We start from the raw sequence: 64,793 nt of genomic DNA on the forward strand, positions 1-64,793 counted from the left end.
GAACTGTTAAATTAGATAATTGCATGCATAGAGTTAAGTATAGCTACTATGAGATTATTGCTCTAGAATTATGCTCTTTGTTTTTTTCCTGGAAGGTAAGTCCTTTGCATCTACTGTTTTGTTTTTTATTTTAATTTAGTTTTTAATTGTATTAATCTGTATGTTAAGCATTTAAAATTATCTATAGACTTCCAAGTCACATGTTCCCATATGCTAATCAAAATAAAAATTATAGGGTATGCTATATCTATGGAAAACAGATTTATAAATGTCCTCATATTTTAAGTAAAACAATGTAAAGTGAAAGAAAGCACAAAGTAGAAAGCAATATAAAATAAAAGAAAACAAAGTAGAAACTAAAGCACTTTCTACAGGTTCTGGAGACTTTAATAAAAGGAACTTTTGAAGCCCAGGCAACTCAGTTGTGTCTTCATTTCTGAGACCTTAAATTCTATAGAATTCAAATCTGACACAATTCATTCACGTCAGGTTTGTTATCGACACCACCTTGTACCCCGGGATCGTCTGTCCAGTGAAGGGGCTTCCTTCATTAGTCACCAAGCACCCAGCAGGCCAAATCCAAATCTGTGCAGGAAAAGTAATTAGATATTTTAAGCAGTGATAAGAACATCACAAATAATCAATTTCTGTGGCATTACCAGCTACCTAGTCAAGGAAAAGTCTATAAATGCAAGAATTTATTACAGAATATCAGCCAGCCTATCAGGCATTGATTCTCCCGTGTGCACAGATTGCTGGGTTTAAAGGGAGATCCGTAAAGATGCTCACCTCTAATTTCCCCCCTCAAATAAAAAGAAGGCAAGGTGCCCATAAAGCCCTCAGTATAAGTAAATGAGTGTCTTTATGGTTGTAAAGATGTATTGTGAGACTTTTCACAAAAATAGGAAAGCAGCAAACTGCTCAGAGGTAATTAGATACAAACTGATGCCTGCCACTTCATAAAGGGGGCGAGCTCATTACAAGCACAATGCGCTGTGCTTAGAAACATATTTACTGTGTTTATTTCAAAGATGTTTATTTCACCTGAAAGAAAAGAATCACAAAGGCATTTCCGTGTAATCAAAACAAAGATCATCTCTTACCGACCATATTTATTTCAATTTCTAAAGTTCACGGCAGAGCAGACAGTATCTTAATCCCCTTTAACCTCTGGGCTCTTCGCGTGTTTAAAACTAACATCGCTTAAGAATAAAACACATATCCACCTGGGGATTCTCCCCTCTCCCTCCCCCCCCACCCCCCGGCCTCCCCCTCCCCCCACTGGAGACGGAATGAAATACAACAATTTGACACAATACTTTAACCACAGTTTCTCTGAGAAAGGAATTCAACACTTACATATTCCTTAAAAGATAAAACATGCAGTTAATCCTCAAAACGGAAATGAACCACAAAGATCCAAAAGAACTTCCCCAGAGCCATTTTGTACATGCTGCCTTCATAATGAAACATGGAATATTCATTACGGCAATTAAAATAACACCAATCAGAACCAAAATGTAAGTTGTGACTTAAAGTAGAAAATGGAGCTGGATTAATAATATTCCTATTATTCAGGTTGACTTTGAGTTATTAAGATGGAGAATAAGGCAAGAAACGTCCATCCCATGCCCCACGTTAATTTTCTTTTAATTCTACCTGGAACGTGACTTCTGTGACATACAGAAGATACCTGAAATTAAAGTTTAAGTAGAAAAAGAAGGAAATTAAAAGAGTGAGGGGTAATTGTAAGTTTATAAGAAGTCGGTGGTGATGTCCTTCTGTTTTGGGGGGGCATGGCTTATGGAGGGCAGAACCAGGCGGGAGGTGGGTGGTGTGGTCACTATTCTGTGCAAGGAGGGAGAGGCATGAGGACCGAGGTAGGCCCTCGGCAGAGAATCTGTCCCTGGTGGTCCCTGGAACACTGACCACCTGGTGTGTGGAGTTCTTTGAACAGCTGGGAGGAGAATTCCACAGCAAAGCGCCACGGAACCTGTTTCTGACCTTTCGTGGCCTTTCCTGTGATACAGCCTCCAAAGTATCAGGTGTCTGAATTCGAATCCGCTGCCTGGAGAGGGCAAATCAAGGAACACGTATTTACTCTAAAAGTAGAGCTTTCAAAAAATGTAGTTTGGATATATGCTAAGGTATGGCCTCACACTAGAACCTTCTCTTTGCTGCAAAGATTTGTCAAATGGAATTGGAAGCATACACATCAACACACACACGATTTCCAGAGCAGGTTAATTTCAGCGTGTCCTTCTGTCTTTTGGAGGAAATGCCAGCAATGTTGAAACGAGATGCTGACCAAAAGTTGTGAGCGCATTACTACTCCAGGCTTCTTCCCACGGATGATTTAAATTTAGAACCCACTGAATTAATATTTTATTTTGAGGCATGGGAAAAAGAAACTGCGTGTCTCATCAGTAGTTGGGATGCGATTGGATAATATCTCTCAAGTTTATCAATCACTGAATGAAAGGATGGATATAATTGCTCCAAGCTGAAATTCTTAAAGATATAAGTCGACAGACATATTTTTATAACAAAGAGCTACAACAAAGCTTTGGCGGAGTTTACGGCAATGTCAACCTATGCCACAAAGACCCTTTTCAAGACACCGTGAGCCTTGTTAAAATATCAAGCAACATTTTTGCATGTGATTCTTTGGTTTTCTTCAATATTTATATTCTCAAAATGTGAAAAATTGTAGAAGCCACTTTGACAGTATCATTGAGCAGTGAGAAAAATGGTTTTCTGTAAAGCACCAGCTCCACCCAAACCTGCTTTAGGTCGAAACTGGAGACTTGGCAATAAATTGGAATTCAAAGAACCAGGCCACACTGCTGAAGGGACAGGCTTTACTGGGAAGGGCGCAGTCCCCACCTGGGATACCCAGTGCACGGCGAACACATCCAATGGAGACGCAGACAGGACCGCTGACATTAGACTCCAGGTCTGTCACCGAAAGCCACGTAAGTGGTAGGTACTGTAATGACACACACATGCTTTCTGCCCCTCTCGCCGCACGTTCTCACAGTGAAAATGGCACACGTATAATATGACAACCTTGAGAGAGCACAAACCGCAGGGAAATGTTACCTTCTGTGCTGCAGAGGATTTCATGAGTTTTTACCAGCTGCCTGAATCTGTCCAGACATGTTCCAGTGCTCATCCCGTTAAGACTGGCAATTAAACAGAGTGTTATAGCTCCAAGACCCCAAATTTGATTCCTTCCTCTACTCCTCTCTGCAGAACCCAATTTGATTTTTTTCCCCCACTAAAAAAACGCATCCCCACGTACCGCTGACACGCGTGTGTGTCTGACGCACCTAAACAAAAGTGAGAATTTGGTAATAAGAAAATATGGATTCCCTGCCACGAAAGAAAATGCATTTTGCACAAGTACAAATTCTCCCTGGTTATCTTGAAACAACCGTGTGTTTAAAAACATACCTATTTCGATATCGTCTTTGAACTCTGTCTCATCTTGTCTGCCATTTATATTGGCACAAAAGTTCCCAGTGGGTTTACCACTGAACGCGCAGAGAAATGGGACGTGAGCTTTCAAAGACTCAAAGGGGTAGTAATCTGGAAAGAGGATAAATACAAATAAGTAAATATGAAAGTCTTGCAAGTCTGTGACATGCTACAAAGAGGAAATAAAAGAATCGTCTGCGAACTGTTACCAAAATCTGAAAAGAACCTTCAAAAGGAGCGCACTGTGTGTTTATCCAAGACAACTCTGTGTTTACTGAAATGAAAAATGCATTTCGTCAAGGGACTGCTAGGATGTACAGATCGTCAGGGGAGCTGAAAATAGAGCAAGAATGACCAAAGTTAAGAGACCTAATGACTCGTGACATCTTCCCTTAAAAATAAAACCCCCAAATGGGAAAGGGCTAATAAATTTTAAGATCACTCGCTGATTGGCAACTCAGATTTTGCTTTATTAGTGCGGACAAGTAAATTTTATGTGATAGTTTGTTGTATTTAAAGACAGTGTAAAACTCTCATTGCAAACAGTTGTTTACAGTGCGTTTTTCAGCGCCGAGCTGTTTTAAAGCTCAATTGTGCATTTTGCAGATAAAGTGGGAAAACTAACTGAAGGCTGTATTGTAAGCAGTGGTTGCCGTGGAAACCCTAGTTTCAAGAGCTGGTTCTCCATTACCACTTAATTTAGGCTTCCTAATTGCATTCCACTAAATCGGTAGCGACAATATCTGCAGAGCAAAACTGCATGCCCAGTCTAGCGCAAACCTCTTTGAAACAGGCTTTTTGAAAGCCAGGAGCTATAAAAACTCAGCATGACGTGGAGCATATGAGAAACCTGTAGTTCAAATGTACTACTGCCTGCTTTCTCATCCTTGGTAACTTCAGTGCGTTCCACACCAATCTATTAGTTCAGTCTACCTTAAAGATCATAAAGCTCTGCCATGTGGAAACTCATCTGTCCAGCAACACATTGGTGCAAAATAGATTTAATTGTACTCCCAACCCGGTATCATGTCCATCTTATTTTACTACACACCAGCAGGTAGCCATGCACACAGTCCCACTTTCCTTGAACTGCCCTTGCTCCACAATACGAGCAGAACAATACTTTCTCAGCTTAAATTATTTGCCACTGTTGGTCTGAGCGGCGAGCTAGACCGCCCATATGTGACTTGAAGAGAGGCTTGTCAGAACCACTAGACATAAAAGCATTCCAATTATCGACCACACTGCTTTAATAGAGGACGCAACTAATATGATAGTGTAAGTGACAGTGCCAGTAAGGAGCTCTCCGTCACTGTCAGATTAACACTTGAGTTAAACTCTTGTAAATCAGTCACATTATGCTGCTGGTGGAGGAATAAACACAGCCCTATTATGCTTAGGATTCCGGAGGGCTCTCTCGGCAAAAAGGAGCGGCACTGGATGCTCTATTAATCTGAATTTTGTCATGTTTATTATTTCGCAATTACTAATGTGGGTAACGTTGGAAAGATTTAAGTTGCCTGTGCTTGCAATCGGAAACGGAAGCACATGCGTTTGGTGGCAAAGGAGAGAGGGCCAGCCTGGCTCCCCGGCCGGGCGCGGGGGAGTGCGGTGGGCACTCTGGGCAGCGTCCAGCGGGAGAGGAAGCCAGCTCACCCCTGATTGACAAAGGGGTCCCACAATTCACGTTTTCTCTTTTAACAACAAACGCTTTCAAGCAAAATGCCTTGCTGTTTTGGAGTACATGACTTCATGCCAATCCGCGACGAGACTCATCATTTCCTTGCTCAGGTCCTGAGGATTTGGCATCTAGAGTAGAGGCGGAGAGACTCTTTTGCTCCGGAGAGACAAGTAAACAACTGCAGCGTTTTATCCTCTCCCTGGCGTCGGTGCGCGTTGCTAAAGCAGCCCAGAGGCTGCTGCCAAGCACTCCACTATTGTCTTCCACCTCCCAAGGTTTTGAATGCCCTTGCTCTCCCAACTGTGGGTCTTCTGCAGGAATGAATGAGGCATTTTCCAGGACAAGACTTTATGAATGAGACAGACTGTGTATTACAAGGCGAGAGGCTCCGTGAATTTCCTAGATTAAGAAAGCAAATGTTAAGGGAGCCCTGCGTTGCATCTCTGTGCAAAGTAGTATCGCGGAGGGGAAAGAAGGGAAAGAACATCGCCCGCAAGGCTTGGCCAGAGAGTCTCTCTGCTGAATCACGATATAAAGAGGCCAGGCGTGTAAGGGCCCTGACCCGGATAGATCCTGATCGAGGAACGGGGGCTGTTCCAAGGTGGGGGGGTGGGGGGAGGAGGGGGGGCTCTCGCTGGGGGACAATTTCAGCCCGCGGAAGATCAGGCCAATGCTGCAGGTATGCTGAGCTGCTGCGCACTGGGACCGCACGTTTCCCTTCCGTGAAATATGCTGCCTTAGGGTTCTGTGACCGAGAACGGGTTATTTTGGAGACCGGGTTCCAGTTCTGGGCTAGTTATCCTCGTTCCCGACGACCTAATCAGAGTAGATTTCCAAATTCCCCCAGAGCTTTCTCAAGAAGGCCCAGATATCTACTTGGAGTTGCGAAGGCACTTCTAACATTGATGATGTGCCTGGATGCAAGCGTCTGGGTATCTGGCCACCTGCCTTCGCTTCTTCCTTACCGTGAACAGAGAAGGGTAAACAAGCACGTTTTGTGTAATCACCTTGATGTTGCCATCCTTCGGTTAAACAAAGAAAACCCACTGCCCTCCGCGCCCCCACCCCCTTGCTCCTGTCACCGTGTTCTGGCCTGAGGGGCACTCAGAGGAGCCAGCAGGCACCCGGATCGAGGAAAACTGGAGGCAACTTTGTTCAAGCATCAGGTTCCTGTTAATTTCCTCTCGTGCTGCCCTTATGGAAACGTCTCTGATTTTATCTGTGTTCTCCCACTTTGCCCCTACTTATCTCTGATCCACCTCACAAAACTAATAAAATAAAAGACTAATGTTTCCTTCTCATCCTCAACAATTAACGCCAACTCTGAAACTTCTTTGATCTCCTCTCCATTATCCTAAAACTAAACCCCAAATCTTTTGGCTTAAAATTAAGCCTTGTTTCAGTCCGAAGCCCAGGTCTACCCCATGGAAAGAAAATTGCAGCAGCCACAGAAAATGATTACAGCTGACTTACAAATCACAGAGAGTTGCATAAATAGTTATGAGGGAAAATTGCAGGATAATGCTGCTGATAGAATCAATAGCATCCTTGATAGTAATATACCCAGGGGTTCTATATATTATCTATCCACCGAAATGTCAATATAATAAAACCTACAGAAGAATTTATATCAAGATCCGTTCTGTGTTAATTCCCAAGTGAATAATAAATCAAATTGGATATCTCAAAGATCTTCTCTAATCGACTTGTTTAAGAAACTGGTTGAACTGGCCATCATGCTATTCCAACTAATGGATGTTAGTTTATGCAGCATTTTAACAGATTGCCCATGACAGTAAAGAACAAAATGAATCTTTTATATTCCATAAGTAATTAGGGCCCATGTAATTATATTTACCAGGAAATGTTGTATATTTGTATTATTTCTCTTTGAAGCCCAGTGCTTAGCAAGGGATCCAGAAAATAAGGGGGTCCCTACAAAATGCATTTTGAGTAAGTAAGCAGATAGACATCGATCGGGCTTTCTTCATCTTTAGCTATCACTGCTCATTTTCCCTTTTCTTGCCATCTAACGTGATTTAAATTAATCACCGTGAATTCTCAAATGTTAGATAGAAACCTATGGACATTTTAGTAAAAAAATTAAATACACATTTCAAATGGAAGGCTTTCGTGATCCTAGAGTGACCATAAAGGACACCTCTATGGGTCTTATTGTCACATCAGGTATTTTTGAAAGTGGCAAGAAGGCTCCCAGCTCACTAGGGGATTGCCGATTAAGTCTTATTCACACAAACAGAGCTTTCATATATATATCTTTTAAATTTTCTTAATGTTTATTTGTTTTTGAGAGAGAAGGAGAGACAGAGCGTGAGCAGGGGAGGGACAGAGAGAGAGGGAGACACAGAATCCGAAGCAGGCTCCAGGCTCTGAGCTGTCAGCCCAGAGCCCCGACGTGGAGCTCGAACTCAGGAACCGTGAGATAGTGACCTGAGCCTAAGTCGGATGCTCAGCCGACTGAGCCACCCAGGTGCCCCCATATATATATCTTTTTACAAAAGGATTTTGGAGTTTCACATTATGGTCCTATACTGAATCAATATTCAGTGTAATAAAATTCCACAAAAATAATCTTTTTTCTTCTTCCTTCCTCCCTCCCTCCCTGCCTTCCTTCCTTTCTTTCTCCTTTCTCCTTCCTTCCTTCCTTCCTTCCTTCCTTCCTTCCACAAATCTTTGTGCTATGTTTGTTTAGAAGATATTTGTTCTGATTCAAATGATAAAGCAGTTATTTCCTGTGTTTTAGGCACTAAACAATGCTATCCAAAGTGGTCACCAGGTACCTATCTGCTCATGGCCTAGTGCTGGCGACTGAATCCAGTGAAGCAGCCAGAGTTTTATCTGGTGGATGTTAGGATCTTTGATAATCTGCCATTGTCCTTACACAAAGCCTAAATTATCAGTTCTATTGGAAACAAAAAGAAAACAAGAAATCTTGTTTCAGTGAGTTTGATTTAATATTTTAATTCTTAGGTGAAAAAAAATAGAATCTGGGAAGGCTTGGCTCTATTGTTCCCAGGATTCTGGGCAAATAAAATATAGAGCCTTTTGTACAAAAATTAAGAACTGTAAAACGGCAGCAACAGAGTGTTGAACCAAGCACGGCCCCTTCTAAGCCCTGCGTCCTGTCTGAATGTGCATGGTTGTTGCCTGAGGTTGGGCCCCAGTGGAATTCAAGTCCCGCTCCCCCTTCACTTTCTGTGTGCCCTTGACCAAGTTAACCTCATTGAGCTCAGGATTTCTGGTCTTTCCAGTGCGGTCTTTAAACACGCTTTCCCTCACACTTGCTGTGAGCCTACCATGGGAAAGTACGTTGCAAATTTTAAAGCATGACATAAAACTGTGTCTTGTAATTATGTTACTATGCTTGAATTGTGGGCTTGCAATCCGGGCTGGGAATGGACAACATTATGATGTAACCAAATGCTATCTTCATACTTCCTTCTCTGCCTTACGGTGAAATGACTTGCTAAGCCACATTGGACTTTGGATCCCACGACTACACCATCTGGTTTCCCTATGAAACAAAACCCAACAGCCACCTTCTGCCCACTGTCTCAGGTCCCCACTCTTACTAGTCATTGGGGCCTGAGAGTAAGTTAGTTACCAAGAACTTGTCATCCTGTGTTGGTTATCCTGGGCATAACATAATGAAGTCCCTGGGAACCATTTTTCTGAGGCCTCATGGCATAAACGTCGCACACTCCAGCTGAGTCCTCATTAAATCGGAAGAGCATGGTTCTTCCCTCGGATACAGGCAGGGAAATGCCCCCGTGAGAGGAATGTAGTATTTCCCTTGTTGGAAACCACAGCCACCGCTCCCATGTGAGATGGGTAGCAGTAGGTGGGAACCAGGCCACCTTGTCAAGTCCCCAGCCTGCTTCTGAAGGTCTCTGAAGAAGCCCCATGACCAGAGGGCTCCCTGAGGATAGAAGTTTCCACTGCACCTAAGGCAAAGGGACGAGGCCTGGCCCTCGTTTGGCCGTACACTTCGGGCTGGATTGGCTTATGAAGTAGAGACACAGGAGGCCCGGGGCTGAATCCCTTATCAATTGAATAGCTTAAGTGAGTCTAAGTAGCAGCTTCTCTGCCTTCTCCACAGAATCTTGCTGGCGTGCAGGCTTGTCCTGACAAGGCCCCTTACCATAGGACATCCTCAAAACGTCAGAGGTCATCTCAGAAACCAATGGGGGCAGAACCTACCATACACACATTCAAAAGAAAACACCGGCCAACGTATGCGATAAACAGAAAATGCCATTGACAATAAGGAGCTTCGGAAATTTGAGACGAATAATCTGGTGGCAAAATGGGCAAAAGATAGAAGCAGGCAGTTGACAGAAAAAAGGAAATTAGTATAATTTGCAGGTAAGACGGTGAGCAAATGGACCCTATCATATATTGCTGGTGAAGAAATAAAATTCCCCTCATCTAGAGAGAGGAATTAGGCCACATTTAGAAAAATTACACATGATTTACCCTTTGGTCCAGACATCTCACTTCTAGGAAGCTATCCCATAGATGCACGCCAAAAATACAGTAAGGAGTATGCATAAAATTGTTCATTGCAGTAGTATTAGTCTTAGCAAAAGATTGCAAACAACCCAGGTGTCTCCATTAATCTGGGACTGTGGGACTAAACAACAAAGCATCCAGTTTACAAAGAAACCCTGTATGGTTCAAAAAATAGGAATGAGAAAGATCTCCATACATGGAGAGAAAGCAGCAAAATACAGAACACAAACCACTTGCATAAAAGAAGCAATAGAAATATATTTACCAATTTGCTAATGTTTATTTTCAAAAAGAGACTAGAGAGATACACCAAAAATAAATACAAATCGTTACCTGAAGGAGACAAGAGGGAAAGGAGATTTCTCTGAATCATGTCAACATTTTGCAAATTGAAAAAAATACACAATTTAAATTTCCAGACCCACTGAAATGAATGAACCCACTCTGTCGCAGTTTGGTGACATTATCACACAGCGAAAAGAATTATTTCAAGTAAGTTTAGAAGACATCATTTAGCCTGTGCATCCGTGGTGGAATATTTTAGAGGGTCAATAGAGCTGCAAAACAATGTTCACCTCCATTCAGTCATTTCACTGTTAGTAGTAATATTGGTAATATTACTTTGTGCTTATTTTACATATTTTGTATGATAACTAATTTGGAGCCAGTATTTTCAGAGTAAGAGAAAAGACATACGAGTGTAAAATCAAAGGAGATAAGCCAAACACTTGTAATGTGAACTGAATATTTCAGTATTTACTCAACCAAGAAAAAATCACGGAGCAGGGGGGGTGGAGAGCCAAAATTGATGGTGTTTAAAGGGTACAGACTTGCAAGGGGTAGAAAATAAGCTAGAGTGATCTAATGCACAGTGGAATGAATTTGAGCATCAAAAAATGATAGCTAATTAATTAAAGTACATGAAATATGAAAAATGCGAACTCTCAGTGATCCCAACAGCAAGTGGCTAAAAACAAAACAAAACAATGCACACGTACATACAAAACAAAACAGAACAGTTCGTTAGTGGCCGTTCTAGGTAACTGAGATATCAAGTCCTTTGACAGCGGGCAACTAAAGAAAAAGAATCAAACATTTATCCTATTTTTTGTGTACAAATGCAGCAGCCCTAGTTGATGAAAGAAAAGTCTCTACACCAAATGTGGAGAGTTCAACTCAATTAGAATGTCGGCTTTTTACGGCATGTAATGTATGATCTCACGCAAACACAGGTCATCAATGAAGGAAACCATTAGATGAAAGTGTGATGGGAACTTCATGGTGGAAAGATCAGGCTGTCACCACGTGATCCATCAAGCCATAATTGTGATTGATTGTGCTTCCAAAGATGGCCCCAATGACATCTCCTATCCCCTTTCCTAGGGTGAGCTGTGTCCGCCCCAGCAAGAGCTGGAGTCTCTTCCCGATCATTTTGATCTAGGCTAGTCTTATGGCTTGTTCTGACCAATGGAATGAGTTGGAAGTCATGCTATGTGTCTTCCAAGGCTGGGTCTTCGGAGACCTTCAACTTCTGGCTTTATCACGTGGAACACACTCTCTTCAAAGCCAGTCGTCTCATAAGACAACCCGGAGACCATTGTACCATAAGGAAGCTGAAGCTAGCCACGTGAAAGGAGAGGCTGCATGGATGATCAGGAAAAAGTGCCCAAACCATTACATGTGGAATTGTGAGCAAATAAAATGGTTATTGTCTGAAGCCATTAAGTTTGGGGGTAGTTTGTTATGTAGTTCCAACAATATAATTAGAAAGTCACTGTTTTGTGACCTATAATGAAGTATCCAATTCAGGCACAGACTGTCAGTGAGGAAATCAATGAATGACTTTGGTAGACATTTTTTACATTGGAAAGAGCAGGATGTCACCATCCGAACATCACCAAGGATGGGAGAGCTGGACAGTAGGTACCTCTGAATGTGATGCAAGAGGGAGTACACAGAAAACTCAGAGTTGACCCTGAATCTAATGGATTCTTTTGAGTGAACTACAATTTATAGGAAATACAGATAGAGCTATAAGAAAAAATGAACAGGTGGATCCAGGGAGAGAGATATGTATAAGACAACAGACCTGGCTGATCTTCAAAGAGTCAGTAATGTAAACAAATAAACAAACAAACAAGACAAGGGGCAACTCTAAAAAAGACTTAAGAGACTATCAGCCAAGGAACATAGGAGTCTTGTTGGGATCCTGATTCATGCAGGCCAAGTGGCAGGACACAAGCTGAGATACTCCGTGAAATCTGAATATGGAATTGGTGCTACGTGGCACCAATAAATTATTTTTAATTTTTTACGTGTGATAATGACATGGTCGTTATGCGAGAAAATGTCTGTTTTCCTTCCCTTTCCCTTTTCCCTCCCTTCCTCCCTCCATTCCTTCCTTCTCTCTTTTGTTAAAGAGATATGTGCTGGGGCCCCTGGGTGGCTCAGTCAGGTAAGCATCTGACTCTTGATTTCGGTTCCGGTCATGATCCCAGGGTCATGGGATTGAGCCCCGTGTAGGGCTTCCTACTGAGTGTGGAGCCTGCTTAAGATTCTCTCTTTCCCTCTCCCTCTGCTCCTTCCCCACACTCTCTTTCTCTCTCTTTCTCAAATTAAAAGAGAGAGAGAGAGAGAGAGAGAGAGAGAGAGAGAGAAATAAAGAGAGGTATGCTAACTACATAGAGGTGAAATGACATGAAGGTTAAAATTTATTTTAAAATTCTTTACCAGGTAAAGAAGGAAGCAAGCAAGGAAGGAAGAAAGAAGAAAAGGGAAGAAATGATGGCAAGTCTTGATAATTGTTGAGTTCGGTGAGGAGATTCAGAAACCCACTATATCAAAAGTCCTTCTACTCTTGTTTATGTGTGAAATTTTTCGTAATTAGATTTACATAATGAAAGTTTACCAAATGTGAAAATCGATGTACCTTTTATATTCTGGCTTAACTTGTATCAGTATTTCCTTGAATCTAGGGCTTTATTGCTCCAAAGAAAAATTTATTTTTATCTACTCTTTATGATCAAGGTAAAATTAGTATACAACATTACACCCGTTTCAGGTGTACAACATAATAATTCCGTCTTTGTATACACTACAAAGTGGTAAGTCTGGTTACCAACCATCATCATACACCCCTGTATTCATTTCGCCCACCCCCCAACCTTCTTATTCTCTGATAGCCAACGATCATGCTCTGTACCCATGTATTTTGTTTTGTTCGTTCATTTGTTTTGGGTTCTTGGATTCCACGTACAAGGGAAATCACTTATCTGTCTGACTTCCTTCACTTAGCATAATATCTTCTAGATTCATCCATTTGTTGTAAATGGTAAGATTTCCTTCTTTTTATGGCGGAGCAGTATTTCTCATACACACACCACATCTTTATCCGTTCCTCTACCGATGGAGACTTGCATTTAAGCCCATCAGAGGCAGGTAGCTCCTAGTTTCGGGCTGATTGGAAGTCAGACCCTCTGACAGCAGCTTTTAAAGTATGCAAACATATACAGTCCTGGGAGACCATAACTGTAATCCTGGCTGGCTTCCAGAGCAGGCTATTTGGAGGTGTCTCTTGGTGACAGTTGCAAAAAATTGGGGCTCCAGATGGGAGCTTGGAGCCTTCTTTCTGGGAAATACCAGTGAGCTGTAGCGAGGCCAAGGGAAAGTGCCAGGATGATGTCCCCTGGTCTAGAGTCCCCGAGAACTCCTATACAACCTCTAGATGTGTGGTAAGCCTGAAGCTGCCTCTCAGGACAAGTGAATAGGCCTTTTTCCCAGGAAGACAGGGGGTATGTATCAGTCAGCTGTCTGTGCCATGCCTTGGCGTGTGGGAGCCTTTCAAGAACTATGCCTCCAGTTGTTTCAGTCGCATAGGGCCCAGATACCCAGTGCCCCGAGGCCACCAGAGCGAGACACTCAAGGAGTATCCCCTGTGTGGATTGTGCATTTCTGCTGTGTTGCGAGGGCTGTGGGGGAGCCTGGGGTCGGGGCGAACCTGGCAGGCACTCTAAGATTAACTAATTAATCTTCTTCACATATGATCTAGATCTGATGAGTTGGCTTGCAGACCCTTTAAGCGTGGACTTCCCATTCCCTACAACCCATGCTTCTCTTAGACGTAAGCCCTGTTGATTTTCAAAGCCAGGTATTTTTTGCGGCTCATCTCTCTGGTGTAGGTCCCAAGGGTTAGGATGCCTGATATGGGGGATGGACCCCTTGCTCCTCAGGAGATGCTCCGTATTTGCAAGGTCGCTCCTGAGTGTGGGTCTCTGCCCCAGAGGTGGGGTTTTTGGTGAGATCAACCCTCTACCTCTCCTACCCATCTGATGCGGTCCTTTTATCCTTGTGGAGGAGCTGTTCAGCTAGTTGTCAGGTCTTTTCCAGAGGGAATTGATCCATACGTAGCCATAGATGTTGTGTGTCCATGGGAAGAGGTGACTTCAGGATTTTCCTACACTGCCATCTCGAACCCAACCCTTGTAGAATCCTGACGTTAAATGACCAGTGAAATAACCCAATGTTTCTCCTCAAATATTTGAGCGAAACTGACATTCCAGAAACACCTGCCACCTCTTACGCTCAGGTAAGAAGCCAAGGCTGCTTATATCTTTGTTCCTTAACACATATTCTCCTATTACTTGGTTCTTGCTCATTCTTATTTTACTGGTATATGTTATCTATGTAATTATTTAGTAAGTTGTAAGTTCTTCTTGGACATTGATAGGGTAGGGAGAAAGACATGTAATGTAAACATGAGTGTTTGACAGTCTGACTCTGCTTGCTTTTGATAACTGGTTCAAAGTACAGTGTGATACCTGATGTGGGCACTGGCGCCCCTCTTCTTGGGTTCAAATCCTGGCTCCCCAAGGGCCAGTCATGTGACCCTTGGCATGACTTCCTTCTCTGTGTCTGTCCTCTTTTGTAAAATAAAGAGAAAACTATCAGATCCTATTTGTAGACCCAGGTTCATAGCAGCATTATTCGCCATAGCTAAAAGGTAGAAGCAACCCGAATGCTCACCAATAGATGAATGGATAAAATATGGTACACACACTTAATGGACTATTATTCGGCCTTTGCAAGGAATAAAATTCCAACACATCTTACAACTTAGATGAGCCTTGAAGAGATTATGCTCAGGGAAATAAGCCAGTCACACAAACATACAAATCCTGAATGACCTCACCTACATGAGCTACCTAGAAGAGTCAAACTCATAAAGATGGAAAGATGGAAACCCCCAGGTTTGATTGGAGGAGAGGGGGATCAGGAGTTAGTGCTTAAAAGAAAGAGTTTCAGTTTGGGAAGATGAACAAGTTCTGGAGATGGACAGTGGTGATGGCTGCACAACATCGTGAATGTACTTAATGCCACTGAGCTATATATTTAAACATAGTTGAAATGGTAAATTTTATGTTACATCTGTTTTACTACCATTAACAAAAGAATAATAAAAAAAAAAGCCTTAGTAGCTCATGTGCAGGGTTGTTTTAAGAATCATTTAAGAATCAGGGCGCCTGGGTGGCTCAGTCGGTTGAGCGTCCGACTTCAGCTCGGGTCATGATCTCACAGTCCGTGAGTTCGAGCCCCGCATTGGGCTCTGTGCTGACAACTCAGAGCCTGGGGCCTGTTTCAGATTCTGTGTCTCCCTCTCTCTGCCCCTCCCCCGTTCATGCTCTGTCTCTCTCTGTCTCAAAAATAAATAAAGGTTAAAAAAATAAAAAATAAAAAAGAATCATTTAAGAATCATTGGAAGTAATCATTGGCAATGTATAGATGAGTGTCTTACCCATAGCGAGCGCTCCGTACGTGGCAATGACGCCATTATGAAGTTTATTACTGTTACTTTCCTTCCACTGCGAAGACAAGGCATTAAGTCAATCCACGAATGCACTCTAGGGCTGGGACTTTTGGAGGGTGGACTCAGACTCATCAGAGAACCTAGTGAAAATGAGGAAGCCCTCTATCTCTCTCTCACGACGCTGCTCCCCACGACCATTTTGCATACATTTGATAGATCCCCCTTCCCCAGTAGAAGTCAGAATACGTGGACCCCAGGCTAAGAACCCCTGCTTTCACACATTAGCGACTGCCCACGCACCCGCTGCCCTTGGACAAGTGTTTGTATTATAACGGAGGCCTGTTGGAGAAGAAGCCATAACACAAAGGGATGACATCATGATGGAATCTTCTTTCTTCCTTTTTTTTATAGTGGTAGCATATACATACCTAATATTTACCATTTTAACTATATTTAAGTGTACACGTGGGTGGCATTAAGCACCTTCGTGTCGTTGTGTCACCGTCAGCATCACCATTCACATTGGAATTAGTCGACTATCTTGCTGCACTCTGAAGCCAGTCCGAGCTTAGTTTTGCAAAAAAAAAAAAAAGTGCTCATAGAATTTATGAGCCTTGGAAATGGGATGAATTGACAAGGGGTCCTTGAGACAGCATAGATTGGGAACCACTGTATTCAGAGTTCGTTCAAGACTCTCTAATGACTGCAGAGACTGAGACAGCTTCCCAATGTCACACTTGCTTTCTACATCACGGCTTTTTCACCGTATGCCATGTTTTCTTGGCATTCAATATGCTTACATATATTTCAAGATAATTTTTGGTCTTGAGAGCAAATATTTACTGGGTTATTAGCCAAAGGAAAGGAAAACAAAACATGACCTTCTAGGGCTGAGCCCATATCTGGGACGTGAGTTTAAGGAACATAAACTCCTCCACATGGAAATCAGCATCGGTTGGGTACAGGCCTGAATGTATGAATTCTGTGGGGATTTCCCTGTCTCTCTCTCCACATTGCTAATATTCAAGAAAAACAATGATGTGTGTGGAACCCAGTGAGATTAGACTAAACCCCAGAATAAATACGGATTTTGATATCATCCTTTCCTGACTCATGTCTTGCATGTTTTAAATTCTCTTGGCCCCATAAACACATTACAACTAATTATGGCTGAAGCTCAAAAGGCTTGGGGGTTGAGTACATAGTGGATTCCAAGGCATGAAAACCTAGCTCAATTTCTCCATTTTGGCAAGGACATACTCCTACTCAAGGGCCAAAAACACTGGGGAGGTAGGGAAGGAGTTTGCAGCCAAATACAGGAAAGGAGGAAAGAGAAATAGAAACCAATCATCCATCATCGCGTCGTTAAAATCGCTTGGGGTTTTGGTTTTCCTTCAGTTTGTCCATTTATTGTAACAGCTGGAAGAATGAGCTCAGCGGACTTAGAGATATTTTGTAGTACTAACATATTTGGTGACAACTCAGCTGTCGGAAGCTGAGCGAAAGCAGAGAGATTAAAATCATAGCTAGAGATTTGAGAATTCTCTGACGTCATAGAGAAGAAATAGAAGATTTTCTTCTTTGATCTGATACGTGACCTGAGTGCGATCAGTTATCAGTTTCGAAAACTGGGGCATGACAGCAAAGAACAAGGGAGAGTGCCCCTAGGGCATGTGACTTGCCGAGGGCCTCGAACTTTGAGACCAGGATGATCTAAATCACCAAGCGCAGTGGGGGATGGGGTGGGAGGGGGCCCTATGGTCCACGTTGACTTCGGGGGCTCACAAAAATACTTGCATTTCTTCGAAACTCAGACGAAAAAGAGATGCATTTTGGGTCAAAGAAAATGTTTTAATGCATAATAGGAATACATTTGGCTTTATATCAGCACAGTTGGAAGACGCCATTTTTAATCTTATTTTTATGGAGGGAAGGTCTCATGAAGGCAAGAGAGTCTGGGGCCCATGAAGATCCAGAACGAGGTTCTGTGTGAAGCATTGGCACGTGGTTCTATGCCATCCATCCCAGCGCCTCCACCGAGGCGGGGAGGGGTCAAGGGCCACTAACGCAAAAATTCAATGACTTGCCTTCTAGTTCCGAATTTACCACTTACCAACTGCGCAACGTCGGCCCTTCTGAATCCTATAAAATGGGAATAATCATGGGTGTCCAGGCGGCCTTCTGTAGTTGTTACGGAAATCGAATGGGAATAACACGTGCGAATGTGTTTTGTCGACTTGGGAAGTTTTCTCCCACAGGAGAATCTGTGAGTCACTTCACACATTATGCCTTCACTTCTTTGGAGATAAAGCGAAGAGGGTGGCTCTGGCCTCCAAATTGGATCAGAGGAGGGCTATGTAGAGAGGACTGGCCAGCATGAGGAAGTGCACCGAAGTCATAAATGCTCCCCGTGATTTTAAGTCATCGCTCAGCGATTACCTTTACCTGCGTATCATTAGGCAGAAGACAGACTCTGGTTCGGACACCTCAGAAATGTCGCTTGGATCTAAAAACTCAACTCAAGAGCCGAACATGTGTCTTTAGCCCATCAGAAGCAGGGTTTTAAATCCCACCCCCCCCACAGTGGGGATGCTGAGATGGCCCCCCGCCCATGGATCTTGATCGACACTGCCCTGGTGCACACGTGCTTTACCCTGTGTGCCCACACACGAGTCCTTCCTCGTTAAAGGGCAACCCCACCCACCCACAGCAGGTGTGATTTTGGAAAGGGCCTGAACTTACTCAGGGCCACTACTTCCTTCTCTGGCTCAGTGGTCGGTGCACTGCCCAGTAACCACTGGAGGGAATTGTAATCCCCACCTGTTAGAAGGGCTCGGCTTCTAACAGGGAGACCTGGCTCCATGATCATTTCACCCTAAGGGAAGTTAGAGCTGCAAACCCAGAGAGGGGGGTAGTCAACAGGGAACAGAACCCATCTCCCAAAGGGTAAGAAGACAGAAGTAGTGGAGTAGGAAGGCGGGTAGGGTCTTCCCTGGGTGGAGCGCCATTTAGCACATCTAGAACGCAAGCTCACTGCACAGTCACATCGATCGATAAAGGCGCAAGCTGTGTTCTGATCATCCGGTCAAGCGCACTTTTTTTTCTAGGAGACACAGGATAAATATGAATAATAATCGCATTAGACCATCATCTCTGACTCTTGTTTACCCCCGTGTCTGACAATCGTGTTTATGAGTCCGACCATGAGCCAGTCTGTGCCTGGAGAGAGAATCAAGGAAATACAGCACACATCCTACACATATACAGCAAACGAACTGGTAAATATACTCCCCCCCTCCCCCCGGCCACACGCTTTGGTTAAGGGGATGTGCCCATGCCTGGATGGCTCAGTGGGTTAATCATCTGACTTCGGCTCAGGGCATGATCTCGTGGTTCGTGGGTTTGAGCCCCGCTTCGGGCTCTGTGCCGACAGCTCGGAGCCTGCAGCCTGCTTCGGATTCTGTGTCTCCCTCCCTCTTTCCCCTTCCCCTGCTTATACTCTGTCTCTCTCTCTCTTGCAAAATTCAACGAACATTAAAAAATTAAAAAAAAAAAAAAGGTGGTGTGCTGAAAACCATCCCTCGCACCCCACCTCCTAGCTCTCTTGCGCTCCCAGTTCGTGGACCCATGACTTCTCTTCACTTTCTCAAACCCTCTTCCACCTTGCATCTTCTGTTTGTGTAGGCCCCACTTCTCTGCTCCTTTTCAAAGTTATACTTCATAATGGAACCGCTTTCGCTAAGGGCTGGCCACATGCATCTGCTGGGCCTAGAGTAAAATCGAAGCGCAAGACCTAGCCAGGAGTGGGGAAGTCAATGTCCCCTTCCCAGGGTGGCTGTCTTACCCCTGATGGAAGCTGCCCCTCTGGGGATTGCAGCCCGTGCACCAAGATGCCCCACACACCTGTGTGGAGGTGGGCGAGATGATCCCATTGAAGCGCTCACCCAGTGATCCATTGGCTGGATGGCTGTCACTTGCCCTCTCCTGGGACGCCGCAGGTCTGGTGACTGACTCCAACCAGCCCTCATCCTCGCCCAGGCCCCAGTGGGGGTGGAGGGTGACACTGGGATTTGGCTTTCCCCTTCATCGCCAGCGTGATGGAGGCTGGTAGAGGTGAAGAGGCAGAAGTGGGAGGCCTAGGACGCAGGGATGGGGGGCCAGGGCGTGTGCTAGAGACAAGAGGCGGAGATCACATCCCAGCGAGGCGGGAGGAGGTGGGCCGAACCGTCAGCACATGCCCTACTGTTCTGTTGTCCCATCGGATTTCACTTATGAAACCCAAATTCGTAGACAGAGTTCGTTTCAAGAGAGCGAGCACAGGGCATTAAACTCCAAGTGTGGCTGCACTGGTCGCGTGCTGTCTCCGTTCTTCTTGCCAGCCAGGCTCCTGCTTCCCCCCTGCACTGGTGGTCTTCTCAGGCCTGCCAAACGCAGGGGCTGCCCTGTCTTCCACTGTCACCTCACCCAACCCAGCTGGGTCAGCAGCCCTGGCAGCTCTAAAAGCTCTTTCCTAGAACTCGTGGTTCTTACCTGGTTCATCCTGGCTGCTCTGGAGTGAACCCAAGCTCCATCTTGCACTTACCCCTGGTCCTCCATGCTTGGTTCACCCCTTGGGGCTCCATGCTGGGTTCACCCCTGGGGGTTCTGTGCTGGGTTCACCCCTTGGGGCTCCATGCTGGGTTCACCCCTGAGGGTTCCGTGCTGGGTTCACCCCTTGGGGCTCCATGCTGGGTTCACCCCTGGGGGGTTCCATGCTGGGTTCACCCCTGGGGGTTCCGTGTTGGGTTCACCCCTGGGGGTTCTGTGCTGGGTTCACCCCTGGGGGTTCCGTGCTGGGTTCACCCCTTGGGGCTCCATGCTGGGTTCACCCCTGGGGGGTTCCGTGCTGGGTTCACCCCTTGGGGCTCCATGCTGGGTTCACCCCTGGGGGTTCCGTGCTGGGCTCACCCCTTGGGGCTCCTGTGCTGGGTTCACCCCTGGAGGTTCCGTGCTGGGTTCACCCCTGGGAGTTCCGTGCTGGGTTCACCCCTGGGGGTTCCGTGCTGGGTTCACCCCTCGGTTCCATGCTAGGCTCACTCCTGGGGCTCCACACTGGGCTCATGTTTTCTCACTGACATTCTCTCCCATGGATGTTCCCATTCATGCTCCTGGATCAGACACCACTCCACACTCATGACCCCTACGTTGGCAATTTCCTCTGAAATGCTTTTCATAACTGATTTTAGAATGTTTGGGCTTGCATTTTTGGTCTTCATGCTTGTAAAGCAATAACGTTTCGCTATTCTTGGTACCTGGAATTAAGTCGGATCTTTTCAGGATTTTGCAGTTACAGAAATCACGAGTACATTCCAGAATTTATATTTCCTGGGGTCCAATATGGTGAAGGCAATGACACACTGACTCTCTTTTGTAAACTGGTTCCTTTAGAAAGTCTGGAAAATGATTTTAGTTGATGATATAGTCAGGAGTCTCGAGATTATATGGCTTAGGGCTGGAAGGCACCAGAAAACCTCTCAGGGTCCCAGAGATTCCGTGAGAGGCCCAGGGGCTGCAACTTGGGGGTCAGAGGGAGGCTGATTGGGTAGTTATTTTCTGTGTTGTAATTCCATATACAGTTTCATCAGAAGAAAGACCACAGCCGTCAAGGGAAGGTAGGTAAATTGGAGGGGCTGTGGAGGGGCCAGGACTAGAGCTTTGATTCCAATCCCAGGTTGTGTATGGGGGGAGGGGTTGAGAATAGTCCCGACTCTACATACATACATAGGTACATACATAGATACATACACAGATGGACACGTGTTTACACACGTATGTATACATATACCACTCTGTAATACTGAAATTCATTCTGAGTTTGGGAAATTAAGCTTTCATTTCTCTCTTCAACATCTCTAATTTTGAGGAACGTGTATATTTGTAGTTGTTTTGGTTTCACAGTTTTGTAATGGTCTTTGAGGAAACATGAAATCACTTAGGGACACTGGACAGTTTCATGGCTTCTTTAAGGGGTATGGCATCTGGGGTCCTGGAACTTGCACACAGGATAAGAGCTAGTTCAAAATTCTTTTTGCCAAAAGTGGACCCAAGGTGGGAGATGATCTACTGTCCTGTCGGAAGCTTGGTGAGTAAAGCCTAGGTTCTTCGAAAACGACATAGCTCTCCTTAAGGAGTCCCAAATCTTTTGATATGTATTTATTTATCATCAGGGCCATGTTCCCAAGACATGTATTTCTTGAGTTTGTTTTGTATTGAAATAAAGCTGCTTTTACATTTCCTAAAATCAATAAAGATGGGGCAGTGCAGGTCAATGAGAAGATGTTGAAGTTGGACGCAGGTAGGAATCCTGACTTGGGGCATTCAGCTATGTCATTGGTCCGTGTTGCTTTACTTCTGTAATGTGCAGAAATGAATGCCCTTCATATGCTTATGCTAAGAATTAACTTACTCAAGAATACGATGTGAAATATAAAACATGACGGGTATGCAACAAATGGGAAATCTACAAATATAGATCTGTCAATGACCAAAGGATGAATATTTATTGATTCCCCCCCACATATATACTTATAAAATTTTCCATATTATATTAGTTTAAAGGATCCTCACACTATTTGGTGTATACACTTAGAGAAAAAAATAGTTTTACATCGTGATGGAACTATTTATTTATCTATTTATTTACGTATTCAATAAATATTTATTGAGCAAGTATCGTGTCTAAAGACACCGTATGCAACAAAGATAAGAGAGTCTTTATACTTTGCTTCTAATCTAGTAACAGCACACAATACTTTTATGTAGCCATGCGACGTTTTTATGTATCTTGAAAATTTCAAATGTCAGAAGCAAATTTCTCAGCAAACTAAAAGACAGTTTCTGATGAGTGTTCAGGCATTTTGTCTTGAATTCATATTATCAACTTGATATCTCTGCTGTGTTAAGAGATACTCATGAGACAGCTGAAAGGGATAATATTAAAATAGATTAGGTGATTGTAATTCAGTGTCTATAAAAAGCTATAATCTAAAGGCCTAGAAAGTTTATTTCTATAACTACTAAAATGTAAATGGACATTCAAATGTAGCATTCATATTTTTAGCCAAACATAGCTTTTATCACATATAAACAAACAAGTAATCCAAGATTTTCAAAGAAGTTGTTAGAAGTATAAAATGACTAATTAAAATAAGAAATACCGGTCTTATTACCCTGCAGTGGTCTGGAACTGAATTGAATGCTGTTTGATTTAGGAATTATAGCAATTCATATCTTAAGGGCTCTGGAGTCTTCATCAAACCATGGAAAATATGGTACATTAACTCTGGAGACCATACACAGACATGCTAAGCTAAGAAACATTCTAGCCAATGGAAATTTCTAGAGGGGGAGCCATGCTTTTCTTTCTGCATTCCATGTTTGATCTGCTTAGTTTTGGGTAACCATTGTTCAACACCCAACATTTTCGTCAAGCTTTTTGTTTGTTTGTGTGTTTTTCTTTTTCTTTTCTTTTTTCTGAACTGGTAGAAAATTCTCCTATTTTGGAAAATCACCTGTTCAACAGGCATATTTCCTTGTTCCTCCATACAGGATTTTTGTGGATCTGAAATGGGCGTGGTGATTAAAATCCTATAAAACTCGATAATAGGGCAACCTAACATGCCCAAACCCACTTTTGGGAATTAGGGTTATCGAAGCACGAATTTTATTAGAAAGCAAAGGTCAGTTAGGAAAAATACTTAGTCTGCAATCACTCAATGACAAAAACACTGGAGTGCATTTCTTCTGCAAATTCAAGATTTATATTGGGGTCTTGGAAGTCATTTCTCTCTGCTAGCCCCACTCTCATATGGGACTTTTTAAAGTGTAATTTCGATTTTAAATGACCCATCTTGCATTGGTAAAGAGGTTCTGAGATTCTTTTGGTTAATTCTTTGAATTAACAGCGGATGGAATCTTTCCATGGGTATTCTACTGTAGTGGGCAAGACAAATGAAAAATGAAAACAAAGTTCAGTACACATCGGCACAATCAATGCTCTCAGGACACTTCCCTTTTTGCTGCTTTCTTTCCTCTGTTGCTACTGTTTCCCTTTTACGTGCCTTCTTTTCTCCTTCCCTTCTTTATTTCCTTCCTTCTTTTGTACTGATATTAATGAATGAATATTTCATTTGTAATATTCTTTTTTACCCCAAGAGAATGGTCATTCTGCCTCTTCTTTCTGAAATATTTTTTGTTAAGTTGACCTTTTAAAAAACACTTCATTACCTATATGAAGTTCTTTCATGGGCTAAAAATCTAGGCTTGTATTGCCAATGTACATCCCCAAATTTCAGATATAATTTGATATATCTATAGCTACAGAAGAAACGATCAATAATAGATAACAATTTTTGCAAAACAGAGGAAAGCAAAAATAATGTATGAGAAAGAAATTTCAAAATCTCCCTTGAAATCTGTGGATAATAATTCCTGCTGGAAATGTTTCTTTATTTGTATGTGACTTGGCATTTGTTTATCAAGTTAATACAATTTATCCAATATTTATTGAGTGCCGACTACGTGATATATGATGAAAAGAAAAAAAATGTATATCCAAATGAAAGTTCTTGGTACATCATTCCAGGAAATGAAATATGTCTTAGTACTGACACTGACCTAGTCTCACTGAAAAATATTCAACTCAGGTTGTAGAAATGGTCTTTTTAAGAGAGTGTCAGTATGTTTTTTATAGAGCATGCTATCATGTGTCACTGCAAGGAGAGTAGGAAGGAAGGCACCAAGATGCCACTGTGGCCCAGAATCAATGAATCTTGAGTAGATAGCTGATCTCATTTGGTTACCGATACTCAAGGAGCTACATCCATGGAGAGGATTCATGGGTATTCTAGCTGTGACTTCAAATTTAGCAGATAGTGCGTTTAAGGGGAACTTGGTGGCTCGTTTAAGCGTGTCTGACTCTTGATTTCGGCTCAGGTCATGATCTCACAGTCATGAGATTGAGCCCCATGACAGTTCCACACATGGAGCCTGCATAAGATTCTCTCTCTCTCTCTCTCTCTCTCTCTTCCCCTCTCCTGCTTGTGCTCCCTCTCTCTCTCAAATAATTAAAAAAAAAAACAATATTTAGCAGATAGCGCATTAAAAAATAATTTCACTTCTTCCTCAAAGTTTTTTCTTAATTGATTCACAGGCCAAGTTTTATAGTTTCAATTCTTGTATTTTTTTTTTTAAGATTTATTTATTTATTTTTTTTTAGAGAGAGAGAGCGCACGTGCAAGCGGGGGAGAAGGGCAGAAGGGGAAAGAGGGGGAGAATCCTAAGCAAGCTGCATGCCCAGCATGGAGTAGGATATGGGACTCGAACCCATGACCCTGAGATCATGACCTGAGCAGAATCAAGAGTGGGAAGCTCAACTGACTGAGCCACCCAGGCACAACATTTCTTGTATATTTCAAAAGGATCTGCATATGTTGGGGGACCTGGGTGGCTTAGTCAGTTAAGCATCCAACTTTGGCTCAGGTTGTGATTTCATGGTTCGTGAGTTCGAGCCCCACGTTGGGCTCTCTGCTGTCAGCACAGGGCCTGCTTTGGCTCCTCTGTCCCCCCCACCCCCCCGTCTGTCCCCCAGTTGTGTGTATGCTCTCTCTCTCTTACTCTCTCAAAAATAAACATTAAAAAAATTATCTGCAAACGTTAACGTTTCTTTTACATCCAGGATTCAGTTAAACGACAAATATAAGCAAACATATGTGGACAAGAACGGAGCTGTGAGAATGTCCAGTCTGTGCACTCAACTGCCTGTATCTGTGTCGTGGTTCCATCCCCCAGCAGCTGGGCAACACCAGGTGAGTTATTGACCCTCTCTGTGCCTTTGCAAGACGAGATTGGTAACAGAGCTCACTCGCGGAGTTGTGAGGATTAATGCGTTGAAAACATTTAAAGCAATTCCTGGGACAGAGCAAATGCTCAGTAAATGCTTATTATTGTTATTGTTACCATTATTATATTAAAAGGTATAGATAAATTTAAATCTTAATGAGTATAGTCAAATACAGTCTCGCAGGGACACTTTCTTTTGAGTAAAGAGAATGTATTGCCTATGGGGAAAAATAGCACGGACTGAATTAATCATAACCAACAGCAATGATATCTAAATGCAGACACTCAGCAGACAACAGATGGAGGGCAATAGTTCTGTCATGATTCGCCTATTTTGTTGGTAATGTTTCTCACTGTGCAGTTACTTCATGACACTCTGAGGTCCCGTATCTTGAAAGAATCCTTTCTCTCCTTATTGTCAGCATCTTATCCTTTTCCACGAACTTGGCATCTCCTTTGGGGTCTAGGGGAGTCTTCTCCTCACTTCCCCCCCTCTCTCTTGCAGACCTTCTGTTGGTACCTTGGTAAGGGAATACTGTTTTGTTCTTTATTTGATGAATTTCATAAACACAGGAATTTTACCTCTTCACAATGTTTGCATTCTATGTACAAGCTGCTTTATGAATCTGAGCAATTTTCAGCTGTGTAATAAACACAGTATTAAAGATCCTATTTGAACGGATTCCGAGTACGTAAAGAGATACATTGTCTCAGAGTGGCCTTCGCTGAAGACCACACCGAATTATCTGTGGGGCCGGTCCTTACAGTTTTTGTTGTTCTTTCCCCAAAGTGTAGAGAAACATGCTCAAAACCTCACTTATGCTCAGTGTGATTCGATGCGATGACATGAATGTCATGAGAACGATGATTCAAATTCTTCCCGCCACAGGGGTAGGGGACACCACTCCTAAGATGAATTTGGAAAGAGAACAAGGCCACACAAACTTGCCGAGGCCCGCACCCAAAGACTGAAAGTTGATCTGCCCCCGTAAATCAACTATGTGTTGAAGTATACAGATCTCCAAGTGGCGAACACATGTCCCGAGTTGTCCATATACACTTTCTTTTTTTTTCTTTTTAATTTTTTTTTTAACTTTTTATTTATTTTTGAGACAGGGAGAGACAAAGCATGAACAGGGGAGGGTCAGAAAGAGGGAGACACAGAATCTGAAACAGGCTCCAGGCTCTGAGGTGTCAGCACAGAGCCCGACGCGGGGCTCGAACTCACGGACCGCGAGATCATGACCTGAGCCGAAGTCGGCCGCTTAACCGACTGAGCCACCCAGGCGCCCCCATATATACTTTCTTAAAGAACAAAAAAAAAAAGACTGTGAAAGGTTGGGTGCCCAAAGCAAAAAACAAAAACCTAACCAAAAATTAAACGCTTAGACTACACCCATACTCGGGGAATAGAACTGTTAGAGGTTGAGCCATAAATACTGTGCCAGAAAAGCTGATTAGAATGATGTTAACAGATGGGGGCGCCTGGATGGCTCAGTCCATTGAGCGTCTGACGTTGGCTCAGGTCGTGATCTCACACTCATGGGTTCGGACCCCATGTCGGGCTCTGTGCTGACAGCTCAGAGCCTGGAGCCTGCTTCGGATTCTGTGTCTCCCTCTCTCTGCCCCTCTTCCGCTCATACTCGGTCTCTCTGTCTCTCAAGAATAAATAAACATTAAAACACTTTTTAAATGATATTAACAGAGCCCTACATTTTTCAAGATACCTGTCCTCTGAAAACTGAGCAGTTTGAGAGGGTGTCTGGGTGAAAATAGACTCAACAGCAGTTCTATCAAAATCAGAAAGGAAGAAAGCGATATATGGCAACTGGTAATTAGTGAACGAAAACTCAAAGTGGAACACGTAGTCAACATTGGATACCCTTTATAGTGAGAGCTTCTTTGAACTTGTCTTACCCACAAGCCCAGAGGGAGCCAGGTTCAAATATGGCTTACCTTAGCCTCTCAATATTCCTCTGTCTTGTTTGTGATTGGCCTGGAACCAGAGTTTTTGTCTACCGTTCAACCTCAAAACACAAAGAGGGCAAGGCTCCTTGCCGGTCCTTGCTGTGGAAGCCATTTAGTTTCCTCCTTACTTCGTAGTAGGTAGGGAAGCCGCCCAAAATGTATTTTTTTGTTTATTGGTAATGGGTCTTGTTGGCATTACATTACTTAAGAACGTGTCTGCTGCAGTTAAAAGAGGTATAATGTTTATATTAATATTTTAAAGTTTGGTTTCTCTTGGAGCGTCAGCTTACATGCGTGTCAATCGGCGATAATGAACATGAGGAAGTGTTCCACGGGAAAACTGTAGCTTTCGAGGAAAATGTCAGTGTGCTTAGTCTCCCCAGGACCAGCTGCAGGACAATGTGAGCTATTACTGTTAAGGTTTCATTTCTGTGCGCCTTAAAGACCATTTCTCCGTGAAGTTTTCCCACTTGAAATCTTAGCGAATGTTATCAACTACAGGTTGCTGAAGATCTGATGGTGAAGACATCGGTTGGAAATGGTTGTGGGAAAACAAAACTAAGTATTTGGATTTCAATTCTTTGCCAGAAATTTTGATTAAAATCATACTGGTTAGGAGAGGAGCACTCTGGATCCAATAATACATTCCATTCTGCATCCTGGGGGCCCCTCTCCATGAACCGTGGTACGTGCCTATGCTGACTTAGGGCTCAGCGTCCACAGCACTTACTTCTTGTTCTTCTCAGAGACATGGTTATCCCCTAAAACACTACGGGGACCTCTCCCTTCTACCTCCTACTCATTGTCATCTCACTTGTCTTGCTCTCAAGTGACGTCTTACTGTCCCCTTCGACAACACTTGACCTGTCTTCTGGAATCTCTGTGCTCCACAGTGGGCAGAGCCTAAATACCGGAAGCACAACTTGCTTCTCTTCTTTCAACTTCTTTTTTTTTTTTTTTAAATTTTTTTTTTAACGTTTATTTATTTTTGAGACAGAGATAGACAGAGCATGAACGGGGGAGGGGCAGAGAGAGGGAGACACAGAATCGGAAGCAGGCTCCAGGCTCTGAGCCATCAGCCCAGAGCCTGACGCGGGGCTCGAACTCATGGACCGCGAGATCCTGACCTGAGCTGAAGTCGGACACTTAACCGACTGAGCCACCCAGGCGCCCCTCTTCTTTCAACTTCTTAACATGACTGGGCCCTGCCTTTCTCCAAAGGCACTTAATTTCCCACTCATCCTGGGGAGGTCACATCTTCCACACTCAAGAGCACAGGGACCGAACTAAAAGAAGGCAATAAAACTTCTTGCTCTCCAGGGAGTATTTCCAAATGAATTCAATCAATCCTTGGGGCATGCTTATTATATCCCAGACAGCAGGTGCCATGGGCTGGGGTGGGCAGGGCGAGTAGATCTGGAAATACAAATAAGAGAGTTCCAGCTATTGACAAGGTTGGTGGAGGAAAGTAATACTCGCACCAATCACTGTGTTAAATAGAATGCAGAACAGAAAAGGGCATTTCAAGGGCCGGGGCTACTGAAGAGGTAACTACGTCTTCTCCAGTGGAAGCTGGAGAGAGACTTTTGCCGTGTTGATGGGGCTTGAAATGGGGCTGGGGTTCAGGTGTCAGAGGAAGATGCCAGAGGCACAAAGACGGAGAGTCAGAAATGAGTGGGATGAGTCACGTGCTGAGTTCATGTGTACAGGAGGGAAGGGGAAGGACAGAGAGGGAAGGGGCGGTGTGGAGGGTGGGGACAATTGCAGTGGACCTGCACAGAGGGTATCATCTCCGCCTGGGCCATCAAAGGCTTTTCCAAACGTTTCATTTTCTGAGAAAATTTAGAACCTACATAGAAGCATAAGGGAGAAAAATATTCCTCACGACTTTCCTGCCTGGAGGGAAACTACTGCTGGTATTTGGAGACGTCTCTTGTTCACCTCCACTCTACGAGTTTTAGAAAAACGGTGATAAGTGTTCTGAATTATTTTTATGAAACTTTGCGTGAGTGCCCTTGGATTGGCTCTTCAAATTCAATTGGTAAAATTTTAATGGCTATATAGTATCCCCAATTAACATACGTTTTCCCTGTTTGTCGGGTGACCTCTTGATGGAGTACTAGCATTCAGCATCGAAACTATAAGAAGGGCTTGTACATTGTACATATGAAATCTTTGTTTTCATTAAGACATCATAATTAAACCTCACTTTCCTCCTTTTCATTAGAAATTTATGCCACTTGATTAAAACTCGAGGCAACCCAGGGCCACGGAGGCCTCCTGGACCACAGCCAGCTTTCTGGAGGATGTCAGAAACTGTGGGTACCCTTTCTCTCCCTCTCCCTGCCTGGCATTCCCAGCGAGTGATATAGGGGCTGTTCTACAGACTTCTCTCTGAGATGCCTGAGCTGCACTCCCCATTGGCCACCAGGCTCCTGCCCAGCACAGGCTCTTCCTCTTGGAAGGCTCTGGAGGGGCCCCTCCGGGACACCGCTGCCCCTCCACTTGCCACAGTATTCGTGGCCAAAATCACGCTGCTGTCTGGGTGACGTTCCGATGAAATCTACCAATCTTTAGCCAGCTTCTCATTTTCTACCCAACAGGCCCACGCACCCACACTCCTGCTTCCTCTACTCAGGCTTCTAGGATTGGGCACCAGAAATGAACGCGACTCACTGGAGCCACAGCTTATGCTAATGGCTAGTCACTGCCTAGCTGAAGCTACTGGGGACGGTGGCCTGATTTCAGGTGCAAATTCAGGATAGCCTTCTGTCCCCCTGTTCACATATCCTTTGTCATCTTTCTCAAAGACTTTTTAATAAAAATTTGTATCATGCTGATTTATTTTTGAGAGAGAGACAGAACATGAACAGGGGAAGGGCAGAGAGAGAGGGAGACACAGAATCTGAAGCAGTCTCCGGGCTCTGAGCCGTCAGCTCAGAGCCCGACGCGGGGTTGGAACTCACGAACCATGAGACCATGACCTGAGTTGAAGTCAGATGCTTAACCGACTGAGTCATCCAGGCACCCCTAAAATTTTTTATTTTAAAGAGAGAAGGGGAGAGAGAGAGAGGGCACTAGCAGGGGAGAGGGGCAGAGGGAGAGAGAGAGAGAATCTTAAGCCGGCTTCGCACTCAGCGAGGAGCCCGACACGGGGCTTGATCCCACAACCCTGGGATCATGACCTGAGCCAAAATTAAGAGTCGGATGCTCAGCCAACTGAGCCATGCAGGTGCCCCATTTGTCATCTTTATCACAGTGATGATATTTTATCCTTTGTTTACTTCTAATTGGCTCAGACCAAGACAATTATTTCAGATCTTTTACTCCCCTAAGGCCAATTTTCACCTCTGCCCAACTCATGTGAAACAGCTTACTTTACTTTCTATTAAGAAGTTAAAAACACCTAAAAAGATCTCTTTTTGTATTTTTACTCATCCTTTAATATATCCCTGAATCAATACTTCTCTTGTGCACCTGAAAACGCAACATGGAATACCAAAGTGCCAAAATCTATAAAAGACGAAACAAGAGGTTCATTTTCAAAGTCGAAATAATTAATGAATTGGTAAAAAACTGAACCAAATCAAAAAGCTGCCTTCTGCATTTAACAAATAAGAAATAGTCAATTCATTTTGGCAAGAATATGCTGTTTAATTTCAATCATTAGGGCAATTGCTCTCATTTTGCATACTATTAAAAACCTGTTCAAATCTGGACACAAAAGTCAAATATGTATGGAGAAAATTTGGAGAAATACAAAAATAATATGAAGGGAAACATAACCTCATGGAACAACACAGCGGACAGCGTTATGTAGGGCCAACATCATCTGAGAATAAACACTGGCTACTCATTAGCTGAGTGAATTCATGTGATTTAATCTCTCTTTGCTCTGGTTTCATCATTTTTAAAATAGGGATCCAAACAGTATACATTCTGCAAATCATCTTGGTGACTAAATAAAATAATTAATTAAAATTTTTATCACATTCTTTGGGATTTAGGAACCCTCAGCCAGTATAGTTTTTATCCTTTCTCCCAATGTGTACACACACACACACACACACACGCACGCACACGCATAATACATATCATATACATGTACAGCTATATACAAAACTGGGGTCACATTGCATTTAACGTGCTATGGCCTACTTTTTAACTTAACATTGTCTTGTCAGCATTTCCCTGAGCTATTTTGCATTCTTTGAACACATGGTTTTTAATGGCTGAATAGCATTCTGTTCTGTGGATTTACTATAATTTTACTTAACCAAATCTCTATTGTTGGTTAATTAGGCAGCGGCAATTTTTTGCTATTATAAATAGCATTGCAGTGAACATCCTTGTACATAATCCTTTGTTTGTTTCTCTGATAATTTCCTTGGGATAAATTCCAAGAAGTGTAATTATTAGGTCAAAGGACCAGAACATTTGTAAGAATCTTGATCCGTGTAGCCAATCTGCTCTCCAGGAAGTTTGCCCTAATTCGTATTCTCTGTAGCAATGTTGGAGGAGTTTTTACTTCAATCACACCTTGATCATCGGTGGGTAATGCACAATATCCATTTCGGAGACCGCTAGCCTCTTTAGCAACAGGAAACCTTACAACATTATTCATGTGTCAGCTTTGGTGATAGGAGTGGGTTTTTGGTGATGTTAGGAGAGCCGACCTTTAGGGCAGATTTTCTTTTAGGCAATTCCTCCCAGAGTTCTAAAGTGAACTTTGAAGTGTTTAAGATATAAATATGAAAACTTAAATGCAACTTAAGTAACAGTGATCACCATTATTTAACCAATTATCAATAATTCTTTTGCAGATAAATATTATACTTATTTTTAAATGTTTATAAAACTAATGGTATGTATTTGACATTTAATCTGTAGTACTTGACCTCAGCAGTTTTACTGTCCTTGTAACTTGGATGACGGTGCGTCCTCAGGAACTGAAAGTGAGCCGCGGCTTCTCCCAAGTTGAAATCGACTCTGGATACACGCCATTGGGTATGCCTAAGGGCTTGCTCTTGACATTTAAAGAGGGATCAAAGGGAAGTCTTTTTTATTCATAATACACTGCTTTAGGAGAATCCATGGTGGAGAAGTAAGTTGGTGATGGGATTAAGGTGGGATAAATAAATTCAGCAAAGCTGACCCCATCAGAAGCTACTGGAGGTACTACCTTCAGATGCCCCAATATTTTTGAGTCCCTTTTCTCAATGGATCTGTAAGTCAGTAAGGTCAATATAATAAATTACATCTACCACTGTGATGTGAAATGTGCACGCGCGCCTGTGTGTGTGTGTGTGTGTGTGTGTGTGTGGTGTCTGAGCTATGGGTTTTGTTTGTTTGGAAGAATGCAAACTGTTTAGAAAGGAGGGGACTTACACTTCCCTCTGGGAGGTGGGGGTTGTGGTGTGTGGGCACTGAATAGGGTAAAAGAGAAAGTCTTTCAGTTTGCCTGTGAGTGTGATGGCAATTACCACGTTTGTCTGAACAACCGAGAAGCAGTTTCTCTGCGCTATGGAGAACTGATTGGAGCAAGGCATGCTCAGAGTGGAAAGCGGGTTGGGGGGTGGGAAGTGGGTGTGAGTGAGTACTGCCAGCCCTTGTGTTGGGTCAGAGAGCTGAGAAAAGACTGGAACAGAAAGCAAACTATTCAGGACGGTGAAAATCCATGAAACAACCCATAGCCGAGACGTCGAGAAAAAGGCAGCGCTTATATACAGAGAGCTCAGTAATAAACTGGTTTAACAAAATGGGGGTTTTAAATTAGATTTCACTGGTCTCCTTCATAACTTGCTTGCTTATCATGTTGTTTGGGTCACAGGTTTGAGTTTGTTTAGTACACATATTTTTATTTATTTATTTTTAAAAGGCCCCAGTTAGATACTGTCTGTTGTATCCACAGGGATTAATTTTAACTCGGATCCTTTGGTGATCGGTGTGCTGTACTTGTAGAGCTTAACAACTGGGGTTTTCATATCACGCTGTCATCACTGAGGTGTAAGGAGTGACTAGATTAACACTGTAATTTTTCTAAGGTTTGGTAGCTTTGTTTAGCCTGTAGATGTGCTGCTTTGCCGAACACACTCTTTGATTTTGATTTAGGCCGGGCTTTGATTCACTGGGTGATTGGGACGGTGGGCTCTGTGAGTACACGGTGGTAGATGAGAACACAATGTCGAGAAGGTCTGTAACTAGAATATTCTAGCGAGTCAGTCCAAGTTGGGACTTAGGACTCTGATTTCCTCTCCCCGCCTTGAATTTGTGCTTTTGGCACATGAATCCTTCTTGATTCTTATCTTAGTCTGTAAATAGCACAGAAATTGCACATGGAAAAAATGGAACAAATCATACTTTCTTTCAAAGGGCAAATTAAACATTCCATAGAATAAGGGAAGAGTTGTTAGCAGGGGAAAAAAAAATGCAGCTTTGCTAGGGCCAGTGTGAAAAAAGAACAGAGTCAATTGGACTCAAACTCGACCTTAAAGAAAGTTTTGAGTATTTGCACTTTTTTCTTTAACCACCCTCTTAGCCTTCCTGCCAAATATCAAATCCTGAGTTTTCCGAAGGTTTGAAAATATTCCCATTAATTTTTTCTCTCATAGCCCTGTATTTACCAGGGCTTAAAATGGAAATACTGAAACCTAGTAATAAAGGGCACTATGGTATTCCCGGTCTGTCTGAGGCCAAGCACTCCTGGCACAACCCTTAGGGAGTCCCATTCCTACCAGGCTCCAGGAGAGTTTTCAGTTATAGACGGTTTTGAAAATTCGGGTTCACTTAGAATAAGCAGTTGACTTCAAGAAATGGAGGGAGCTATTTTTTTGACAAAAAAATAAATAAATCAATTCGTGGATGAAACTCAGAAAGTATTTTCCTAAAACGGGGGAAGAGACGAAGGAACCGTCTGTGACAATGACCTCGGAACGGCAGGCTCTTTTCTCATCGTTGCGCAGGAGATACTGGCTGCGGCGACGACGGTTTGGTCAGAGTTCACGAACGCACACGGACTGCTGCGCACCTGTGCCATCTGAGAGCGCCGCCTTTCTGCAGTCCACGGGCCTTCGAGAGACATCCATTCAAGATGCCAGCGGGGCGTGGGGTGGGGGGTGTTCTGATTCACTGCGCCTGCCCGGCACCCAGCCCGGTGCCCGGCCCACAGCGGACACTTGGGCTGTTCCCTGGGTGGCTGGGCAGATTTGAATGAGGGAAAGAAGACTGTGCTTGGGGAGCGAGCGCCTGGCCCGAGCGCTGAAGGAGCCACAGTGCAGGGAAGCTGGGTCTTGACCAGATGCGCACAGCTGGTTAGTGGTCGGGTTAGGCCCACAGTCCAGACACCTGCCCCCCATTCTTCATTTGCTCAACCAACCACGCCAGCTCAAGCCTTTCCTAAAGAGGTGGCTGCCCCCTCCCCTCCTTACCCATGGCTCACCTCATCCTGGCCCTTAATTTTAAAGGCATCCCCTCTCCTGGTCCACTTTTTCATTTGTAACAGCAGCACCGCTGGGGTTTGAACCCTGATCCACACCCTGCAACCCTGCATCTCTTTGCCTTGGGCAGACATTTCTGCTGCTTCCTCACGCTGGGGCTGTAAGCAGAGTATCTTCACCCCTCTGTCCTTTTGATCTCCAGGAGGGGCAGCTCTCCTTTCTGGAGGGGATACTTTCAGCCAGGGTGTCGGGCCCATCTGTCCCCTCCCCTCCTCCTTCCCCCCCCCCCCCCCCCCCCGCCAAGTTTCTGGGCCCTGAGCCATTCTCAGGATAGGCTGTATTCCCACCTGAAGCTGGGGCTGCTTAGGCCTCCACTCCACTGCACCGAGAACTCTTCTAGAACTTTCTTCCCCTTTTGCTTGCTGCTCGTGGGCATTTGCTCTTAAAAAATTGTTTTTTAATGTTCTTTTTGTTTTGTTTTGTTTTTTTATAGAGAGAGAGGGAGAGAGAGCACGAGCAGGGAGGGGCAGAGAGAGAGAGGGGGACACAGAATCCAAAGCAGGCTCTAGGCTCCGAGCTGTCAGCACAGAGCCCGATGCGGGGCTCAAACTCACAGTGAGATCATGACCTGAGCCGGAGTTGGAGGCTTAACCAACTGAGCCACCCAGGCGCCCCTGCACATTTGCTCTTAATATGTAAATTAGTACTTCAAGAAAAAGGTCATTTCAGAAACTATGGGAAAATAAATCATACAATAAAACAAAAATCACCATAAGTCTATATGTCATTTTGGCTAGTTTCATTTTTTTCCTAGGTACTTTTTTTTTTTTTTTTTTTAGTTTTTAGAGAGATAGAGTGCATATGAGGGACGGAAAGGGGCAGAAGCTTAAGTAGGCTCCACATTCACTGAGGAGCCTGACGTGGGGCTGGATCCCATAACCCTGGGATCGTAAACTGAGCCGAAATCAAGAGTTGAATGCTTAATCGACTGAGCCGCCCAGGCGCCTCTTCAGGTATTTTAAAAACAAACTCATAAGAGTATATGCTATTTATTTGATTAAAAAAAAATGTGCTCTTTGTAGAATATGGGCAAAATGTAGAAAAGCCCGGGGGGGGGAGGGAAACGGTCCTACAATTTCACCCTGCATTTCAGTGTACTTCCTTAGAACCTTTTTTCCCCATGCATATCTAAAGAACATACTGTATGTGCAATTTTTAAATCACGTGACCTGAGCCGAAATCAAGAGCAGGTTGCTGAACCGACTGAGCCACCCAGGTGCCCCGATGTATGTGCAAAATTTTGAGACTCACCTGGCACAGGTCCTGTGTTGAAGAGTATGCAGAGGGGAGCTCAATTACAGGTTACAGTTACCCTGGGTGCCTTAGGAATCTCTATCGATTAGAAGAAAAAAAAAATCCCACTTGGTTTGGGTCATTCTTGTAAAGATGCAATAAATCATTACTCAAGTTTCTGGCAATAAAAATGCCCACTACATTATTTACAGATTTCATGGAAGAAAAAAAAAGCTTTTTAATGTAATAGTTCTAGTGTCTCAATTGTGTAATAAGTTTAAGCTGGAACAGAACTGGCTCATTTATTGGGCTGAGAGGCAGCATAGTTTCGTGGCCGAACGTAGGATGCCCTTGGCTTTATGGCCCAGCTCTACGACTTACTCGCTGTCACTTATTAGTTGGTGATAGGGTCAAAATTCTTATCTTCTCTGACTCCTTAGTTGTCTTAGGGAAAAGCTGGATGAATCAATGTTAATAGCCACTGCTAGCCAAATGCCTGGTGGTGTTTCCTCTTTCAGAATTCTCTCCCGCTTCCCCAGTCTGCACCCTACTGCGGTAAAATTAATTTCTCCCTTTTTTGTGCTTTTATAGAATAGGCACTCAAGTCTATCATAATATTTATTTCAATGTGCATTCTAGTTATTTAAGTGTCCGTTGTCTCTCCTTCTCTACTTGCCAATACTGTGAGAACGTGAGCTTGTTAAATATGAGGATTTAAGAAAAATCTTTGTGTTATCAGAACCCAGCCTGGGGGCGGCTGGGTGGCTCAGTTGGTTGAGCACCTGAGTTTGGCTCAGGTCACCATCTCGCGGTTCGTCAGTTTGAGTCTTGCGTCGGGTTCTGTGCTGTCAGCTCAGAGCCTGGAGCCTGCTTTGAGTTCTGTGTCTCCCTCTCTCTCTCTGCCCCTCCCCTACTTGCTTTCTCTCACTCTCTCTCTCAAAAATAAATAAACATTAAAAAAGGGGGCACCTGAGGGGCTTAGTTGGTTAAGCGTCTGACTTTGGCCCAGGTCGTGATCTCACGGCTCGTGGTTTCCAGCCCTGTGTCTTTGGGCTCTGTGCTGACAGCTCAGAGCCTGGAGCCTGCTTCAGATTCTCTGTCTCCCACTCTCTCTCCCCTTCCCCTGCTGGCGTGCTCTCTCTCTCAAAAATAAATAAACATTAAAAAAGAAAAAAAACCACAATTTCTTTATCCATTCATCAGTTGATGGACATTTAGGCTCTTTCCATAATTTGGCTATTGTTGAGAGTGCTGCTATAAACATTGGGGTACAAGTGCCCCTATGCATCACTACTCCTGTATCCCTTGGGTAAATTCCTAGCAGTGCTATTGCTGGGTCATAGGGTAGGTCTATTTTTAATTTTCTGAGGAACCTCCACACTGCTTTCCAGAGTGGCTGTACCAATTTGCATTCCCACCAACAGTGCAAGAGGGTTCCCGTTTCTCCACATCCTCTCCAGCATCTATAGTCTCCTGATTTGTTCATTTTGGCCACTCTGACTGGCGTGAGGTGATATCTGAGTGTGGTTTTGATTTTTATTTCCCTGATGAAGAGCGATGTTGAGCATCTTTTCACGTGCCTGTTGGCCATCCGGATGTCTTCTTTAGAGAAGTGTCTATTCATGTTTTCTGCCCATTTCTTCACTGGGTTATTTGTTTTTCGCACTGGGTGTTGTATGGAAACCAATTTGACAATAAATTTCATATATTGAAAAAATAATAATAAATTAATTAATTAATTAAAAAAAAAAGAAAAAAAAAAAAGAACCCAGCTTGGACACAGTGAGTGCTTAATAAAAGTGCCTGTCAAATGTATAAACCCTCCACTTCTGGCACCGATTTTCAAACTTAAGTGCATGGCTTCATGTTTATTCCTTCTGCATTTTACCTTTTGCGCCTCGCCTTCTCAGTGGTGTTTATTGTTACTTTGTTGGAAGATATAGCCAGAAAAAAGTCACACCAAAACAAAACCGTGCATCGATAAGAGTGCAGTGACACAGCTTGCTTGTACAAAAATTACTCATGTTAGCAAGTGAGGTGCGGTAGAATCCACAAGAGTAATAAAGGCCCAATAACAAATGAAGATACTACTTATTATGATTTGTTCGCATTTTACAAATGAGCAAACTGAGGCTCAGACATGCTTACTGATTAAGGACAGCACAGAGACTTAATGGCAGAGCTAAGCCTACAACACATTATATGGTGGAAATAAACGAGGTTCTTGAGATGCAGTGATAAAGAGAAAATGTTAGGTGAGGAAACCGTAGAGAGCGGGCATCAGGAGCTGTATGTTATAGTGAACACACTAGAAAATAGAGAGAATTTCAGGGCACGGAACCATAGTAACTAAGAATGGCAAGGCTCAAGCATCGATGGAGACGGAGACATTCGAGGGTGACCAGATGTATAGCACAGAGCCATTTTTCTTATGTGGCTTATAATTCCTTCTTCCGCAGAAGTCAGCAATTGGCCCGTGTATCTCAACAGCCTACAGTTTAACTCACTGTGTCTGAAATCCTTATTGCCATCCTTGTTCACCTCCAAATTCAGAAGGACAAGGCCTGAAAATAATTGTTTACCGATGTAATCGCTTTACGCTGTTTGTTGCAGAGGTATTTAGCGTACTTGACATGATAGAAACTTCTGACTTTTCAATGAGACAGAATATGGCAAGATAAAGGTTTCACTAAGGATGCAAAACTACACATTATCCAAAAGTTTCTAAGTTAACACAAGGAATGTAAAGAACCTTCAAAAGTGTAGGTGAAGAAACCTTTGAGGTTTATGTCACAATTGGGCATGTGGTGGGTTTTCCCAGGCATACATGAGCCACAGTGTGTTATAAAATTTACACAAACTCTGAAGGCTTTTGCCTCCATAATGTGGTTTTTTTCCTTTTTATTTTTTAAATTTTTTAAAATTAAAATTTTTTTTTTTTTTTTTAGAGAAAGAGAGTGAGAGCAGCGCAGGAGGGGGCAGAGAAGAGAGAATCTCGAGCAGGCTCTACGCTCAGCACAGAGCCCAATGCAGGGTTCGATCCTATGACCCTGAGATCATGACCTGAGCTCAAGAGTTGGACGCTCACTGACTGAGCCACCCACCCAGCTGCCCCCCTAATGTGGTTTCTAAGTGCTATCAATTAATAAAATGTATGCCATGGCAAACATTTGGTAAACATTTACTATAATTACTGAATTGTACTTACCTCAACGTTTTGATTTCTTTTTTCTTTCAACTTCTGAAAAAGCATGTTATGGATTGCCATGGAAGCTGGCCACCACACAGATGTCGAAGTGTGACTTTGGGATGTTTGCAGGTTGTGAATATGTGGAATTCGGATCTTGAATGCGAGTTTAACACTGCAACCTTACACAGTTGGAGAAATTTTGCGATAGCAACAATTTCACATTTGCATAAACAGCTTTATTATAGTCGGAGTAATATATAGAAAGAACACAAATTACTCTGACCAGAGTGAAACCTATAAAGCAATCACATTTGAATGAGGATTTTACTTAAAATCATAGACTCATCAACTTTAAAGTGCTTTTATCTTTCACAAGAGACAAATTTAGCCTGTTATGAATAAAATCCCTTAATATCTGCATTTTTCTGGCTGGCATATGTGTATTGCCTCAATGGAACTTTAAAATAAGACCGCACACACCAAAAAAGTAAAAAAGAGGCAGAGAACCAAAACATTTGACAAGAAAATTCTATTTTTCATTCTAAATAGTAAAATAATGGAATTTAAAGTGTTTATTTTAATTGAACTTTAAGCCCATAATCCCTTTGCATACTTGATTTCACTCTGAGGGTTCGGAGGGTACAGAAACAGCTAGAATCTTTTGAAATGTATCCTTCTCTTACCTTCTGTTGGTGTTGGCACCATTTTTCACTCTTGGTTTGGGTGGCGCAATTTTACAAGTATTTTGTTAAAATATTCAGGGAATTGGGTAGCTACGTTCTGCATGTCACAAATTACCAGGTGTTCTCCTTGATTAATCAGAATACTTGATAATACCTTTTTAAGCCTAAGGTTGAAAACAATTTGTATGTCACCATCAAAGTATGATATTCATTTGAAGAATTAGGTCAGTTAATTTAGCATTTTGGATAAATGTTGGATTAATTATTTGGCTCCTAGGAAATTTCACTCAGGCATGTCTTAGTTGCCTACAGTTTGAAAATAAAAAGCAATTGAACTGAGAAATACAAACATAGTATTGCGTGATATTGCTATTTTTATTGTAACTCTAAAGTCGGTTTTATATAGCAAAACTCCGAACTTGAATGGAGGAAACCTTTATAGTTTTTAATACGTTTTAACTCAACTGGTTATTAACTCTGCCTCTTAAAAATATTAATTTGTAAATTTGAAGGGAACGAGACAAAATTGGGTAATCATTCGAAAACCGGCAAAACCATTTGAAATGAAAGCACTCATCTACAGAATTTCATTTTCCCAGTCTCATTCAAATTGATGTTAACTTGTCAAAGCCATTTTAATTTTTATATATTTTCCTCACTCTTAAAACACTGAATGGTGCTTTGGTTCCTTAAATTCAGAAGTGGAGTGCTAAATTCAGGAGACGGAGCTGCGGAAATGTGAAGGTGTTTGTATTGTTCTCCTGACAAGTCAGTGGCTTGTGCAGATGTAAAGGGGGGAAAAATCGTGTTTCCAAATTGGAGATCTTTTAAGGGAAGGGCTGAGCAAAGACGAAGGGAATTCTGCTAATGCTTCTCCAAATATCAGCTGCAGATTGGAGTACAGCTCAGCTGATTTTCATCTTTATGGTAAATTAGAAAACGGAAATCGAGTAGCAGATTCTAGCTGGGTGGTCACTTCTTCGCACATTTGGATTTTTACTCACAACCCTGCGAAATAAATACAGATATGGCCCCCATTTTACAGATGGATTGATGGAAGAAGAGAGCGGTTGTGCGACCTGTCAGAGCTTGTACAGCTAGCGATTTGAACCCGGGCAGCCTGCCTCTAGAGCGCACAATATGTTCTCTTGTCTTCCTGTAGCTGAAATCAGTATGACTGCATATTGCTTTGAGCTCCGAGCAAAGGGTGTGACAAGAGATTTTGAATATCAATAATTTATTCAGAAAAAATTTGTTTTGATGTTTATTTATTTTTTGAGAGAGAGATAGACTCGAGCAGGGGAGGATCAGAGAGAGGCAGACACAGAATCCGAAGCAGGCTCCAGGCTCTGAGCTGTCAGCACAGAGCCCGACGCGGGGCTCCAACTCACGGACTGTGAGATCATGACCTGAGCCGAAGTCCGACGCTTAACGGACTGAGCCACCCAGGCGCCCCCAAATGTCATTAGTTTCTTGAAAATGACTTGACAACAAAAACAAGCGAAGAGAAGGAATTTGAAATCACGTGGGATCCCATTAGGAAGCGATGAAGATGACAGAGCTTTTGGAATATGGAATTCGAGGTGTGTCCAAGAAGTATGGATGTATCCGCACACAAACACACATTTGCTGACCCCTCAGCTTTTCTTAGAAGAACAGTATCCAGGAATCGGCCAATCCTTCTTGCTTCTCATCTTGGGGCATGCTACATAGAATTGCACAGTCAAGGGCAGCTCACCAGCCAACCCAAATGTCATCTCTGCAAGTGTCTGCTCGTGTGTGCGTGTGTATTATGACTTTCTTTCCCCTTCAAATTGCTGCCGGTCTTTTTTTCGTTCTCTGCATATAGTGTCTTAATATGTGTAGCATTTTCCCCCTCTGGCAGCTGGTATAGGGCTATTCTCATAACTTTTTTAGTTGCACTGGAGGCTGACTGCTCAGATCGGTGGAGGGACTCCCAAGGGATTCCAAGTAAATTTTCTCATAGCAAGTAGCCTGTGTTTAACGCAGATGCTCTCAAATGTACTCTTCAGAATTTGCCATTTTTTTCCTCTCTCTCTCTTTCTCCCTTTCTGTGGCACATATTAGGACTACTCACCAAGTGTTTCCAGTTGGCTGCCTCCTGGATACACTGTAGGACTGCATTCTCTGACTTCCTGTGACTCTGTGGGGTCATGTGACTGAGTCTAGCCAATGAGGTGCAGCATAGGTTGGTGGTCAACACCCTCTAGAACGCTGTGGCTCCACAAATGTAAGCCACATATGCAATTTTAAATGTTCCTGTAGCAGCATTAAAAAAAAGAGAAACAGGTGAAGTGAAGTTTCACAAGCGATTTGCTTTAACCTAAGACACGCAAAACAGATCCACGTGTACTCGACATAGATTTATTGAGATATTTTTGCAATCTTTTGTTATTTCTACAAAGTCTTTGAGGTTTGGTGCGTATTTTAGACTTAGAACCGTCTCAATTCACATGGGCGCCGTTTCACGTTCCCGAAGCTGCCTGTGGCTGGCTGGTGGCTGTCGTAGTGGAACTCTTTCCCTCCGCCACGGTGACGGGCCATGCTTCTCATGGTGGCTGCTTCACTCCGAATCAGGCACTGAGGACTTGCAGGGCAGAGCCCGCACTTGCCCCGAGAGGAACCTGAAATCCAAGTGTGGATTAAACCTTTGTTGTTATAGACCACTGAAACCCTGCAATATTTGCAATATTGGAGCCTAAATAGCCCGTCCTGCCAATTCTTCCTTCTTTCCTCAAAATAGGGTCACACCCTTAAATTTTTCCTCACCTCCTTTTGTATCTAAATATCTCTCTACTTAGTATGCATTCGTAGCCCCCACGGCATCTTTTCTCCTAGTTAGAATGCGTTTTATGCGCGGACCCAGTTTATTGAACCGGCTGTCCCACTGCTGTGTATTTAGAGTTATTTGCAATTATGCACTGTAACCAGCAACGCTGTCCTCCTCATCCTTCCGGTTAAGACTTAGGGGACAATCCTGAGTTGTTTTTTTTTTTTTTTTTTTTAAACACAAAGTTCTCGAAGTCAAGTAGCTAGGGTAGAGAGCACGGCACTTTTTATAGCGTTTAATAATTGCTTGTGGTTATTTCCCCGGGAAGTATTAGCGGGTTCTCTACTGCCTGCAGTATGGCACAGAGTATTTTAACTTTACTTTCTTATTGTGGTTAAACACTCCTCTGTGAGTTGGAGAACTGTATTTATTATTTTGCTAATTGCTTGTTCATATCAATTCTCCTTTTTTCCTGTGTTGTTCATTTTTTTTTATTGATCTGTAATTCTTCTGCCTGTATGCACGCTATTAACCTTTTGTTACCATAAATACTCCCTTTGTTCCTTCCTTGTTTTTCTCCACATTTGAGAGTTTATAAAAATAGAAAAAATATGACTTTAGGTGCTTTTTTGATTTATTTTTTATTTTTATTTTTTAGTGCGTTTTAAAACATAATTGCCTTGAAATCCGGTAAATGTTGTTCTTTAGAAGCAAACGAAATAAAGCATTACTGAACATTTAGTTAATCATTACATATCTGCCAGCCTCTTGAAAAGCCACCTATAAAACCCTCCTTGATCACAGAACAAGACACATGTAATAAATAGTAAACCTCTGAGTTGTGTCTACGTAAATAAATCCCCTCTCCACGTTGTGTATCTAAGTTGTGTAACGTCTAATATTTCTACGACTTTAGATGAACCGTCCTAAGCACATCCTTTGGTCTGTTAACACCCAAATCACTTTTGCCAAAATTTATATGAAAAAAATGAGAGTTGAATCTCCTTTCCCACTTTTCCCATTTTGGTCCAGTGACTCATCACGAATTCTTCCTAAAGGATTCCTCTTGGTTATAATCTGCTCGGTGGTCCCTGTTATCGTTCTGTGATTGCAACACCCTCGCGTTGTTCCCGGAAAAGTGTGCTGTGAACTACAAGCTCATATGCTATTTCTCAGCCCTTGTATGTCATTCTTAACACACACAAGACGATTTGCATTCATTTGTAATCATTGTTCTTTGCAAAATACTGGTAAGAGGGTTATTATAATAACCACCATTTTGCCCAGAGGGAAACTGAGACCCAGAAAGGTTAAGTGACTTACCCAAAGGCATACTGTGAATTGAAGGCAGAGCCAGGATTATAGGCGAGGATCCTTAGAGGTTGTCTGTTGTTCAGAACACTCAGCAACAGGGCCTCTTGGCTGTGTTTCCTTTCTTCCACGTGTCACGTTTTATTATTCCTTCACCAGATGAACAATTCTTTACGAACACATGACATGCTTATAATACAGGGTTGGAATAATAATCTCTCTTATTCCATTTGGTCTTTCTCTTTTTACATGTATTATTTCAGGAACCTGGAGGTAGGTGGGAAATGGAGAAATCATTCAAGATTTTTCCATGCAACAACCGAATGGAACCGTTGAAGAATCCAGAAGTTCAGCTTATCCCCTCCAGTTTATTTTCCATTCAACCTTTTTTTTTTTTTTTTTTCACCACTCCAGGTAAGAGCAACACTATAAAAGTTTCAAAAACAGCACACGGTTAGTGGACAAAGATTTTTCAGCTTCAGGTCTCATGGAATAGAACTCTTTGCAATGTCCTGCTAAAGTGTAGATTTAGTACTGTTTTCAACACAAGATTCTGGGAACAGGTAGGGGATTCTTCACTTGGGTGTGCTTCTGAGAATCAGTATTGTATTCATAAAGAACAGCGGGCTGTAACTTAGAAATGACCATCTTCCACTCCCCCAGAGCCAGCTGTCTATCTCAAAGAAAATTTGTGTTTGTCTTATTTGGAATACTGTTTGGGACTAGTTTTTCCACAGTTGGAAAGATAATGCTTCTGGCTTCTCTTTCTAGATAAATTATGAGAAAATGTGATTTTAAAAGGCATCTTTGGAAAGCACCTGAAGAATGTAAACAAAATTGTTGTCCAACTTAATTTAGGCCCCTAATTTAGAACATACATTTTGGTTTTTGCCTCCAAATGGTTTTTCAGTAACTCTCTGCCCCAAGAAGTTATCAATTATTAGCCACCCTCAGGAAGCAAGCCATGTATTCCAGGGTAATCCGATTAAGAGGGAAACTCAATCCGATTTACCTTAGAAGTAAGTTTTCCTTTTCAAACTTTCAGGAATAACACTTAAATACGTATTTATCTAATTCTGTGGTTCTGTATGAAGAATGTCGGGTCACAGTGCTTCCTGGAGAGGCTACTCGAACCTACCCTTCCTTTCTCCTTCTTCCACAGTGCTCCTCCTGTATCAGGAAAAATTAGGTAAGAGGAAAGACTCACCCCCTTTTAGGCAAGTTTAGGCTTTAGGTTTCAGAGAATAATAAAGCAGAGTATCAGTCAATCGAACCAAAGGTGGCTTTTATACAAAAGTGTAACTACCTTTTCTCTTGCTGTCACCCCATCTCCTCTCTGCCTTTCTAGCCACCACCTCCAGTTTGGGGTGGCCACACCCCCTCTCGACTCATGGAGGCAGGGAGGCTGAGAGATGCTGTTCCCAGTGGGGTTCCTGGATTCTGGGGTGCGGGGTGGGGGGTTGGGGGTGGGGCAGGTGGCTCAGATAACACTCCTGCTTCTCCTCTGCCATTTCTAGTCTCTGAGAGGGGTGCCTGCAGCTGTGTGCAAGGGAGGCTCTGACACTGGGCCTCACTCACCCTGCCCTGGGGCAGCAGCAACCCATAGGTCCTGGCTCAAGGGAGACTTGGTATTGCAGTTTTTGCACACTCATTATTTTATCTATCATTTATCTATCATCTATCTATCTATCTATCTAGCAGCATAGCTTGGGCCTTGCACAATCCCTTCTGGGATGTGAGTTAGACTTTTAAAGAAGGAAGATGGGGGCTGTGGCAGGCAGGGTTGGAGGGGGGGGATGGTGGGGCCACGAAGTGCTGGGCCAGATGCCTTCTCACTCAGGATACAGTTAAAGTACAGGTCATTGCCTGCCGGGTCCTCAACTGACCCTTGGTCTCCCAAAGGGTCATAGTCTCATCTTCAAAAAGAAGGAAGAAAAAGAGGGAAACCTCGAAAAGCACAGCGCGTGCAAACACAACTTCAGAGGTAAATAGTTAGGGTACCATGTCTAGCAATCGTGGGTTTGTTTAATTGAAATTTTTGAGTTTGGGGATGTCATGATTGGTGCAGGATTTTGGCAGCCCAAGGCCCACAAAAGACCGAAACTCCTGAATCATCCCATTAAAACCAGATATCTGGCCACATTTGTTGATGTTAGTTTGGCAAACATTTTTTTTTTTAAAATTCATGTTTTCAAGTTAAAAGCTCACTTAATCCTAATATAAGCTTCCCCATCCTTCTGTTTTTTCTCTATCTGTTCCTTGGAGAGATTAAAAAGAAAAAAACCCCATACTGACGCTAAATAAAAACCAGAAAGAGCATCCTTATGCCATTTATTTCTCTGAGATTGAACAGAAGTTATTTTTTTTTCTTAGAAAACTTTTGATTAAAAAAAAAAACCACTTCAAAAGGTACTTTGCATTATATGTATATCTTCCGTGAAAAAAAAAAAAGAGCCCACATCTAGTGATTTTCTTATCTTGTCCTCATCTGGTAAGATCTGTGCTAAAATATCTTTCAAAAAAGAAAGAAAAAAACCAAAAAGGAAAAAAAAAGAAAGAAAGCCCTTTGTGAGCAGCAGAAATGTCTTCTTCAGTGTGGGCCATTCCTTTCTCTGGGATGGAGGGGGGAAGGGGGCTTTCTGGGCCAGGCCGGCCCCGCGACCTTCGGACTCCGGGGCCCCTGTGGGCCCCCCGACTTCAGCGCCCACCCCATTCATTCTGCTCGACCTGGGAGCCCGGGTTCAGAGCCCCCCCGCCGGAGTTCACCCTTGGACCCCGCTATTGTCCTTCTCGTCTGACCTCTGCTACTCTAAGTTCCAACAAGGTGATCTGGAAAAAACACCACTGGCTCCCTGGCGGGCTCCCGGACTCGTCTTTTCGCGCTGCCGGCGGCGGCTCTTTCCTCCCGGGGACCACCAAGCGCTCAGCTTTGCACGGCCAATTTATGGCGCTGTCAGGGGCTCGGGCGCCGCGCCCATTGTGCGGGGCGCCGGGCCTGACCCCGCCGGCAGCTCCGGGGAGCCCGATTGTTCCCTCATTAGGGCGGCCGGGAGCGGCGGAAAGGCTGGCGGCCCTTTCCCACAATCGGCGACAATGTGCGGCCGCAGACGTGTCACTTTCGCAGGCGAGGAGAAATGGAGAGGATGTGCCTCGGAGTGGGCTCCGGGAACGAGGCATTCCCACGCCGGGGCGGGGGATCCCACACCCCCAGGCCCCCCAAACCCCTCACGGCTGCTGGGCCTTTGACGGCGGTTGGGTGGGGGGCGGTCAAATGCCCGTAGGAAGTGTGCTGGGGGAAGCGGCGAGAAAGCCTTCCAAAGAACTAAATCAAGAGTTACAAAGAACCAAAAGACAGTCGGTGAACCTGGGCACAGTGGGTCTTTGTGCACAGGGGCAAGGATTGCCCAGATGTAAACAGAAGGCTGAACCCTGCCCCGCCGGGGTGGGGGGGGGCGGGGGGCTGGGCCGGTGGCCACGGGGAGGAAGGCAGAAGCGGGGCCGCGCAGTGAACCAGTCGCTAGGAGATGAGGTCTTCTTGCAAATGCTTCTTTTATAACGAGGAGACGTCCGCTGGTGTGCAGCAAACCTCTTTGCAGCCTCGCTTCTAGACCCAGTGCTTTTTCCTCTGCAGTGGTGTTTGTCCCGAACGTGTGTGTGTTGCCGCTGCTGTGTCCCAGTGAAAGAGTCTCCCAGAGAGGTGAGGGAGCCTCAACTCCAGACGGTCACACTCTCACTTTTCCTCCTGGCCGGGAAAGTGAGGAACCGAGCCCACACAAGCCTTCCCTCCCTCCCCCCCGCCCGCCTGCCCGAAAATAAAGAGCCCAGCTTCAGAGAAACCGGGCAAAGGCTCAAGGGGAAGGGACAAAAAGAACCATCTCTGTCCTCCCCTCTTAGATGTATACAAAAGGCTATGCTCAGATTCTTAGGTCTGTGAAATGCTATTTGAGCTGAAACACAATACCCGCCTCACAGGGCCGGCACGAAAAGCTATTTCAGGCAGCCATAACTTAGGGTGATTCTCTTTAGTTTATAAACATCATTAACTCATCTTATGAGATGATGCAAAAAACTGTTTCACGGCTCTCTCTTGCACGTTTCACAAACGTGGGTCCTGGAGCTGCAGCCTTGACTCTGCCTCAGGACGTCATGGAGTTTCTTAGCAGGTGATTCCAAACCGCGCCCCCGAGGGAACCTGAGTGTAAACTCTGTGCACAGTTTTTCACTTCAAAACTCTCCTCCGGCACAGTGCCTTCCAACTGCAATTCTGTTTACGTCTTTAGCAGCACACAGAACTGAAAAGAAAGTTTACATTCCAAGAGGCTATTTGTATAAAATACGTATTTAAAGACACCGATTGTTGTATTTCAACTACATTTAAAAATTCTAAGTCCTCCAGAATTTTAAATTACTCTCGTGGTGGAACCACAGATCTTTGCCTGATTGCAAAATCAGGGGAGTGAAACTTTTTTTTTTTAAAAAAAGACGGAGTCTCATCTCTGAAGCGCATCTCGTTCTATGGTTTTGTCTAAACGACCAGACGAAAAGGGTTCTAAGGCTCTTGTTGTTAGTATTATAACAAGAACTGGGTGGGGGTGTTATCACAAGGCAAGTTGGGTAGTTTATAGAATTCATTGCGAAGATTAATTTGGTTGTGACAGTTTTTCTTTTCTTTTCTTTTCTTTTTTTTAGCAGATGGCTCTCTGTTCACTGTTAAGCTTAAAATCAAATGTGTAAAGTTTTTCTTTAAAAAAAAATAGTGGTCTTAATTTGAGGCGCATGGTATGTATTCTTGTAGTTTGTGATGGTTGGTTTTGGGTGATGGGGGGGTGTTTCTTTTGAATTTCTAGTTTTCTCTAAATCTGTGAAATTTCACTGTTCTTGTAGTTCTGAGCAAGTAAATCTGCACTTGATCTGGGCCCAAACATATTTTGATTGTAAATAAAAAGTCTTCTTTTATGAGGATGTTCACTTCACAGCTTGAGCGGTGTAATTTTTATACAGGTCTCAGCAATCAATAAAAAAGCCACAGGAGGAATGATTTATCTTGTTGGTTACAGAGACTGTCACCGAGAGAAATTGTAAAAGATCAATTTACACAACCTGGTGAGAGAATGTTATTGATATAACACGGTTGATCAGTTTCTGGTTGTCTATGCACAGGCCCCGCGGAGGGAGTTTCCCCCGCGATAGGCCCACTGGCCAAGGTCTTAATAGACTCGGCGCTCCATGAAATGGACCCAGAACCAATGGCAGCGGAGATGAAGGTGGCCAGACCGCGCGGGGCTCAGCAGCCGGGTGGGTGGGGGGGGACCAGGCATTGGCTGCGCTCCCATTACTTGGTTCCTTCTCCGTCTCTGTCTCTATCTCTGTCTCTCTTTTTAATTTTTTCCCTCCTACTGTGAGAACTGTTCACTTGGAGACTCCCTGTCTTAATTACAAAGAGCCCTTTTAGCCATAGGTCACAGGACTTGGCTCTCTTGACAGGAAATAAGGAAACAAGCTACCTTCCTGGAAAAAAAAAATTTCAAACTTCCAATTCTCAAATGAGTTAAATGAAGCTTGTCAACGGTTGGGAGTTGAGACTTTGACAGTTGGCTAATTGCAGTTGGTACATTAACTATGTTTTAACCGGAGCTGTTGGGGATGGAAGTAAATAAAAAAATAAAACCCAGGCACTTCCAACCGGAGGCACGACGTTGCCTCAACGAAACACAGAATGTAAAAGAACTTAATCTCAGTCTTTCTGGCTGTAAGTATGACAATACGAAGTGGGGTCCAGGCCTTTAACATTTCAATTATATAGATTTACAAGCGGTAACACTTTTAAAACTGACACTGAAAGCAACTTTCAAACTGAGGAAGGTCCTTCTCTGTTTTGAGCCTACCTTCAAAGTATCCTCTGCCTGTATAGTTTTATATGAAATGTACTATGGAAAATCCGCCAAGTAAATATCTGGTTCCACGTCTCTGTACACCGGTCTCAAACAGAGAACATTTGCGGATGAAGATAAATCTTAGTGGAGCTGGTTTATTTTCCGATTTGCAGTTCTTTAACAGTATTACTGGAGACGGACTATCAGTTACACTGAAATAAAGAATAGCAACCATGAACCCTCACTCCAGCAGTTTCCTTATTGACAGACTATTATAATAAGCCCAGCAGAAAAGAAGCAACCAGATTTCGGAGAAGAGCACCGTGTTCTTGTGTATTTAATGTATCATTTGCACTCATATGTAATGTCAGAATGATAATTATAATGTGACCGGAGTTACAGGAGTATGAAAGAGTGAAAAGGCTGAGAAGACAAACTAATACATTTTTTCCAAGCTTACATTTTAGCTATAGTTTTAGTAATATTCTCTCATGCTCTTTTGTTTCTAACAGATCCCACAGTTTTTTTTTTAATATTTATATACACGTATGTGTGTATGGGTACCTACATGCTTAGATACACACATGTATATTTATTTGAGTATCTGAAGTCTGTCTTTGTTTTTTTCATGTTTTTGCAATGCACATGACACCCACTCACCCACCCACACACACCCTTTTCACTTGGAAAATGGATGAATCTCATGCGTTCGGAACACCTACTGAAAAGGTAACGATCAGCTAGTTCTATGCATGCTGTTAGATCAACTTTTAATCGCTGAATGTCCAATTAGTATTTATTTGCTTTTGTTTATAGAAGAATGAGTACATGTGATTTTGCTTTCATATTCCTGTATATTAAAAGTCCCTAACAGCTCTCCTTGTCTTTTCATTAGCTAAAATTCGTGCCCCTCCACGCCCCCCGCCCCCAGTCTCTTACCACATTCATTATCAAACAAACAAAAGACTGCTCACAAAAATCTGCCTTCCCTTCCTTTCCCCACTAAGCTCTTTCACAGCATGTAGATAGTCCTATCTCAACATCAGTGATGCCTGTAATCTGGCATCAGACAACTTTGCTGCCTCTTTCCTCTTCAGGGCTGTAAATGAATCAGCGCTCATATTACGTAGCTGGTAATGGTGCACCAACCCTACCGCGGGAGCTATGCTCCCATCCAGATCAGAAAAATAGCTCCTCGGCATCTTCACATCTGGAGAGGACATGCTTGCTCACATCTTCAGCCCAGGTCTTTTGTTTTTCTTTCGTTTTGTTTTCATGCAGTTTCTGTTCCTGCCAAGCTCCTGATGGCCGCAGGCCCCACCAAGGTCTGGTACTGACTGTTCTCTGCCCTGGCCCTCCTCCTACTTTCACCCTTCTAACCAGATCAACCCCTCCCCGGCAGGATCCCACAGATCCAAGTTAAAATGCAATTTCCTGCTTTTGATAAGTAGACACCATCCAGCCAGAACAAAACAGAACACTCTGATACAATTGTCTCACGGCCAAGGGGGGAGGCGACTCCCACCCTTCAAGTCTCCCCTCATTTAAGCCAAGCAGGAAATGCAATTTCTGATCTTTATTCCCGCATTTTTCACCAGGCTCTCCAGACACATATTGACAGGGTCTGCACATGCAAATCATTCAGGAAGCTGGGGCCAAGGTCTCCGTCGTGATTTGGACATGAATGGATATTTTCCATCTTGGGTAGGCAAAGAATCAGAAGAACCCTAGGTCAACAGCTCGAAAATGTATTTTCATACCAGACATGGTTGCCTACCAGAGTATGCCTTACGTTGGGAGGGTGTCAAACTACCTAGAAACATGGCCTGACTTTTGCCAAATGACTTTCTCTGCGACCCATCCGGCTGCATTCTCTCTCCTGAAGACTGTCAGTTCTTACTCAATAATTTTTAATATTATTTGCTCCCCCAGTGTTTCTTGGAGTACCTAAAGGACATATAGTTATGAACAGTTTCCTAGTACAAACAGTAGGACAAGTGGAAGGGAACTAAGTAATTAATCAACCAACATATTTTTTCTACATGCAGAGCACTTTGGGCATTCCCAAAGGCGTCAGAGAAGAATGTTAAGACTGACTCTTATCTGAATGAGCCTATCAACTGTTTGGCAAGAGACTGTCCTCGATGACAAAGAGTAAACATGAAATCAGATCGAACTGACTACGTGTTTTCCAGGGGAACGTGACATCAATAAAGTTCAGGTTTATGAGGAAAGCTTTCCGAGATAGAAAGGATTTTGTTTGAAGAGGGAAGAATAGAGAGGATTAGAGGTGAAGGAAGAACACGAGCGATGGTGTGGAGGCAGGAGTGAGTCCAGCGTGGTCTGGAGTCCGTATTACGATGGAGACCATTAGACAGAGCCCATGTTATCTACTGGGGAGTGATGGTAAGCAGGTTGGCAAGCCAGGAAGCCAGGTTATGAAGAGTCCTGACAGATATGTCAGACATTTAATAAACGTCCAATAACGAAGTAAATGAGCTCAGATTCGAGGTAGTGTAATGTTAACTCAGTGAGTGCTTCCGTGTAGTTGCATGACTTAACGAAAGGGAGCCTTTCAAGATATTGCTTAGGTATTGGTGGGGTTGATGTCGACTGGTGTGTGTGTTGGGGGGTGGGGGAGGAGACAATTGAAGGATCACCTGCAGTTAGCCAGGGGAGAGGTGATGAGACTCTGAACCTGAACCAGAATGTCTGGTGGGGTGCGGGGGAGGAGGGAAGAGAAAGGGATGGTTTTGGAAACGTCAGAGAGAAACCAGCCTGCAGTTCCTAGGCAGTCAGTACAGAATTGATGACAGCATAATGTCATTGGACTAATATTGAAGGTAATGAATAAGTCCAAGATGGCACCACCAGATGGGGTGACTAGGATCATGGTCGTACCACTGGCAGTAATAGCCTTCCTGATCTGTTTAGGGAAGAAATACATAGTCTGGGGCATGTATGGGGAATAAATTATAGCCATTTCAAATAAAACACCCAATGGGAGGGAGGTTAAATGAGACATTGGTGAAGAGTAGGTCCACATGTACAGTCATTAAGATTGTCTATGACTCGATAAATCCAACAAACCATGAATGTAGGCTTTATCTATGTGCGTCTAATGTGGGTTTGAAGAAGAATGAGACTTTTTCGTGAATTGAGAACAGACGAAAAAGTCCCTTTCATTACATACTCTGCAGGTTACAGTAGAATAGAAATAGCATACAAATATAATGCGCGTCGTTTAAAAGAAGTCAAATAGAATCTTTTTATACTGAACCATGCTCTCTTATTGTAGTTTTGAAAGTAAAGAACTCATTCTATTCAAGTTTAGCTTTTTTTTTTTTTATAAAACATAAAGATGTGTGCAAAGAGAAACACGAAAAATGCAACCTGTCTTCCCGCTAAACGAAGTGCCATATAATGGAAGCTCTCCACACCGAACTCATGTTTCACAACCAGGAGTTTGTGAACACAGAAAAAAAATCTTTTGAGGAAAAAGGAGTTGTTGAGTGAGTGATTGATGTAATAAAAGCAGGACTCAGGGTCAAATGATTAGGCAACAAATTTCAAGCATGTAACTGGGCACCAGGGTACTCATCAAAGGCTGGCTTGTTTAGGAGAAGCTATGAAGATTTTTCTCAAAGGTACTACCTTTCATCTGATCTTTGCCAGAATTACCTACAGAAGATAGAAAAAAGATAAATTATTTATGTAGCAAGCATTCGAATGACAATGGATTTAACTGTTAATAGTATTATGGCCTCAATTATGAAATTATTTTCTGATCCCATAAAGATATTTTAATTTTAATTCAAATTGACCCCACGCAAGATAGACAGAAGTGATGTTGGTTGAGCATAACTGAGATATCTGAACAAACTAGTTACAACATTTCACTTTGAAATGCTTTCAAAAACAAATGCATCGAGTCAGAAGTGCCAGGTCCCTCTCTTCCAGAAGGTTTGATCTGGCCCTGGGCAACAAAACTTTAAATCATTTGTGAGTTAATACTAAGGAAACTTGGGTTCTGTTAGGTTTGCTCTACTGGACATAGATATGGGAATGAAGAGAAAAAGAAAGGGAAACATATTGGTGACAAATGCTTAGGGCTCATTGAAAATTCTAGGACACCACAGATGAGTACATTCAACCTGCTGAAATTAATTGGAAGAACTTTCCTATGACTAAACCTACAGCTCTTAGAATGCTAAGTGTAGGAAAACCAGGTCACGTGAATATCCTAAAAATCTTTGTAATCGAACTCAATTTATGTGACACCAAAGAACACTGATGTCTTAGAAACAAATACATTTGATTCATCAGTTTAATCGAATAAACTCCTCATGCATAATAAGAGTTTTTCGTAAATTGAAAACAGACAAAAAAGTCCCAAACAGGTGGAGGACTGATTAGAACCCAACCCTGTGGACTTGTAGAGACATCTTTGGAGTCAAGAAGAAGACGAGAAGCCCTCTTGCATGGCTAGGTCCAGACAAGGCAACATGACAGATATAACAGAAAAGGGAATATAAAACAGAAGAGTAAGCAGCAAAAATATTAACTAGGGTTTCTTATTTTGGGTATTTTAAAAAAATTATATTTATTTTGAGAGAGAGAGAGAGAGTGAGTCTGCCTGGGAGGGGCAGACAGAGAGGGAGAGAGAGTCCCAAGCAGGCTCCGGGCTACCTGATGAGGGGCTTGAACCCACGAACGGTGAAATCAATACCTGAAGTGAAACCAAGAGTTGGATGCTTAACTGACTGAGCCATCCCGGTGCCCTGGGCAGGCTTTTTTTGTTTATCGGCTTGAGCAGAAAGATCTGTTCACGTTTGATTTCTTGATTTCTACCATGAGATTTCCGTAAGTGGTGGCTCCTTTGTTTTTTTTGTTTCTTAACCATGATAAAACATACACAGCAAAATTTACCATTTTAAGCATTTTTTAAAAAACATGTTGATTTCTTGGGGTACCTGAGTGGCTCAGTCTGTTGAACGTTGGACTTTGGCTCAGGTCACGATCTCTCGGTTCATAAGTTCGAGCCCCACATCTGGCTAGGTGCTGTCACCCTGTTGGCGCAAAGCCTGCTTTGGATCCTCTGTCCCCCTCTCTCTGCCTCTCCCCTGCTTATGTGCTCCCCCAAATAGACAAATATTAAAAAATGTTTATTTGCTTATTTTTGAGAGAGAGCGAGCGCAGGGGAGGAGCAGAGAGAGGGAGAGAGAGAATTCCAAGAAGGCTCTACGTTGTCAATGCAGAGCCGGATATGGGGCTTGATCTCGCAAACCATGAGATCACGACCTGAGCCGGTATCAAAGAGTCGGACATTTAACTTATTGAGCTACTCAGGCACCCCACATTTTAGGTGTTTTTAAGTGTATGGTACACAGTGTTGTATAACCATCACCACCATCCACGTCTAGAACCAGTTCATCTCCCCAAACTGAAACTCCGTCCCTAGTCCCTATCAAGCATTAAGCCCCCAAGCCCTTTTGCCTCAGCGCCTGGTAACCACGATACTCCCTTCTGCTTCTGTGAATTTGACCCCTCTAGGCACCTCACATAAGCAGGACCATACACTGTTTGTCCTTTTGCGTTTGATTTATGTCACTTAACATAATTTCGTCACGTCAGCCTGTCTTCAAGGTTCGTTCGTGTTGCAGCTGTGCGTCAGAATGCCCGTGTTTTTTGAGGCTGAATGATATTCCACTGTATGTATATGCCACAGGTTGTTTTCCCATTCATCTGTTGACAGTGGGGTTGTTTTCACCTTTTGGCTCTTGTCCATAATGTGAATATGAACATCAGTGTGCAAACATCTGTTCGAGTCTTTGCTTTCAAATCTTTGGAGCATATAGGGGTGCCTGGGTGGCTCAGTCGGTTGGGCGTCCGACTTCAGCTCAGGTCACGATCTCGCAGTCCGTGAGTTCAAGCCCCGCGTCGGGCTCTGGGCTGATGGCTCAGAGTCTGGAGCCTGCTTCCAATTCTGTGTCTCCCTCTCTCTCTGCCCCTCCCCTGTTCATGCTCTGTCTCTCTCTGTCTCAAAAATAAATAAACGTTAATTAAAAAAAAATTTTTTTTTTAAAATCTTTGGAGCATATATACCCAGAAGTAGAATGGCTGAATTTTATGGGAATTCTGTTTACTTTTTTTCTGACGAAACGCCAGCGTTTCCGCAACCTTTTACATTGCACAAACGTGCGGATTTCTCCACATCCTCGCCAGCATTTATTTTCTGACTTTCTAGTTTTGTTTTTTTGTTTTTGTTAAATAATCACTATCTTAATCAGTGTGGGCCCTGGCCCTTTATCACTGTTTACTTTTAGCCAGTTGGTTCCTAAAGATCAAGATCTAAATATACGTATGCCAAGGAAGCACACACCCCAGATGATAAAGACAAAGCACACTTCTTTTTTTTCTGAGAGAATGGGATGCAATCAGGCAGCCATTATGTCCTCACATGCATGGAGGAAGGGGCTGATGGGCAGGGTTGTCTGTTCCCTTGAAGGCACTGATCCACCAGAGTCTTAGGGTGTTCCGGATTTAGAGCCTCTTGGAGCAGCTCTTTTAAATCCAGGGAAATGAGGCTATTTATCTCTGTGGATGGTGGTCTGGTACTTGCTGGGCTCTCTTTCCTCAGACTCACCCTGAGATATGTACCTACCTTGATTTCTTCAGCTATTTCTCTTCCCTCCTCTCAGACCTCCCGCCTCTTCATACTCATTGAGAAATGAGAAAGTTACTTTTCAAAAAATATTTTTTTTAATGTTTGTTTATTTCTGACAGAGAGAGAGAGAGAGAGAGAGCGTGAGCTGGGAAGGGGCCTAGAGAGAGAGGGAGACACAGAATCCGAAGCAGACTCCAGGCTCTGAGCTGTCAGCACAGAGCCTGGCGTGGGGCTCGAACTCACGAACCGTGAGATCATGACCTGAGCCGAAGTCGGACCCTTAACAGACTGAGCCATCCAGGTGTCCCGACAGTTACCACTTATTTATGCATATTTTTTCCTTGAGTCGTTCCATATTGATTCCTGGTATTCCTTCAGTCAGGTGGCTTCTAAGTCACGCTGAGAGATGAGTTCTTTGTCAAAGGCCAGTGGATTTCACCACATCAAGATAGGAAACCTCTTTCCATCTTTGGAGGGTCCCCATCGGTATCTTTATTCAGACACTTTGAGAATCCAGCCACCCAGACTAGCACAGTGCCTGGTACATGTGGAATTAAATAAGTCGTCTAGAAGAGGGGGGTGCTGGCCTGTGAGGTAATTGAGGGGAGGCGGAGGGAGGGGATAGAGTCTGAGGGAGACGGAACTTGAAGAAATAAAGAAATGTGGGATGGGGGGGTCTCTGGCAGGAGAGCTCTGAAAAACACAGAAACAAAATCTTTTATTTTTCCCAGCAGGCGGTGGGTGGCTAGGGAGGGACTTATAAAACACCACGGCTTGCTTCTGATGTTGGAGTCAGCGTAAGGTTTTCCAGCTACGAACACTTTCAATCATCTATTGGGCAAAAAAGGGCAAATCTGTTTCCTAAAGAACATAATAAAGATCAGATACAATCCTTTGGCTTCACAAGCTCACGGTGTAATAAAATAATGTCCAAATGTCATCGAGGCTGTGCTTGGGTTGGAGAAGCAATTTCAATGCACCTTCTTAAAAGGTAGCATTTATAAAGAACTCGTAAAGATCCACTTCCTTGAGCTATGGAATTTGAGCACATCTTACGTCAATAGAGGTGAATGTTTTACTTTCATTTCTTCATTAGAGAGGAGGGCTGTGCTTTTAAGTATGTATTAATGATATTGACAATAATGTCATAAAAGGTAAATCCTTTGCATGCCTTGCACAGTTTATTCAACATGGAAAGCCAAGTCAGAGAGCTTTTGCTAAGGTATGCTGGATCACAAGAGAAATAGCCAATAAAATTATTTGTTAAATAAATGTATTTGAAGAAAAAAGGTTTCAGTTTGAAATCACTTTTTAAAAAAAAATTGTTTTAACGTTTATGTATTTTTGAGAGATAGAGAGACAGAGTGTGAGTGGGGGAGGGGCAGGGAGAGAAGGAGACACAGAATCCGAAGCTGGCTCCAGGCTCTGAGCTGTCAGCACAGAGCCCGACGCAGGACTCGAACTCACTAACCATGAGCGAGATCATGACCTGAGCCGAAGTCGGACGCTTAACTGACTGAGCCACCCAGGCGCCCCTAGAAATCACTTTAAAATAGTCTCTTGCGGGGCGCCTGGGTGGCATGGTCGGATGGGCATCCAACTCTTGATTTGGGCTCAGGTCATGACCTCAGGGCCATGGGATCCAGCCCCGCTTCAGCCTCCACGCTGAGTGTGGAGACTACTTAAAATTCTCTCTCTCTTTCTGCCCCTCTCCTCTGCTCTGTATCTTAAAAACAACAACAGCAACACACACACGCAAAATAGTTTCTTATTATTTTCCCTATACAACAGAATTGCTCTAAATATGGCTGATAAGAGCGACAGCGCCCATCTAAAAAGGAATGTCTTACATTAATAGGAAGTGCTGATGATCTTTTCCTTTATTTTAACAGCACAAACATTTAAACCTCCTTTCCAAAGAAAAAAGAGAGAGACTGAGTTTGGGGGTGGGAGGTAGCCAGAAGGGGCTGCCGAAAAAACGATCTTTCACTTCCAATAGGTCTTAATGTTTAAAATCTCTGAAGTTTTCTTGTGTGTTATGAAAAGCTACAAATTTATCTTTTTCCATTTTCCCAAAGGAGGTTGACCCAAATCCAACAGCAGCAGTTGAAAAATTTCTCTAAGCTTTATCAAATGGCCCCTACAGAGCCCAGCTTAAAATTAAAAGCTCCCCCTACCAGAGGGAATATATGTGACTTTAATAACTGAAATGTGTTTTTACTTTCTATTACAGAGGTCAAAAGGTTTCTAAACAAACCAAATTTATCAATTATTTAGAGCTGATTTCTTCTGAAGTGGTATTTCTAAGATATTATTTGGTGGATAAATTCAATGTTCTAGAGCCAACTGCAGCGTTTTATTCATAACAAATTTCCACTAAACTGAATTTGCTGGGGCAACTTAATTTCCACTATCGTGTTTGCACTGTAGAAATATCAACTGAAGTGTTACAGTGCCTAACTAGTGGGCTTTTCAAAGAAAAATTCCATATAAGCATGCTTATTCAGCACCCCTCCCCCGGCTTTCTGTTTATTGCTTAAGAAATGAACTGCCTTTTTCTATCTACTGGGATTAAAAAAAAAATTTTTTTTTCAGCTCCTGAAACATTCTTCAAAACCACAGAGATACCTCTAAAGTTAAAAACAATATCTTAAACTACATTGTCATCCTAGCCGCCGAAGAAAATGAGATTGTTGTCAAGGTTTTGGTTAAGGAGATTTGTTTTTAAACGGAGTCCTAGGCTGGCATGCCCACAAACACACACATGCGTGTGTGTATGTGGAGTAGGTCAGGGTCTCTTCCCCAAAATTCTTCTGGAATCTTGATGGACTACTTGGTTAGGGCTCTATGTTAGAGAATTCAGTAACAGTTTATAGAGCAACTGCTCTTGATTCTTAACACAGTGCATAGCCCATGTAAATATTATGTTTATTATATACTAACTAAACATATATTGGGTTTCTGCCTAAAGTCTACCACTTGGTGTATGCAGAAAACATTATAGAACAGTTCATAAATTCATTTGAAGCTGTGTTAAATGAAAGCAGCCGTCCAGAAGCTGAAATTTTTTCATCTTTAAAATAGCAGGGCTTCCCAGCTCAAAAGCAGGAGGTTTATTTATGCTGGTGAATGCAACACACCAAAGGAATCAAGGAGCACGCACTGCAGGTTCGGTTTTAACGAAAGCAAATTTCGTTAAGGCAAAAGACCCGGTTATACTTCCCTTGTCGATATGGGCTTTTATTTTATTGTTACCATTGTTATTATTTTCGTAAATTCAGGAAAAAAGAGGGGGGGAGGAGAGCTTTTCCGTCTCTGATACCTCGTAGCCTGTTCAAGATGGAAATAACAGCGGTTAGGTTTTCCAGACAGCCACTGATAAATGAAAATAAAGGTGGAAAAAAAGAAATGGGGCAAGCAAGGCAAGCCCAGTCCACCTCTCAGGGAACTGGATGGCTGGGGGGGTTGGTCAGAGGTTAGACCTCTTTCCTTTCTTTTTTTAAAAAATTTTTTTTTTAACATTTATTTATTTTTGAGACAGAGAGAGACAGAGCATGAATGGGGGGGGGGGCGGCAGAGAGAGAGGGAGACACAGAATTGGAAGCAGGCTCCAGGCTCTGAGCCATCAGCCCAGAGTCCAACGCGGGGCTCAAACTCATGGGCCGTAAGATCGTGACCTGAGCTGAAGTGGGACGCTTAACCGACTGAGCCACCCAGGCGCCCTAGACCTCTTTCCTTTCTGAACGGCTGGCTGGCATCCAACCACAGCCTGAAAAGACCCCCGAAGGCTAATTTCCACCCCCGCGTGGGCATGGTCTGTGGAGGTGAGTTGGTAGTCTCAAGTCGAACACCAGGAGGGATGGAACTGGTACCGACGTGAAGACCCACTGAGGGGTTTTGAACTCTCACGTGTGCACTGCGTTCCTGGAACTGCTTCATGGTAAATTTGGCTGAATTAATCTCCAAGCATAACATCTGGGATTTTCGCCGGGTCACGGAGTTAACAATTTTAGCCCTGCAGGAATAGATGGCCAGTGTTCTAGGTCACGGCTGCCATTTTTTATCACCACTTCCAAGTGCTTATTAAAGTGCCTTTGACTGTAAGCAAAGCTTGGAAACTAACGCTGCACAAAAAAAGGTCTTGGTAACAACCTTTGTGGGGTTCTAGGGCTGGGGATGCTGTTATCAAAGCAATCAACCAACATTTTTTTTGTTTGTTTGTTTTTTGCTCCACGAAAGCACCTAGAATAGTGGGTGAAATATATAGTATGTGCTCAACAAACATCTGATTTGTTGTCTTCAGACACCAATCATTTGTTTGAACAGTGGTTTTCAACCTGGATTTTCAACTTGGATCCTTCCAGTGCTGCTTCTTTATGAGGTTATAGTGACGGGGTTTATAAAGATATCTACACTGCAACTCAGATAGTCTAGAATTTTTACTTCCTTCACTGATGACCTTCCCACACATCATTTGAATGCTTTGGTTAGAACAGAATTTGTCCTGAAAACTGTAGACTTCAGGTCCCCAATGAGATAATTAGTGAGTGAAGCACGCACCTTCTCAAACCCAGAAGGAGTGGCCAAGGGCTGGATCCTGATAGTCTTAAAATATCAAGTGACCTTGGCTCTCTTCTTTCCACAATCTGAGGGTTTGCGGTGCCTATCCTATCCAGATGTTTGATTTCGAGATATGCACGAAGACTCTGAATGTAGTAATTTTTTAGAAATCCTAAACTGTCCTCGCGCCTGTGGCTGATAATTCCGCGCATGCTATGGATCGCATCAGTGCCCTGGAGATCTCAATAGAAGGACAAGATGTCTGATCTGCCTTTTTTTGCTGCAAAGCGGAAAACCTACACCGCAAACAAGGACAAGTAGGGACAGAGGACCCACCTCGTCTCCCGAAATGGCCAGTAAGGCTCTCCTGCACAGCGTGTGACCGGAAGAGAAGCAGAAGGGGAGATTGCGGCTGCCCCGTGTGATTCTGTCCCAGTCCCCCTCCGAGGTCTGGGCCGGGGAAGGGTGGACCGGAAGTAGTTCTGAATATTGTTACCTGCTCAGACAGTAGCATCTTTGGGAGTTTCTTGTGAACAATTGTACCTCTGATGTAAATCCTGGTGTCTTCCTGCTTCCAGACCCTGTGCTCCTCCTTCAGAATCATTTCATCCTCTGGCAGCAAGCTCAAACAGAAGTAGACCCTGAAAACTGGAGGTTTTCCTACGTTCTCGCCCGTTTGTCCCACTTAGTTCTCATTTTCAACCTCGATTCTAGGCAAGGAGAGGATGTAGCCCGTAAGGCTTTGGCTAAACCATGTCATGTTCTAGGCTGGAAGACCACGAAGCTGCCTACGATCAGTTTTGTAAGGAACGTGACAGTAATGGGACATGGCACCATGCGAAGACAAAATTGAGATATCAGCTTTTAGAAAATGATGCTAATTATTTTTATGATTACTGTTAATGTAATTTTCCACTCAGAAGGACATTTTTCCTAAGTACAGGGGAAAAAAGTCAATAATTTGTGGCCAATTGGGCTTTAAAAATCATCTTTCGTTGTCTAATCAATAAATAATTGGCCAATTAGTATACTTGTATCCCAGCATGAATGACACACACTTCTTTTGCGCCCCCCACCCCGCCCCCACGCAAGCCTACTGTCAGGACAAATATATTGTCACACCAGTGTATATAAAGAGGTTCACGGAAACATACAGAACCTGTGAATGTGTAAGGCTTTGACAGGACAGCTTCTGACAACGTGAATTCTTAGTTCCTATTTTTGTTCCCAGACCCAGTTTACCCATCTAGGCTCCAATATTTATAACAGGGAATGATCCTACCTTGAATGTAGGTCTTATGCCTAATTCCTACTGGCTTGAAAAGTGGCTCAGTGAGTGTTTCAGTGTATTTGGATTCAATTTTCTATTGATAAATATTTTACCCCGTTGTCACGATTATCTTAACACGGAGACGAGTAGATACTAGATTAATCCAAGTGTTTGTAGAGACAAGCTGATAAATTACAGAGAGAAGTGTTGATTTTATTTGCAACCCAGAACTAGCAAGCCATTCAGTTTTCTAACACTTAGTAGAAACAGTAAGTATTTATCTTTCCACATAAATGTAAGCCATTCTATGCTTCATGCATTCTTTAAAAAAAGAAGTGCCAGAAGTTCTGGAAGAGTGTAAATTCGTCTTTCATTATTCCAATTATAAAGCTAAACATCCCAGTTTGAATGCAATGGAATGAATGTTCGTGCCTCCCCCCGCCCCCGCCCCACTTCTGACTCCCCAAAGGAAAAAAAAAATTATATGTTGAAACCTAATCCGCAATGTGATGGTATCTGGAGGTGGGGCCTTTGAGAGGTAATTAGCTCATAAGGGATTAGTGCCCCTATAAGAAGCGAGGAGAGGGAGATGACCTCTCCCCTCCCGACCACGTAATGATACAATGAGAAGAGGGATGTCTGCTAACAGGAACCGAATCTGTCAATAGCTTGGTTTTGGACTCGTCTGGCTTCCGGAGCTGTGACAAATATGTTTGCTGTTTAAGCTACCCCATCTGTGGTAGTTTGTTATAGTAATCCAAGCTGACTAAGACGTTGAATAACCCTGCCGGGCTGTGAGCCCTCCTCCAAGAGGACTGCAACCTACCCACTCACATGTAGAATCCTGAAGGTTACTCTCATTTTGGTGACTCAGAAGGAGTGAATTCTCTTTCATGCATCTTATTTGGAAAATGTTCTCTTTTGGATCATCGTGATGTTGTTCACCGTGGGGGTCCTGAATACCCAGGAGATGTCAGGTGTTAGAAACCCCTGTGTGGGGGGTAAAGTGCTCACTGCCCGCTTCAGCGGCTAGCTTCCCTGCCCCCGACTCGCCAGCCTCCAAAAAGGAGCTGCTGTTTGTCGATCATATGGCAGAATGCGATTTTTCCAGCAGGTGAGACTGCTATAAGTTTAAATTCAGACCCATGGATTTGTTTCTCTCTGGTTCTTTCTTTCCTGCTCTGTTCTTTCTTTCCTGCTGGCTGCAGAAGGGGAAATCAGGCTGCTCCTCTACCTTTGCCTTCCAACGACCATTACATACTTCCATTCATTACATAGAGAGAGAGAGAGAGAGAGAGAGAGAGAGAGAGAGAGAGAAAGATACAGAGACAGAGAGACAGAAAGGAGACAGAAAGAGAGCAAGAGAGAAACCTGGTTCAACTCCCTCCCTCCCCCTACTTGGAGGCAGGTTAGATAGACAGACTGGTTTTGGACCCTATCACAGCTCTGGCCTCAAGGGAGAAGGGTAACCTTAATTTTATTTCCTGCTGCCTCTAGAACATATCCGTCAAGGACTTTGTGTGTGTGTTTGGGGCAAGGGTTCAGGTATTTTTTTTTTTTTTTTTAGTTTAGTTTAGTTTGTTTATTTATTTTGAAAGAGACGGAAACAGTGCAGGTAGAGGAGGGGCAGAGACAGAGGGAGACAGAGAACCCCAAGCAGGAGCCCTGATACGGGGCTCGAACCCATGAAACTGTGAGAACACGAGACTTGAGACGGTGAGACGGTGACCTGAGCCAAAACCAAGAATCCAAGCTTAACAATGGAACCACTCAGGTGCCCCAAGCGTTCAGGCGTTCTTGAGGCCCTTAGGCTAGTACTGTGGAAGGTTCTTTGTAGCCTCTATGGGATTCTTTACCTTCATTATCTCCTAATGGCCCTGGAAGGTGTCAGTGTCTCCATTTGACTGGCAAGAAAACAGATTCACGACTTGCTCCGGGTCCCCTAAATGGGGAAATAAGAAATAAGGAAGTAAACAAAACCAAAAATATAATTCCAGTATTGACTAATGCTATAAAGATAAGACAGACCAGGGCAGAGTCAGTGATAGGGAGGGGGCTATTTAGTTAGGATTGGTGGGGAAGGTTTAGAACACATAAAAGATCATTTCTGGCTTACAGTTGAATGGGTCCTTCCTGTGTTGGGATCATCTCTGATTTAACTCTCAGCTGGCTGGTTCAGTCGAGGAATGTTTCTAAAGAATCCGATCCATCCGCTGTATAAGCTATGCTTTCATTTTGAAAACTTTCTCTCCCCATGCACCCTTATAATCTTGTGAATTAAAAATTAAGGCTATGTTTGCATTGGCTAAATAAATTAAAAAAAAAAATCATGCTCTTTAGCCAAGATGTAATTCTTCAAGATATCATAGCTTGGT

General features: G+C 43.3%; 1 long non-coding RNA gene across 2 annotated transcripts; it reads right to left on the reverse strand.

Moving 5' to 3' along the window:
• Window positions 1-42,377: 42,377 nt before the first annotated feature.
• Window positions 42,378-47,026, reverse strand: LOC122237007. 2 transcript variants are annotated; one of them, XR_006215202.1, is made up of 4 exons: window positions 46,848-47,026; window positions 45,061-45,218; window positions 44,061-44,315; window positions 42,378-42,591 (listed from the first exon to the last, which is right to left on the reverse strand). It is a non-coding gene; the product is annotated as an uncharacterized LOC122237007 (long non-coding RNA). The 2 variants fall into 2 exon arrangements; XR_006215203.1 differs by lacking the exon at window positions 45,061-45,218.
• Window positions 47,027-64,793: the final 17,767 nt, after the last annotated feature.

This window comes from Panthera tigris, chromosome A3 (assembly GCF_018350195.1).
Source record: "Panthera tigris isolate Pti1 chromosome A3, P.tigris_Pti1_mat1.1, whole genome shotgun sequence".
Lineage (NCBI taxonomy): Eukaryota > Metazoa > Chordata > Mammalia > Carnivora > Felidae > Panthera > Panthera tigris.